Here is a 72,089-nt window from a genome sequence, read left to right as displayed (position 1 = left end):
CCTCCCCACCTCCCCTGAGGAACAACCATATTGAGGTTATATACAGAGAGAGATCCCCCACCTCCCCTGAGGAACAACCATATTGAGGTTATATACAGAGAGAGATCCCCCACCTCCCCACCTCCCCTGAGGAACAACCATATTGAGGTTATGTACAGAGAGAGATCCCCCACCTCCCCTGAGGAACAACCATATTGAGGTTATATACAGAGAGAGATCCCCCACCTCCCCTGAGGAACAACCATATTGAGGTTATGTACAGAGAGAGATCCCCCACCTCCCCTGAGGAACAACCATATTGAGGTTATGTACAGAGAGAGATCCCCCACCGCCCCTGAGGAACAACCATATTGAGGTTATATACAGAGAGAGATCCCCCACCTCCCCTGAGGAACAACCATATTGAGGTTATATACAGAGAGAGAGATCCCCCACCTCCCCTGAGGAACAACCATATTGAGGTTATGTACAGAGAGAGATCCCCCACCTCCCCTGAGGAACAACCATATTGAGGTTATGTACAGAGAGAGATCCCCCACCTCCCCTGAGGAACAACCATATTGAGGTTATATACAGAGAGAGATCCCCCACCTCCCCTGAGGAACAACCATATTGAGGTTATATACAGAGAGAGATCCCCCACCTCCCCTGAGGAACAACCATATTGAGGTTATATACAGAGAGAGATCCCCCACCTCCCCACCTCCCCTGAGGAACAACCATATTGAGGTTATATACAGAGAGAGATCCCCCACCTCCCCTGAGGAACAACCATATTGAGGTTATGTACAGAGAGAGATCCCCCACCTCCCCTGAGGAACAACCATATTGAGGTTATGTACAGAGAGAGATCCCCCACCTCCCCTGAGGAACAACCATATTGAGGTTATGTACAGAGAGAGAGAGAGACTAGAAGAAAGATGTGTAGAAAAAGAGATGGCCTGTTTCAGTATGGAGATCCCCCCCCCCCCCCCCATCTCTCTGAGGGCTGTAGCCCATGTGGGTGCTGTACCCTGTACCTCCTCTCTGCTCCGGCAGTAGCCCATGTGGGTGCTGTACCCTGTACCTCCTCTCTGCTCCGGCAGTAGCCCATGTGGGTGCTGTACCCTGTACCTCCTCTCTGCTCCGGCAGTAGCCCATGCGGGGGCTGTACCCTGTACCTCCTCTCTGCTCCGGCAGTAGCCCATGCGGGGGCTGTACCCTGTACCTCCTCTCTGCTCCGGCAGTAGCCCATGTGGGTGCTGTACCCTGTACCTCCTCTCTGCTCCGGCAGTAGCCCATGCGGGGGCTGTACCCTGTACCTCCTCTCTGCTCCGGCAGTAGCCCATGTGGGTGCTGTACCCTGTACCTCCTCTCTGCTCCGGCAGTAGCCCATGCGGGGGCTGTACCCTGTACCTCCTCTCTGCTCCGGCAGTAGCCCATGCGGGGGCTGTACCCTGTACCTCCTCTCTGCTCCGGCAGTAGCCCATGCGGGGGCTGTACCCTGTACCTCCTCTCTGCTCCGGCAGTAGCCCATGCGGGGGCTGTACCCTGTACCTCCTCTCTGCTCCGGCAGTAGCTCATGCGGGTGCTGTACCCTGTACCTCCTCTCTGCTCCGGCAGTAGCCCATGCGGGGGCTGTACCCTGTACCTCCTCTCTGCTCCGGCAGTAGCTCATGCGGGTGCTGTACCACCCTGTACCTCCTCTCTGCTCCAGCAGCGGCCCGTGCGGGGGCTGTGTCGTCACACACTAGGGACTGGGGGATTTATATCAAGTTCATTTAAATTGTATGTTTTTTTTTTTGTGTGATATTCCAAATGCCTGTATTGTCAGAATCAAATATTATTATTTTTTTTTCTTGTTATTTTTTTGCCTGAGCGTTTGTCAGCTTGTTCCTCATGTTGTCTTATTTAGTCTCGTCTTCTTCGCTCCTTCTGCTGTGTGCCTCTTCGCTCATTTTAGCCAAGTACTGTTCTACTTGCTGTTGTTTATTCTTTTTGATTTTTTATGTTTAAAATGTGCAATAAGCATAAAGCAGTATTCTATAAGGAGTTGGCAACTCGTTCTCACTCTGAGAAATAAGATAAGCCACTTTGATTTTCAACGTGTCCGTGCTGTTTCAAACCAGTCCAGCGTGTTTCATAACAATTCAGTTTTACCTAGCAACTTGTTTTTAAGTTGGATAAACTTGGACATTTTTTAAAGATTAGCTGGCACGTAAAGGATTGTGTTTTGAGAGGTTTGTTTACGAGACCTGTGTGTTTAATTTTCTATAATGCCTGCTACCAGAAGTTGGGACATTATTTGTGAATGTGCGTTTATGCATGGTACTGGTTACGTTTCTAATAAAAAGGACATTTTCATAGACTTACAAGCTTGATTATTGCAACAACAAACAAAAAAAAGCAGGTTTAAACTATTTTGATAAAATAATAGTTATTAGTGGGTTTTATGGTTGTGGAAAGCTTATATTTAACCTCGGTATAATTTCACAAGCCCAGAATTTATTAGACTATTGCTGACTGTTTGTATTTGACCTTTAATTGTACAGTGTTTTTAAAGAAAACATTTTAAAATATGTTTAGGTATGATTTTTAGGCCGTATTACCGTAGCCAGGTCACCCGTGACAGAAGTCATTATTCGACGTGTCTGAGGATGTCGGGGAAATGATGTGGGAACCGACCACTAGGGGTAACAGTGAGCGCTGTTACCTTCAGGTAGGTAACGGCAGCCTCTGATTCCAAAGGTTGCATGTTCAAATCCAGCAATAATGTTTGTTTTTTTTAAATATTTTTGTTTGTTTTAAGGTGAGCCACTAACTCTGAATGGTTAAGGTGAGCCACTAACTCTGAATGGTTAAGGTGAGCCACTAACTCTGAATGGTTAAGGTGAGCCACTAACTCTGAATGGTTAAGGTGAGCCACTAACTCTGAATGGTTAAGGTGAGGCACTAACTCTGAATGGTTAAGGTGAGGCACTAACTCTGAATGGTTAAGGTGAGCCACTAACTCTGAATGGTTAAGGTGAGCCACTAACTCTGAATGGTTAAGGTGAGCCACTAACTCTGAATGGTTAAGGTGAGCCACTAACTCTGAATGGTTAAGGTGAGCCACTAACTCTGAATGGTTAAGGTGAGCCACTAACTCTGAATGGTTAAGGTGAGCCACTAACTCTGAATGGTTAAGGTGAGCCACTCACTCTGAATGGTTAAGGTGAGCCACTCACTCTGAATGGTTAAGGTGAGCCACTCACTCTGAATGGTTAAGGTGAGCCACTCACTCTGAATGGTTAAGGTGAGCCACTCACTCTGAATGGTTAAGGTGAGCCACTCACTCTGAATGGTTAAGGTGAGCCACTCACTCTGAATGGTTAAGGTGAGCCACTCACTCTGAATGGTTAAGGTGAGCCACTCACTCTGAATGGTTAAGGTGAGCCACTCACTCTGAATGGTTAAGGTGAGCCACTCACTCTGAATGGTTAAGGTGAGCCACTCACTCTGAATGGTTAAGGTGAGCCACTCACTCTGAATGGTTAAGGTGAGCCACTCACTCTGAATGGTTAAGGTGAGCCACTCACTCTGAATGGTTAAGGTGAGCCACTCACTCTGAATGGTTAAGGTGAGCCACTCACTCTGAATGGTTAAGGTGAGCCACTCACTCTGAATGGTTAAGGTGAGCCACTCACTCTGAATGGTTAAGGTGAGCCACTCACTCTGAATGGTTAAGGTGAGCCACTCACTCTGAATGGTTAAGGTGAGCCACTCACTCTGAATGGTTAAGGTGAGCCACTCACTCTGAATGTTAAGGTGAGCCACTCACTCTGAATGGTTAAGGTGAGCCACTCACTCTGAATGGTTAAGGTGAGCCACTCACTCTGAATGGTTAAGGTGAGCCACTCACTCTGAATGGTTAAGGTGAGCCACTCACTCTGAATGGTTAAGGTGAGCCACTCACTCTGAATGGTTAAGGTGAGCCACTCACTCTGAATGGTTAAGGTGAGCCACTCACTCTGAATGGTTAAGGTTAGGCACTTTTTTTAAATGTTTGGAACAACTTAAAAATTGTGACATTTTTAAAAACATGGATGAACATCCAATTGCGACGTGAGACTGAGAGAGTTTGTAAATCAGCCCGCCCTACGTCACAGGCCGGGGGCCAATCACACGCTGGAGACACATCTCCTGTGATCAGAAGGGTTCTGGCTTTGACAGGACAGGTAATGAAGCTTGCCTGTGCCTGGCGATCGTCAGCGAGACGGCCAATTACGGCCCGTCTCAGCATATGTGTCTCTCCATGCAAACACAACCCCCCCCCCTCCCCCTGTCAAATGAGCCCGCTTCATAGACATACGGCTCCTTGGGTCTTTTGTTTCTCAACAGCTGAGCTCCTATGGGGAGGCAGGGTAGCCTAGTGGTTAGAGCGTTGGACTCGTAACCGAAAGGTTGTAAGTTCAAATCCCGGAGCAGACAAGGTACAAATCTGTCGTTCTGCCCCTGAACAAGGCAGTTCCTAGACCGTCATTGTAAATAAGAATTTGTTCTTAACTGACTTGCCTAGTTAAATAACGGTAAAATAAAAAATGTCTCTGCCCCTGCTATTCAAATGACTCCACTCCCAGAGGGTTTGTGAGATCAGAGAATAGACCTGGTCACCTGTCAGGCAGAGCGCCAACAGCTATCTTCACACACACTATTGTGTGGATGTGGAATCGTACACCAGGGCCTGTATTCATAAAGCCTCTCCTAGTAGGAGTGCTGAGCAGCCCAATTGTGATCTATTTGGCAATCATTTTTATTTTATTTTTTTACTTCTCAAATCTTTCATCAAATCTTTTTCACTGGAAAAAAATATCAGAATTGGTCTGCCTGTTTTAATGCAGGTTAGAGATGTTTTAATGCAGCCAATGAATACGATTATTTAAACAAGGGGGACCTGATTCTAGCACTCCTAGGAGAGGCTTTATGAATACAGGTCCAGGACATGTTGGCTGAAGCCTAAACTGATCCTAGATCAGCACTCCTACTAGGAGAGGCTTCATGAATACAGGCCCAGGACATGTTGGCTGAAGCCTAAACTGATCCTAGATCAGCACTCCTACTAGGAGAGGCTTCATGAATACAGGCCCAGGACATGTTGGCTGAAGCCTAAACTGATCCTAGATCAGCACTCCTACTAGGAGAGGCTTTATGAATACAGGCCCAGGACATGTTGGCTGAAGCCTAAACTGATCCTAGATCAGCACTCCTACTAGGAGAGGCTTCATGAATACAGGCCCAGGACATGTTGGCTGAAGCCTAAACTGATCCTAGATCAGCACTCCTACTAGGAGAGGCTTTATGAATACAGGCCCAGGACATGTTGGCTGAAGCACTAACTGATCCTAGATCAGCACTCCTACTAGGAGAGGCTTTATGAATACAGGCCCAGGACAGGTTGGCTGAAGCACAAACTGATCCTAGATCAGCACTCCTACTAGGAGAGGCTTTATGAATACAGGCCCAGGACAGGTTGGCTGAAGCACAAACTGATCCTAGATCAGCACTCCTACTAGGAGAGGCTTTATGAATACAGGCCCAGGACAGGTTGGCTGAAGCACAAACTGATCCTAGATCACCACTCCTACTAGGAGAGGCTTTATGAATACAGGCCCAGGACAGGTTGGCTGAAGCACAAACTGATCCTAGATCAGCACTCCTACTAGGAGAGGCTTCATGAATACAGGCCCAGGGCAGGTTGGCTGAAGCACAAACTGATCCTAGATCAGCACTCCTACTAGGAGAGGCTTTATGAATACAGGCCCAGGACAGGTTGGCTGAAGCACAAACTGATCCTAGATCACCACTCCTACTAGGAGAGGCTTTATGAATACAGGCCCAGGACAGGTTGGCTGAAGCACAAACTGATCCTAGATCACCACTCCTACTAGGAGAGGCTTTATGAATACAGGCCCAGGACAGGTTGGCTGAAGCACAAACTGATCCTAGATCAGCACTCCTACTAGGAGAGGCTTCATGAATACAGGCCCAGGACATGTTGGCTGAAGCCTAAACTGATCCTAGATCAGCACTCCTACTAGGAGAGGCTTTATGAATACAGGCCCAGGACATGTTGGCTGAAGCACTAACTGATCCTAGATCAGCACTCCTACTAGGAGAGGCTTTATGAATACAGGCCCAGGACAGGTTGGCTGAAGCACAAACTGATCCTAGATCAGCACTCCTACTAGGAGAGGCTTTATGAATACAGGCCCAGGACAGGTTGGCTGAAGCACAAACTGATCCTAGATCAGCACTCCTACTAGGAGAGGCTTTATGAATACAGGCCCAGGACAGGTTGGCTGAAGCACAAACTGATCCTAGATCACCACTCCTACTAGGAGAGGCTTTATGAATACAGGCCCAGGACAGGTTGGCTGAAGCACAAACTGATCCTAGATCAGCACTCCTACTAGGAGAGGCTTCATGAATACAGGCCCAGGGCAGGTTGGCTGAAGCACAAACTGATCCTAGATCAGCACTCCTACTAGGAGAGGCTTTATGAATACAGGCCCAGGACAGGTTGGCTGAAGCACAAACTGATCCTAGATCACCACTCCTACTAGGAGAGGCTTTATGAATACAGGCCCAGGACAGGTTGGCTGAAGCACAAACTGATCCTAGATCACCACTCCTACTAGGAGAGGCTTTATGAATACAGGCCCAGGACAGGTTGGCTGAAGCACAAACTGATCCTAGATCACCACTCCTAGCCTGAAACGATTGATACGTGCCGCCTCTGGACATTTTTCTATTTTAACCTTTATTTAACTAGGCAAGTCAGTTCAGAACAAATTCTTATTTACCATGACGGCCTACACCGGCCAAACCCGGACTACGCTGGACCAATTGTGTGCCCAGCGTCTCTCAACCACGGCCGGTTGTGATTCAGCCTGGATTCAAACCAGGATCTGTAGTGAAACCTCTAGCACTGAGAGGCAGTGACTTAGACCGCTGTGCCACCCGGGAGACCCGAGGGGGGGACCTGACGAGAGAGATTATAGGAGCCCCGAGGGGGGGACCTGATGAGAGAGATTATAGGATACCTGATGAGAGAGATTATAGGAGCCCCGAGGGGGGGACCTGATGAGATTATAGGAGCCCGGGGGGGGGGGGGGGACCAGATGAGAGAGATTATAGGAGCCCTGATGAGAGGTTATAGGAGCCCCGAGGGGGAGACCTGATGAGATTATAGGAGCCCCGGGGGGGGACCAGATGAGAGAGATTATAGGAGCCCCGATGAGAGAGATTATAGGAGCCCTGATGAGAGAGATTATAGGAGCCCCGAGGGGGGGACCTGATGAGAGAAATTATAGGAGCCCTGATGAGAGAGATTATAGGAGCCCCGAGGGGGAACCTGACGAGAGAGATTATAGGAGCCCCGAGGGGGGGACCTGATGATGAGAGATTATAGGAGTCCCGAGGGGGGGACCTGATGAGAGAGATTATAGGAGCCCTGATGAGAGAGATTATAGGAGCCCTGATGAGAAAGATTATAGGAGCCCCGAGGGGGAACCTGATGAGAGATTATAGGAGTCCCGAGGGGGGGACCAGATGAGAGAGATTATAGGAGCCCTGACGAGAGAGAGATCATAGGAGCCCCGACGAGAGAGATTATAGGAGCCCTGACGAGAGAGAGATTATAGGAGCCCTGACGAGAGAGATTATAGTTCCCTCCTTCCTCAAATTCTCCCTTTATGATTCTGAAAGTATTGGGTTGGGAGTAATTTTCAACGAGAGGAGTGGGTACGTTTCCACTGTATTTCTTGCCCTGAATCCATTACTTTCAAATCGATGAGGGAGAGTGAACAAGTGCACACTTCCAAGGGGGGTAGAAATTTAGAGAATTGGGTAACCATCCCCAGAGTCATTCATAGAAAGGGAGTGGATCGTCAAGGCTCTCTGCAATCCGAGAGGCTGAGAGTTAGTTACAATACCCCCCCGCCAATCCCCCCCCACTTCCATGGTGTTTGTAACCATGGTAACGGCATGGTTGGTGTTTTGGGGTATCCAGAATTAGTAATATGGGTCTTACACACACACACACACACACACACACACACAGAGGGTAAGTGTATGTAATATACAACAGCTGTGGGGTATTTTTGATTGTCTGTAAAATGTTGCACGTGTTCCAATAAATTGTATGGCATGTTTTTTTTTCAGGTCTCTTTTTAATGAATAAAACCAGATTAACATGAATAAACCCTTAGAGAAACATTACAGATTAACATGAATAAACCCTTAGAGACGTTACAGATTAACATGAATAAACCCTTAGAGAGACATTACAGATTAACATGAATAAACCCTTAGAGAGACGTTACAGATTAACATGAATAAACCCTTAGAGAGACGTTACAGATTAACATGAATAAACCCTTAGACACGTTACAGATTAACATGAATAAACCCTTAGAGAGACATTACAGATTAACATGAATAAACCCTTAGAGAGACGTTACAGATTAACATGAATAAACCCTTAGAGAGACATTACAGATTAACATGAATAAACCCTTAGAGAGACGTTACAGATTAACATGAATAATCCCCTAGAGAGACATTACAGATTAACATGAATAAACCCATAGAGAGACGTTACAGATTAACATGAATAAACCCTTAGAGAGACGTTACAGATTAACATGAATAAACCCTTAGAGAGACGTTACAGATTAACATGAATAAACCGTTAGAGAGACATTACAGATTAACAGATCAACATGAATAACCCCTTAGAGAGACGTTACAGATTAACATGAATAAACCCATAGAGAGACGTTACAGATTAACATGAATAAAACCTTAGAGAGACATTACATTACAGATTAACATGGAAGGACAGTACAAGCTATATGAGCCTGGTTTCTATTTACAAAAGCACACCGGTTTCCAAAACAGATCCAGTCCACATTCCAGGACTAGGTTTATCAGAAACCAGCCCACAGTCCAGGACTATGTTTATCAGAAAACAGCCTACAGTCCAGGACTATGTTTATCAGAAACCAGTCCACATTCCAGGACTATGTTTATCAGAAACCAGTCCGTATTCCAGGACTAGGTTTATCAGAAACCAGTCCACAGTCCAGGACTAGGTTTATCAGAAACCAGTCCACATTCCAGGACTATGTTTATCAGAAACCAGTTCGTATTCCAGGACTATGTTTATCAGAAACCAGTCCACAGTCCAGGACTAGGTTTATCAGAAACCAGTTCATATTCCAGGACTAGGTTTATCAGAAACCAGTCCACAGTCCAGGACTAGGTTTATCAGAAACCAGTCCACAGTCCAGGACTAGGTTTATCAGAAACCAGTCCGTATTCCAGGACTATGTTTATCAGAAACCAGTCCACATTCCAGGACTATGTTTATCAGAAACCAGTTCACATTTTAGGACTAGGTTTATCAGAAACCAGTCCACAGTCCAGGACTAGGTTTATCAGAAACCAGTCCGTATTCCAGGACTATGTTTATCAGAAACCAGTCCACATTCCAGGACTATGTTTATCAGAAACCAGTCTGTATTCCAGGACTATGTTTATCAGAAACCAGTCCACATTCCAGGACGAGGTTTATCAGAAACCAGTTCATATTCCAGGACTATGTTTATCAGAAACCAGTCCACATTCCAGGACGAGGTTTATCAGAAACCAGTTCATATTCCAGGACTATGTTTATCAGAAACCAGCCCACAGTCCAGGACTAGGTTTATCAGAAACCAGTCCACAGTCCAGGACTATGTTTATCAGAAACCAGCCCACAGTCCAGGACTATGTTTATCAGAAACCAGTCCACATTCCAGGACTATGTTTATCAGAAACCAGTCCACATTCCAGGACTATGTTTATCAGAAACCAGTCCGTATTCCAGGACTATGTTTATCAGAAACCAGTCCACAGTCCAGGACTAGATTTATCAGAAACCAGCCCACAGTCCAGGACTATGTTTATCAGAAACCAGTCCACATTCCAGGACTTTGTTTATCAGAAACCAGTCCACAGTCCAGGACTATGTTTATCAGAAACCAGTCTGTATTCCAGGACTATGTTTATCAGAAACCAGCCCACAGTCCAGGACTATGTTTATCAGAAACCAGTCCGTATTCCAGGACTAGATTTATCAGAAACCAGCCCACAGTCCAGGACTATGTTTATCAGAAACCAGTCCACAGTCCAGGACTATGTTTATCAGAAACCAGCCCACAGTCCAGGACTATGTTTATCAGAAACCAGTCCGTATTCCAGGACTATGTTTATCAGAAACCAGTCCACAGTCCAGGACTATGTTTATCAGAAACCAGTCCACAGTCCAGGACTATGTTTATCAGAAACCAGTCCACAGTCCAGGACTATGTTTATCAGAAACCAGTCCACAGTCCAGGACTATGTTTATCAGAAACCAGCCCACAGTCCAGGACTATGTTTATCAGAAACCAGTCCGTATTCCAGGACTATGTTTATCAGAAACCAGTCCACAGTCCAGGACTATGTTTATCAGAAACCAGTCCGTATTCCAGGACTAGGTTTATCAGAAACCAGTCCACAGTCCAGGACTATGTTTATCAGAAACTAGTCCGTATTCCAGGACTAGGTTTATCAGAAACCAGCCCACAGTCCAGGACTATGTTTATCAGAAACCAGTCCGTATTCCAGGACTATGTTTATCAGAAACCAGTCCACATTCCAGGACTATGTTTATCAGAAACCAGCCCACAGTCCAGGACTATGTTTATCAGAAACCAGCCCACAGTCCAGGACTAGATTTATCAGAAACCAGTCCACAGTCCAGGACTATGTTTATCAGAAACCAGCCCACAGTCCAGGACTATGTTTATCAGAAACCAGTCCACATTCCAGGACTATGTTTATCAGAAACCAGCCCACAGTCCAGGTCTAGATTTATCAGAAACCAGTCCACAGTCCAGGACTATGTTTATCAGAAACCAGCCCACAGTCCAGGACTAGATTTATCAGAAACCAGTCCACAGTCCAGGACTATGTTTATCAGAAACCAGCCCACAGTCCAGGACTATGTTTATCAGAAACCAGTCCACATTCCAGGACTGTGTTTATCAGAAACCAGTCCACAGTCCAGGACTATGTTTATCAGAAACCAGCCCACAGTCCAGGACTATGTTTATCAGAAACCAGCCCACAGTCCAGGACTATGTTTATCAGAAACCAGTCCACAGTCCAGGACTATGTTTATCAGAAACCAGTCCACAGTCCAGGACTATGTTTATCAGAAACCAGTCCACATTCCAGGACTATGTTTATCAGAAACCAGTCCGTATTCCAGGACTATGTTTATCAGAAACCAGTCCACATTCCAGGACTATGTTTATCAGAAACCAGTTCGTATTCCAGGACTATGTTTATCAGAAACCAGCCCACAGTCCAGGACTATGTTTATCAGAAACCAGCCCACAGTCCAGGACTATGTTTATCAGAAACCAGTCCGTATTCCAGGACTATGTTTATCAGAAACCAGTCCACAGTCCAGGACTATGTTTATCAGAAACCAGTCCACATTCCAGGACTATGTTTATCAGAAACCAGTCCACAGTCCAGGACTATGTTTATCAGAAACCAGTCCACAGTCCAGCTACTATGTTTATCAGAAACCAGCCCACAGTCCAGGACTATGTTTATCAGAAACCAGTCCACATTCCAGGACTATGTTTATCAGAAACCAGTCCACAGTCCAGCTACTATGTTTATCAGAAACCAGCCCACAGTCCAGGACTATGTTTATCAGAAACCAGTCCGTATTCCAGGACTATGTTTATCAGAAACCAGCCCACAGTCCAGGACTATGTTTATCAGAAACCAGCCCACAGTCCAGGACTATGTTTATCAGAAACCAGTCCACAGTCCAGGACTATGTTTATCAGAAACCAGTCCACAGTCCAGGACTATGTTTATCAGAAACCAGTCCACAGTCCAGGACTATGTTTATCAGAAACCAGCCCACAGTCCAGGACTATGTTTATCAGAAACCAGTCTGTATTCCAGGACTATGTTTATCAGAAACCAGCCCACAGTCCAGGACTATGTTTATCAGAAACCAGTCTGTATTCCAGGACTATGTTTATCAGAAACCAGTCTGTATTCCAGGACTATGTTTATCAGAAACCAGTCCGTATTCCAGTACTATGTTTATCAGAAACCAGTCTGTATTCCAGGACTATGTTTATCAGAAACCAGTCTGTATTCCAGGACTATGTTTATCAGAAACCAGCCCACAGTCCAGGACTATGTTTATCAGAAACCAGCCCACAGTCCAGGACTATGTTTATCAGAAACCAGCCCACAGTCCAGGACTATGTTTATCAGAAACCAGTCCATATTCCAGGACTGTGTTTATCAGAAACCAGTCCACAGTCCAGGACTATGTTTATCAGAAACCAGTCCACATTCCAGGACTAGGTTTATCAGAAACCAGTCCACATTCCAGGACTATGTTTATCAGAAACCAGTCCACATTCCAGGACTAGGTTTATCAGAAACCAGTCCACAGTCCAGGACTATGTTTATCAGAAACCAGTCCGTATTCCAGGACTAGGTTTATCAGAAACCAGTCCACAGTCCAGGACTATGTTTATCAGAAACTAGTCCGTATTCCAGGACTAGGTTTATCAGAAACCAGCCCACAGTCCAGGACTATGTTTATCAGAAACCAGTCCGTATTCCAGGACTATGTTTATCAGAAACCAGTCCACATTCCAGGACTATGTTTATCAGAAACCAGCCCACAGTCCAGGACTATGTTTATCAGAAACCAGCCCACAGTCCAGGACTAGATTTATCAGAAACCAGTCCACAGTCCAGGACTATGTTTATCAGAAACCAGTCCACAGTCCAGGACTATGTTTATCAGAAACCAGCCCACAGTCCAGGACTAGATTTATCAGAAACCAGTCCACAGTCCAGGACTATGTTTATCAGAAACCAGCCCACAGTCCAGGACTATGTTTATCAGAAACCAGTCCACATTCCAGGACTGTGTTTATCAGAAACCAGTCCACAGTCCAGGACTATGTTTATCAGAAACCAGCCCACAGTCCAGGACTATGTTTATCAGAAACCAGTCCACATTCCAGGACTATGTTTATCAGAAACCAGTCCACAGTCCAGGACTATGTTTATCAGAAACCAGTCCACAGTCCAGGACTATGTTTATCAGAAACCAGTCCACATTCCAGGACTATGTTTATCAGAAACCAGTCCGTATTCCAGGACTATGTTTATCAGAAACCAGCCCACAGTCCAGGACTATGTTTATCAGAAACCAGTCCGTATTCCAGGACTATGTTTATCAGAAACCAGTCCACAGTCCAGGACTATGTTTATCAGAAACCAGTCCACATTCCAGGACTATGTTTATCAGAAACCAGTCCACAGTCCAGGACTATGTTTATCAGAAACCAGTCCACATTCCAGGACTATGTTTATCAGAAACCAGTCCACAGTCCAGCTACTATGTTTATCAGAAACCAGCCCACAGTCCAGGACTATGTTTATCAGAAACCAGTCCACATTCCAGGACTATGTTTATCAGAAACCAGTCCACAGTCCAGCTACTATGTTTATCAGAAACCAGCCCACAGTCCAGGACTATGTTTATCAGAAACCAGTCCGTATTCCAGGACTATGTTTATCAGAAACCAGTCCGTATTCCAGGACTATGTTTATCAGAAACCAGCCCACAGTCCAGGACTATGTTTATCAGAAACCAGCCCACAGTCCAGGACTATGTTTATCAGAAACCAGTCCACAGTCCAGGACTATGTTTATCAGAAACCAGTCCACAGTCCAGGACTATGTTTATCAGAAACCAGCCCACAGTCCAGGACTATGTTTATCAGAAACCAGTCTGTATTCCAGGACTATGTTTATCAGAAACCAGCCCACAGTCCAGGACTATGTTTATCAGAAACCAGTCTGTATTCCAGGACTATGTTTATCAGAAACCAGTCTGTATTCCAGGACTATGTTTATCAGAAACCAGTCTGTATTCCAGGACTATGTTTATCAGAAACCAGTCTGTATTCCAGTACTATGTTTATCAGAAACCAGTCTGTATTCCAGGACTATGTTTATCAGAAACCAGTCTGTATTCCAGGACTATGTTTATCAGAAACCAGCCCACAGTCCAGGACTATGTTTATCAGAAACCAGCCCACAGTCCAGGACTATGTTTATCAGAAACCAGCCCACAGTCCAGGACTATGTTTATCAGAAACCAGTCCGTATTCCAGGACTGTGTTTATCAGAAACCAGTCCACAGTCCAGGACTATGTTTATCAGAAACCAGCCCACAGTCCAGGACTATGTTTATCAGAAACCAGTCCACATTCCAGGACTAGGTTTATCAGAAACCAGTCCACATTCCAGGACTATGTTTATCAGAAACCAGTCCACATTCCAGGACTAGGTTTATCAGAAACCAGTCCACAGTCCAGGACTATGTTTATCAGAAACCAGTCCGTATTCCAGGACTAGGTTTATCAGAAACCAGCCCACAGTCCAGGACTATGTTTATCAGAAACCAGTCCACCTAGCTCCCATGCTACTACATGTTATTGTTGTCTTTCTAGCGTCCTTTAGAACATGGCTTCCTTCACACAACAGGAAATGAAGCCTTTATGGAAATATCATCACTCCTCACCTGCATCATATTACTGTGTGTGCATGCTTGCTTTCCTTAGTGTGTGTGTGTGTGATCGTTACATTCCTCTCCCATGAGAACTGTTTACCCAACACATGTTTGAGTCACAGTCCAACTAGACACATTATTACATACGTTGAGTCACAGTCCAACTAGACACATTATTACATACGTTGAGTCACAGTCCAACTAGACACATTTTTATTACATACGTTGAGTCACAGTCCAACTAGACACATTTTTATTACATACGTTGAGTCACAGTCCCAACTAGACACATTTTACTACATACGTTGAGTCAGTCCAACTAGACACATTTTTATTACATACGTTGAGTCACAGTCCCAACTAGACACATTTTTATTACATACGTTGAGTCACAGTCCAACTAGACACATTTTTATTACATACGTTGAGTCAGTCCAACTAGACACATTTTTATTACATACGTTGAGTCACAGTCCAACTAGACACATTTTTATTACATACGTTGAGTCACAGTCCCAACTAGACACATTTTACTACATACGTTGAGTCACAGTCCAACTAGACACATTTTTATTACATACGTAACACCATCCCGCTGCCCATAATACTGGGGCTTCTACCTTAAACACTGCAATATGTTTACTGAACTACACTATGACTGTAAAAGATGGAATTCTAAGTGACTAAGATGCTAAAATTACGTAACCAAGGTTACTAAAGCATTATAAACTGTTGGAAAGTAAAAATATGAAAATGATCGATTAAAACAAATATTTGTTGTTCAGGACACAGAAAGACTGGATGTTCTCTGTAGGCCTGCTGACTTCACCGCGTGAAAGGGTAGGAAGAGCTGAAAGAGAGTGTGTTAGCATGTTTCTATAGGTTTACAATGGGTTCAGGGTCAGTTAGCATGTTAGCATGTTTCAATAGATTGAAAATGGGTTCTGGGTCTGTTAGCATGTTTCGATAGATTCACTATAGGATCAGGGTCAGTTAGCATGTTTCTATAGGTTTACAATAGGTTCAGGGTCAGTTAGCATGTTTCTATAGATTCACTATAGGTTCAGGGTCAGTTAGCATGTTTCTATAGATTCACTATAGGTTCAGGGTCAGTTAGCATGTTTCTATAGGTTTACAATAGGTTCAGGGTCAGTTAGCATGTTTCTATAGGTTTACAATAGGTTCAGGGTCAGTTAGCATGTTTCTATAGATTCACTATAGGATCAGGGTCAGTTAGCATGTTTCTATAGATTCACTATAGGCTCAGGGTCAGTTAGCATGTTTCTATAGGTTTACAATAGGTTCAGGGTCAGTTAGCATGTTTCTATAGGTTTACAATAGGTTCAGGGTCAGTTAGCATGTTTCTATAGGTTTACAATAGGTTCAGGGTCAGTTAGCATGTTTCTATAGGTTTACAATAGGTTCAGGGTCAGTTAGCATGTTAGCATGTTTCTATAGGTTTACAATAGGTTCAGGGTCAGTTAGCATGTTTCTATAGATTCACTATAGGTTCAGGGTCAGTTAGCATGTTTCTATAGGTTTACAATAGGTTCAGGGTCAGTTAGCATGTTTCTATAGGTTTACAATAGGTTCAGGGTCAGTTAGCATGTTTCTATAGGTTCACTATAGGTTCAGGGTCAGTTAGCATGTTAGCATGTTTCTATAGGTTTACAATAGGTTCAGAGTCAGTTAGCATGTTTCTATAGATTCACTATAGGATCAGGGTCAGTTAGCATGTTTCTATAGATTCACTATAGGTTCAGGGTCAGTTAGCATGTTTCTATAGATTCACTATAGGTTCAGGGACAGTTAGCGTGTTAGCATGTCTCACCTCGTGCGCTGACCTCTGCTAGCCTCAGCAAACTTGTGTCTGAACAGAAAGCTGGCCAGAGAATCTGCAACCTGCACAACAGACAACATGCATGTTAGTGTGAGTGTGTGTGTGTGCGGGTGCGTGCATGTGTGTGTGTGTCTTACTTTGTCTGGTGTGTCTTCGTGCACTGCGTGGCCACTAGGGGGCAGCACCTGCATCATGAATTTGCCTGAGGAGAATAGTACAACAGGTAGTCTTCAGTCAGAGAACTGTGTGTGTGTGTGTGTCAATCTCGCACACACTCCACTCTCTTTCTCACACACACACACACTAGCTCTCTCTATCACACACAGTATTGTACAGCTAACCTTGTACAGCTAACACAATTCAGTCCCATTCAAAATCCTATTTTCCCTAACCCTAAACCCAACCCTAGCTCCTAACCCTAAACCCAACCCTAGCTCCTAACCCTAAACCCAACCCTAGCTCCTAACCCTAAACCCAACCCTAGCTCCTAACCCTAGTTCCTAACCCTAAACCCAACCCTAGCTCCTAACCCTAAACCCAACCCTAGCTCCTAAAACTAACCCTAAACCCAACCCTAGCTCCTAACCCTAAACCCAACCCTAGCTCCTAAAACTAACCCTAAACCCAACCCTAGCTCCTAACCCTAAACCCAACCCTAGCTCCTAACCCTAAAACTAACCCTAAACCCAACCCTAGCTCCTAACCCTAAACCTAACCCTAAAACTAACCCCAGCTCCTAACCCTAAACCCAACCCTAGCTCCTAACCCTAGCTCCTAACCCTAAACCCCTTAGAAATAGAAATAGTATTTGACCTCATGGGGACCAACAAAATGTCCCCGGTTGGTCAAATTTCTGATCATATACTAATCTTGTGGGGACTTCTGGTCTTCAAGTATAGTTTAAACACACACAGAGTAGTTTGGTTGTACACTGTGGGGGCAATCTGTATAATACTGTGTAGACCCACCTTGTACACTGTCTGTGTTGCTATACAGTCTATAGAATAACTATCTTCAAAGTAATGACTCGGGACGTCGGGTTTGATATGAAAGCTTCTTTTAGTAATAATTCTTGATCACGTTACATTTAACAACTTTAGATTCTACAGAGCAATGCAAGTAAGATGCTAGCGCAAAGGAGCCAAATATCACCTGTTAATTGCACTTAACTAGCGCGTTCACTCTCTACTTCCTGTCGCAAGGCATTCTGGAACTTGCAGTCAAAAGCGTAATTCAATACTAACCAATACAATTACATATGTAAATAACTGTAAAGAAATATCTTTAGATACAGCTCAATGAATTAACTTAAACATTAACTCTGTAACACATTAAAGTTACAACATCCTCCCCCCCCGATGAACAACTGTGTTCATCTAGATCTCTAGGCAGTATATCAACTGAATAGGTCTCCTCAACAAAGTCCCTGAAGCAGTACGAACTGAACATGATCTAACTAGGCCATCTCGGCCTGGAAACAGTTCCTCAATCTTTCCTAGTTTCCAGGTTTGTCTGGGTGTGTTATCTTCTCCAATGAGTACAACGTCACCCGCTTTCAGTGGGGTGGGCTGTGGTGTATCACAGCGGTGTGCTGACTTTAGATCCAGCAAGTAGTCTCTTCGCCAACTGTTCCAGAAGCTGGTCACAAGTCTCTGCCTGTACTTCCATCTGCGTGTCATGTCCTCCTTGTTTAGCGTTGGGTGCTGAGTGTCAGCTGGAAATGGCTTTGGAGGCAAAGAGGTTAGTCGTTTACCCACCAGGAAGTGTGCTGGGGTCAGGGGTTGTGGTTCATCCACTTCATTGTGCACGAAGGTCAGAGGCCTAGAATTTAGAATTGCTTCAACCTCTGTCAGGACTGTGCACATCTCTTCAAAGTTGAGTGAAGCTCTCCCAAGAACCTTTCGCAGGCATGTTTTCACTGACCTGACAAGTCTTTCCCAGAATCCGCCCCACCAGGCTGCTCGCTCGGCGATGAACCTCCAGGTGATGCCCCTTTCTGAGAAGCCAAAAGTTGGGGTTCTTCGATTGCCTTCCACAGCTCTTTCAAGTCCTGATCAGCTCTCTTGAACGTTTTTGCATTGTCTGAGTAGATTACCTTGCATAATCCTCTCCTTGAGATGAATCTTTTTAGAGCTAACAGGAATTTCTCTGTGGACTGATCTGAGACCAGTTCCAAATGCAGTGCTCTGGTTACAGCACAAGTGAACAGTGCAATGTATGACTTCTTCACAGACCCATTTTCTTTCACATAGAGCGGTCCTGCAAAATCCACACCTGTGACTTCAAATGGTGGCGATTCAGTTATTCTGTCTTTTGGTAAAGGCGCAGTGACCTGCTGTCCAGCTCTTGCCTTGAATCTTTTGCACACTATACATCTTGCCACTGTGCTCTTGACTAGCTGCCTAGCACGCAAGATCCAGTATCGCTCTCTGATTTGTACTAGAGTGTCTCTTGCTCCAGAATGCATCACCTTCTCATGGTGGTACTGTATCAGCATTTCTGAGTATCTGTACTTGTTGGGCAGAACCCATGGGTGCTGCTCTCTGAATGTGAAGCTGGACTGTTGCAGTCTTCCTCCTACACTGAGGAGTTCGTGTTCGTCCAGGAACGGTTTCAGTTCTCTGATTTTACAGTCATTGTTTAGGCTTTTTCCTGCCTTCAGTAGTTTGATCTCCTGTCCAAAACTCTGTTGTTGTGTTACCTTAATCCAGTACTTTTCTGCATCGAACAGTTCGTCAGCAGTCAGTTCACCTTGCATCTTTATGTTTGTACGAGCATTGGCTATGAATCTCTTTATCCAGGCGGTGACTCTGAACACTCTTTTCAGTTTGCTGTACCTTTCAAGCTCCAACACAGGTTCAGTGATTGCTGTGCTGTTTGCTGCGAGTTGTACAGTAACCTGGCAACTGGACTTGAGTTCTATATTCACCTCTTCCGGAACCTTGTTATCATCAGTCTCTTCGGACTGATTGGGTGATATCAGAATTCTGGGTCCATTCCACCATAGCTCGCTCTGTGTCAAGTTTCGAACAGTTTGTCCTCTTGTAGGGAGGTCAGCTGGATTAGTTTTCCCTTCAATATGTGACCATGACTCTGGATTGGTCAAGGACTGGATCTCCGTCACTCTGTTCGCAACAAACTGTTTCCATTTCTGAGCTGAGCTGCAAATCCAATGCAGCACGATCATCGAGTCTGTCCACATTTGGATCTGTTTTTCTTCCAATTTCAGTGTGGTCATCAAGTTGTTTGCGAGTCTCGCTCCAATCACAGCTCCCATGAGCTCCAGGCATGGCAGCGTCATTTTCTTGAGTGGGGCTACCCTGGACTTGGATGCGACCTGACTTGTTGTTTCCCTGCCTTGTGATTCACCTTGCAAGTAAGCTACTGCACTGTAAGCCCTTTCACTTGCATCACAGAACACGTGTAGTTTCAGAGTGTGGCTATTCTGTGGCCGCATGTCTGTTCTGCACCACCTTGGTATGGTGAGCTGGTGTAACTGGGGTAGTTCTGAACACCACTGTTGCCATTCTCGTGTCAGATCAGGTGGTAATTCTTTGTCCCAGCTGAGTCCCCTCTCCCACATTTCCTGGAACATGCACTTGATCCTGATGGTGAAGGGGGTCAGGATACCAAGAGGGTCGAAGATACGTGCAGACGACTGTAGAACACTTCTCTTTGTGTTTTCCTTTTGCTTTAGAATGCTCAGTAGCGGCCTGAGGTCAAACACAAAGTCATCTGTTTCCGGTCTCCATACTAAACCTAAAACCTTCAGCACTAATCCTTGTGTTTCTAGCGTCAACGGGTGCTCAGTTGTCGTACTCTCCTCCCATTTTGTTTTCAATTCAGGAGAATTGGTCATCCACTTGCAGAGGTCCATGCCTGCAATCGACAACATTCGCTTTGCAGTTGTTGTCACAAGGTAAGCCTCTTCAACATTGCGTGAACTTGCAATGAAATCATCTACATAGAGTGACTCTCTCAGTATCTCTACAACTTCTGGTTGTTCTGTTTCATATTGTTTCAGGTGCTTCCTGATTGTAGCTGCCAGAAAAAATGGACTTGGGGAAGCTCCAAATACCACTCTTTTCATCCTCAGCACACGCAGCTCCTCTTCATTTTCTCCCCTTGGTGGGCCTGTGAGCCATAGAAATCTCACGGCGTCTCTGTCTCTCTCTGCTAGGGATATCTGCAGGAAAGCTTTCTTGATGTCTGCCATGAATGCGATCTCATGTAGTCTGAACTTTATCAGAACGCTGAGCAGATCCGGATTCAGGTTCGGTCCTGTGAGTAGACAGTCATTGAGGGATGAACAGCCATCTTCATGGGACGAGGCATCAAACACCACTCTCAGTTTTGTTGTCACCTTATCTTCTCGGAGTACTGCATGGTGAGGTAAGTAGTATTTTACGTTGTCTGCACTTGATGCGTTGTCCTTGGGCACGTCCTCTGCCATATCCTGTTGTAAGTAGTCCTCTACCACTTCATTGTATCTGCTGTACAACATCACATCCTTCTTCAGTCTTTTCTTCAGACCTTCAAACCGTTTCTTGGCGATTCTATAGTTGTCTTGGAGTTCTGGCATTTCTCGTTTCCATGGCAACTCTACGTGGTATCGACCATCTTTGAAGGTGGTTGTTTCCTCGAACCTTTGTAGAGCCTCGGTTTCCTCTGGGTTCTGTGTTCTCGCTTATAATACCCAGAGACTCAAGCTCCCAGAATGTATGCAGTTGTTTGGAGACTAGTGTGTCTTCATCAAGTGGGATGAACATGCAAGTTGCCTCGGCGACACTTGACATGAACACGGGTCCCTGCACCGACCATCCAAAGGTGCTCTCTAAAGCAACCAGCGTCTCCGTCAGTCGCTCCACTCTGCCTGATACTATCTGCCAGTAGTAGTCTGCTCCTATCAGGACAGAGAGTTCAGTATCATTGTCATCTCCTGGAAAGTCTGCGAGCTGCAGTCCCTTTCTATTGAGCTCATGTCGAATCTGTTCACCAGGAACCTTCATCACAGCTGTGCACATTTGTGGGGTTTCAATTGCCTCTATCTCTATTCTCTGCTGTTTGTCCCAGACATTCTCCAAGATGACTTTCACTGTGTTACGTTGGGACGTTGCTGGGGCAGAGGAGCCAAACGTGTGAAGAGGGAGTGCCTCTTGTCTGATTACTGGTAGCTTCAAGCCCTTCACAAGGTTTTCATGTATGAAGCTTCTCTGACTGCCTCCATCTAGTAAGCAACGAGCTATCTTCCTGCCCGATGGGCCTTCTACCCATGCCTTTGCCGTTTGTAGCAACACAGTGTTCTGTCCATCTGGTTTCATCTTCACTGAATGGGGAATAACTGAGGAAACAACAGCATCTACAGAAACAGTAGGGGGTTGCACCTCACTCCTCTTACCGGTACACACAGCAATGTGATGTCTGCTTCCACATGTTGCACATGACACATCTTTGACTTTACAGAATTTTGCTATGTGTCTCTGTCCTAAACATACAAAGCATCTTCCCATTTTCTTTAGTTTCTCTTTGCGTGCAGCAATATTGTGGTCAGGGCAGTTTTCTGATTTGTGGTCTGCACTGTCACAGAATAGACAGTTTTGTTCCTTCTGGCTGGCTGTATGCAGTGCTGCAGCAGAGGGCATGTTGGGTCTTTTTGTTTTCATTTCATTGGAGAAACATGACTTGTTCCATGGTTTGCTCTCTTTCTGTTGGTTGCATGATCTTGTCATTTGTAGCGCTCTCTCCCTGCTCTGAACCTCCTTCTGTAGGAAACTGACAATCTCAGACACTTTCCATTCATCATCTACTCCCCTCTGACGACTATAGTCAAGAGCTATGTCCTCTGGAATCATCTGCAGTAAGATTGGGCATAGTAGGCTTCCATAGGTTTCTGACACTACACCCAGTGATTCCAGGCTCCTAATCTGAATTTCACATTCATCATATAGCTGCCTCAATGCATTTAGATCAGAGGATTTCTTCACAGGGGTGAGATTCAGCAGCTTTGACATATGAGCACTAATCACAAGATCTTTCCTTCCAAATCTGCTCTTGAGTAGAGCGATTGCATCATCATAGTTACTGTCTGTTAACATCAGTCCTGCTACTGCCTTTGCAGCTGGTCCAGTGAGATATGTTTTCAGATAGGTAAACTTCTCTTTATTACACAGTGAATCATTGTTGTGAATAGCAGTCTCATACTGGCTCCAAAACTCCTGCCACATACTGACATCTCCATAGAATTTCTCAATAATCAACTTTGGTAGCCTTACTGATTGTCTCTGTGATCTGTTGGAGTTAGCGTCACTCACCCTGTTGGAGTTAGCGTCACTCACCCTGTTGGAGTTAGCGTCACTCACCCTGTTGGAGTTAGCGTCACTCACCCTGTTGGAGTTAGCGTCACTCACCCTGTTGGAGTTAGCGTCACTCACCCTGTTGGAGTTAGCGTCACTCACCCTGTTGGAGTTAGCGTCACTCACCCGTGCTGCTAGTGGATTGAGATCCTGGTTTTTCTTTATCACTCGTTGTGCACGGCTCTTCAGCATGATAACGCGCTCTTTGTAATCCTCCGTGCATGCAATCTCTGCCTCCAATCCGTCCAATGGGGTTAACTGTTCAATTCCACCATCAAGTTCAAACAAACTGTCCTCCTTAGCTGACAGCAATTCCAACAATGTACTCAAGTGATCGGTATCCGGATTCGACTGGGATATTTCCACGTCAATCTGATTCAAAATCCGTGTTGTGGCACCTCGAATGGTACCCCGCTTTCGTCTCATTCTTTCGGTTTCATGCCGGCGTTCCTCCTCAGCCATTTCAGCCGCTTCTTCGTCGCAGCTCATATTCCGGGTTTCGGCACCAAAATATAGAATAACTATCTTCAAAGTAATGACTCGGGACGTCGGGTTTGATATGAAAGCTTCTTTTAGTAATAATTCTTGATCACGTTACATTTAACAACTTTAGATTCTACAGAGCAATGCAAGTAAGATGCTAGCGCAAAGGAGTCAAATATCACCTGTTAATTGCACTTAACTAGCGCGTTCACTCTCTACTTCCTGTCGCAAGGCATTCTGGAACTTGCAGTCAAAAGCGTAATTCAATACTAACCAATACAATTACATATGTAAATAACTGTAAAGAAATATCTTTAGATACAGCTCAATGAATTAACTTAAACATTAACTCTGTAACACATTAAAGTTACAACAGTTTAATGCTGTTTAGACCTACCTTGCATTTGGCCTATAGTCAGGTCCCTGTCCAGACGATCTACACCTAGAGACGAACACACATCCTCCATCATTATTTTACCTCTCAGGTTTCTTTTAAAACCTGGGAAACACACTCCAGTACCCCTCCCCTCCCCCCACACACGCACACTGGACACAGAGACATACGAACTACCTCTACCTTCCTTCATACTGGACACAGAGACAAACTACCTGTAACTTCCTTCATACTGGACACAGAGACAAACTACCTGTAACGTCCTTCATACTGGACACAGAGACAAACTACCTGTAACTTCCTTCATACTGGACACAGAGACAAACTACCTGTAACGTCCTTCATACTGGACACAGAGACATACAAACTACCTGTAACTTCCTTCATGCTGGACACAGAGACATACAAACTACCTCTACCTTCCTTCATGCTGGACACAGAGACATACAAACTACCTCTACCTTCCTTCATGCTGGACACAGAGACATACAAACTACCTCTACCTTCCTTCATGCTGGACACAGAGACATACAAACTACCTCTACCTTCCTTCATGCTGGACACAGAGACATACGAACTACCTCTACCTTCCTTCATGCTGGACACAGAGACATACAAACTACCTCTACCTTCCTTCATACTGGACACAGAGACATACAAACTACCTCTACCTTCCTTCATGCTGGACACAGAGACATACAAACTACCTCTACCTTCCTTCATGCTGGACACAGAGACATACAAACTACCTCTACCTTCCTTCATACTGGACACAGAGACATACACACTACCTGTAACTTCCTTCATACTGGACACAGAGACAAACTACCTGTAACGTCCTTCATACTGGACACAGAGACAAACTACCTGTAACGTCCTTCATACTGGACACAGAGACAAACTACCTGTAACGTCCTTCATACTGGACACAGAGACAAACTACCTGTAACGTCCTTCATACTGGACACAGAGACAAACTACCTGTAACTTCCTTCATTCTGGACACAGAGACATAGAAACTAGCTCCAACTTCCTTCATACTGGACACAGAGACATAGAAACTAGCTCCAACTTCCTTCATTCTGGACACAGAGACATAGAAACTAGCTCCAACTTCCTTCATTCTGGACACAGAGACATAGAAATGGTATCAAACAGTTCGTCTGACTCTCTGGGAAATCAGACGTTGCCCAAATGTTGCACTATCGTTTCAAGATTACAGCTTGAGAAATACAGGCACGATTCCCGCCTATGGAGTAGGACGTACCCAGTAGGTTACCCATGTACCTGGGGTAAAATAAGGATGGACTAGACTGTAGTGTTATGTACCTGGGGTAAAATAAGGTTGGATTAGACTGTAGTGTTATGTACCTGGGGTAAAATAAGGACGGATTAGACTGTAGTGTTATGTACCTGGGGTAAAATAAGGATGGATTAGACTGTAGTGTTATGTACCTGGGGTAAAATAAGGATGGATTAGACTGTAGTGTTATGTACCTGGGGTAAAATAAGGATGGATTAGACTGTAGTGTTATGTACCTGGGGTAAAATAAGGACGGATTAGACTGTAGTGTCATGTACCTGGGGTAAAATAAGGACGGATTAGACTAGTGTTATGTACCTGGGGTAAAATAAGGATGAATTAGACTGTAGTGTCATGTACCTGGGGTAAAATAAGGATGGACTAGACTGTAGTGTCATGTACCTGGGGTAAAATAAGGACGGACTAGACTGTAGTGTTATGTACCTGGGGTAAAATAAGGACGGACTAGACTGTAGTGTCATGTACCTGGGGTAAAATAAGGACGGATTAGACTGTATTGTTATGTACCTGGGGTAAAATAAGGACGGACTAGACTGTAGTGTTATGTACCTGGGGTAAAATAAGGATGGATTAGACTGTAGTGTTATGTACCTGGGGTAAAATAAGGATGGACTAGACTGTAGTGTCATGTACCTGGGGTAAAATAAGGACGGACTAGACTGTAGTGTTATGTACCTGGGGTAAAATAAGGACGGACTAGACTGTAGTGTCATGTACCTGGGGTAAAATAAGGACGGACTAGACTGTAGTGTCATGTACCTGGGGTAAAATAAGGACGGACTAGACTGTAGTGTCATGTACCTGGGGTAAAATAAGGACGGACTAGACTGTAGTGTTATGTACCTGGGGTAAAATAAGGACGGACTAGACTGTAGTGTTATGTACCTGGGGTAAAATAAGGATGGATTAGACTGTAGTGTCATGTACCTGGGGTAAAATAAGGATGGACTAGACTGTAGTGTTATGTACCTGGGGTAAAATAAGGATGGACTAGACTGTAGTGTTATGTACCTGGGGTAAAATAAGGACGGATTAGACTGTAGTGTCATGTACCTGGGGTAAAATAAGGAAGGACTAGACTGTAGTGTTATGTACCTGAGGTAAAATAAGGATGGATTAGACTGTAGTGTTATGTACCTGGGGTAAAATAAGGATGGATTAGACTGTAGTGTTATGTACCTGGGGTAAAATAAGGACGGATTAGACTGTAGTGTCATGTACCTGGGGTAAAATAAGGACGGACTAGACTGTAGTGTTATGTACCTGGGGTAAAATAAGGACGGATTAGACTGTAGTGTCATGTACCTGGGGTAAAATAAGGACGGATTAGACTGTAGTGTTATGTACCTGGGGTAAAATAAGGATGGACTAGACTGTAGTGTTATGTACCTGGGGTAAAATAAGGATGGACTAGACTGTAGTACCTGGGGTAAAATAAGGATGGACTAGACTGTAGTGTTATGTACCTGGGGTAAAATAAGGACGGATTAGACTGTAGTGTTATGTACCTGGGGTAAAATAAGGACGGACTAGACTGTAGTGTTATGTACCTGGGGTAAAATAAGGATGGATTAGACTGTAGTGTTATGTACCTGGGGTAAAATAAGGACGGACTAGACTGTAGTGTTATGTACCTGGGGTAAAATAAGGACGGACTAGACTGTAGTGTTATGTACCTGGGGTAAAATAAGGATGGACTAGACTGTAGTGTTATGTACCTGGGGTAAAATAAGGATGGATTAGACTGTAGTGTTATGTACCTGGGGTAAAATAAGGATGGATTAGACTGTAGTGTCATGTACCTGGGGTAAAATAAGGATGGATTAGACTGTAGTGTTATGTACCTGGGGTAAAATAAGGATGGATTAGACTGTAGTGTTATGTACCTGGGGTAAAATAAGGATGGATTAGACTGTAGTGTTATGTACCTGGGGTAAAATAAGGATGGATTAGACTGTAGTGTTATGTACCTGGGGTAAAATAAGGATGGACTAGACTGTAGTGTTATGTACCTGGGGTAAAATAAGGACGGATTAGACTGTAGTGTTATGTACCTGGGGTAAAATAAGGATGGATTAGACTGTAGTGTTATGTACCTGGGGTAAAATAAGGACGGATTAGACTGTAGTGTCATGTACCTGGGGTAAAATAAGGATGGATTAGACTGTAGTGTTATGTACCTGGGGTAAAATAAGGATGGATTAGACTGTAGTGTTATGTACCTGGGGTAAAATAAGGATGGATTAGACTGTAGTGTCATGTACCTGGGGTAAAATAAGGACGGATTAGACTGTAGTGTTATGTACCTGGGGTAAAATAAGGATGGATTAGACTGTAGTGTCATGTACCTGGGGTAAAATAAGGACGGATTAGACTGTAGTGTTATGTACCTGGGGTAAAATAAGGATGGATTAGACTGTATTGCGACATACCTGCTAACAGGAGGAGTTTGGGCAGGTTACATCCCAGGAACAGATTAGAGATTCCTCTGAACCATCCGTCCCAGTACTTCTCTGCTTTGGACAGGTCTATACGCCAGCTATACACACCCTGATAACACACCAAAGGGTTAAAACCGTCACCAGGTTAACTAGAAGAACACACTGAATGCATCGGTCACTTCTGACACTCCTGGAGTGCGTAAACTGAACCCCCAAAAAATGGGAATACTGTTCACACTCAAATAGTGAGACCAGCGACATGTTCACAGGAGGAGGATTTTACAGACCTTGTAATAAATATGACACAACGCTGTGTTGAGAAGGGTTCATTGAACTGTTAAGAGAAAATCACGCCCCCTAAAAGAACGTCTCACTCTGAACAAGGAGGACTTCAAAGCTGAATGCTGTTTTTGATGCCACGCTGGTAAACTATCAAAGGGGACCGTCGCTAGGACTCGACGAGACGGGAGTCCTCTTCAGTACCTGCTGTGGATTCTATCATGGATATGGAACATTTTCCCAGGTTGACGAGAGCTGGAGAACTACTGCGTAGTTCGGAGTCGAGTTGGAGTCGAGTTGGAGTCGAGTTGGAGTCGAGTTGGAGTCGAGTTGGAGTCGAGTTGGAGTCGAGTCGGAGTCGAGTCGGAGCCGAGGTGGAGTCGGAGCCGAGGTGGAGTCGGAGCCGAGGTGGAGTCGGAGCCGAGGTGGAGTCGGAGCCGAGGTGGAGTCGAGGTGGAGTCGAGGTGGAGTCGAGGTGGAGTCGAGGTGGAGTCGAGGTGGAGTCGGAGCCGAGGTGGAATCGGAGCCGGAGTCGGAGCCGGAATCGGAGCCGAGGTGGAGCCGAGGTGGAGCCGAGTTGGAGTCGAGTTGGAGTCGAGTTGGAGTCGAGTTGGAGTCGAGTTGGAGTCGAGTTGGAGTCGAGTTGGAGTCGAGTCGGAGTCGAGTCGGAGTCGGAGTCGGAGTCGGAGTCGGAGTCGGAGTCGGAGTCGAGTCGGAGTCGGAGTCGAGTCGGAGTCGGAGCCGAGTCGGAGTCGGAGCCGAGGTGGAGTCGGAGCCGAGGTGGAGTCGGAGCCGAGGTGGAGTCGGAGCCGAGGTGGAGTCGGAGCCGAGGTGGAGTCGAGGTGGAGTCGAGGTGGAGTCGAGGTGGAGTCGAGGTGGAGTCGGAGCCGAGGTGGAATCGGAGCCGGAGTCGGAGCCGAGGTGGAGCCGAGGTGGAGCCGAGTTGGAGTCGAGTTGGAGTCGAGTCGGAGTCGAGTCGGAGTCGAGTCGGAGTCGAGTCGGAGTCGGAGTCGGAGTCGAGTCGGAGTCGAGTCGGAGTCGAGTCGGAGCCGAGTCGGAGCCGAGGTGGACTCGAGGTGGAGTCGGAGTCGAGGTGGAGTCGGAGTCGAGGTGGAGTCGAGGTGGAGTCGAGGTGGAGCCGAGGTGGAGTCGAGGTGGAGCTGGAGGCGAGGTGGAGTCGAGGTGGAGGTGGAGTCGGAGTCGAGGTGGAGTCGGAGTCGAGTTGGAGTCGAGGTGGAGTCGAGGTGGAGTCGGAGTCGAGGTGGAGTCGGAGTCGAGGTGGAGTCGGAGTCGAGGTGGAGTCGAGGTGGAGTCGAGGTGGAGTCGAGGTGGAGCCGAGGTGGAGTCGAGGTGGAGCTGGAGGCGAGGTGGAGTCGAGGTGGAGTCGAGGTGGAGTCGGAGTCGAGGTGGAGTCGAGGTGGAGTCGAGGTGGAGGCGAGGTGGAGGCGAGGTGGACTCGAGGTGGAGGCGAGTTGGACTCGAGTTGGAATCGAGGTGGAGCCGAGGTGGAGCCGAGGTGGAGCCGAGGTGGAGTCGAGGTGGAGTCGAGGTGGAGTCGAGGTGGAGTCGAGGTGGAGTCGAGGTGGAGTCGAGGTGGAGTCGAGTCGGAGCCGAGTCGGAGCCGGAGCCGGAACCGAGGTGGAGTTGGAGCCGAGGTGGAGTTGGAGCCGAGGTGGAGTTGGAGCCGAGGTGGAGTTGGAGCCGAGGTGGAGTTGGAGCCGAGGTGGAGTTGGAGCCGAGGTGGAGTTGGAGCCGAGGTGGAGTTGGAGCCGAGGTGGAGTTGGAGCCAGGTGGAGTTGGAGCCAGGTGGAGTTGGAGCCAGGTGGAGTTGGAGCCAGGTGGAGTTGGAGCCAGGTGGAGTTGGAGCCGAGTTGGAGTCGAGTTGGAGTCGAGTTGGAGCCGAGTTGGAGCCGAGTTGGACTCGAGTTGGACTCGAGTTGGACTCGAGTTGGACTCGAGGTGGACTCGAGGTGGACTCGAGGTGGACTCGAGGTGGACTCGAGGTGGACTCGAGGTGGACTCGAGGTGGACTCGAGGTGGACTCGAGGTGGACTCGAGGTGGAGGCGAGGTGGAGTCGAGGTGGAGTCGGAGGCGAAGTGGAGTCGAGGTGGAGCTGGAGGCGAGGTGGAGTCGAGGTGGAGCCGAGGTGGAGTCGGAGTCGAGTCGGAGTCGAGTCGGAGTCGAGTCGGAGTCGAGTCGGAGTCGAGTCGGAGTCGAGTCGGAGTCGAGGCGGAGTCGAGGCGGAGTCGGAGGCGAAGTGGAGTCGAGGTGGAGCTGGAGGCGAGGTGGAGTCGAGGTGGAGCTGGAGCCGAGGTGGAGTCGGAGTCGAGTCGGAGTCGAGGCGGAGTCGAGGTGGAGTCGAGGCGGAGTCGAGGCGGAGTCGAGGCGGAGTCGAGGCGGAGTCGAGGCGGACGCGAGGCGGAGGCGAGGCGGAATCGAGGCGGAGTCGAGGCGGAGTCGAGGTGGAGCCGAGTTGGAGCCGAGGCGGAGCCGAGGCGGAGGCGAGGCGGAGGCGAGTTGGACTCGAGTTGGACTCGAGTTGGACTCGAGTTGGAGCCGAGGAGGAGCCGAGGTGGAGCCGAGGTGGAGTCGAGGTGGAGTCGAGGTGGAGTCGAGGTGGAGTCGAGGTGGAGTCGAGGTGGAGTCGAGGTGGAGTCGAGGTGGAGTCGAGGTGGACTCGAGTTGGACTCGAGTTGGAGCCGAGGAGGAGCCGAGGTGGAGCCGAGGTGGAGTCGAGGTGGAGCTGGAGGCGAGGTGGAGTCGAGGTGGAGTCGAGGTGGAGCTGGAGGCGAGGTGGAGTCGAGGTGGAGTCGAGGTGGAGTCGAGGTGGAGTCGAGGTGGAGGCGAGGTGGAGGCGAGGTGGAGTCGAGGTGGAGTCGAGGTGGAGTCGGAGTCGAGGTGGAGTCGAGTTGGACTCGAGTTGGACTCGAGGAGGAGCCGAGGAGGAGTCGAGGTGGAGCTGGAGTCGAGGTGGAGTCGAGGTGGAGTCGAGGTGGAGTCGAGGTGGAGCTGGAGTCGAGGTGGAGTCGAGGTGGAGTCGAGGTGGAGTCGAGGTGGAGTCGAGGTGGAGTCGAGGTGGAGGCGAGGTGGAGGCGAGGTGGAGGCGAGGTGGAGGCGAGTTGGACTCGAGTTGGAGCCGAGGTGGAGCCGAGGTGGAGTCGAGGTGGAGTCGAGTTGGAGTCGAGTCGGAGCCGGAACCGAGGTGGAGTTGGAGCCGAGGTGGAGTTGGAGCCGAGGTGGAGTTGGAGCCGAGGTGGAGTTGGAGCCAGGTGGAGTTGGAGCCAGGTGGAGTTGGAGCCAGGTGGAGTTGGAGCCAGGTGGAGTTGGAGCCAGGTGGAGTTGGAGCCAGGTGGAGTTGGAGCCAGGTGGAGTTGGAGTCGAGTTGGAGTCGAGTTGGAGTCGGAGCCGAGTTGGAGTCGAGTTGGAGTCGGAGCCGAGTTGGAGTCGAGTTGGAGTCGAGTTGGAGTCGAGTTGGAGTCGAGGTGGACTCGAGGTGGAGCCGAGGTGGAGCCGAGTTGGAGTCGAGTTGGAGTCGAGTTGGAGTCGAGTTGGAGTCGAGTTGGACTCGAGGTGGACTCGAGGTGGAGGCGAGGTGGAGTTGGAGCCAGGTGGAGTTGGAGCCAGGTGGAGTTGGAGCCAGGTGGAGTTGGAGCCAGGTGGAGTTGGAGCCAGGTGGAGTTGGAGCCAGGTGGAGTCGAGTTGGAGTCGAGTTGGACTCGAGGTGGACTCGAGGTGGAGGCGAGGTGGAGTTGGAGCCAGGTGGAGTTGGAGCCAGGTGGAGTTGGAGCCAGGTGGAGTTGGAGCCAGGTGGAGTTGGAGCCAGGTGGAGTTGGAGCCAGGTGGAGTCGAGTTGGAGTCGAGTTGGACTCGAGGTGGACTCGAGGTGGAGGCGAGGTGGAGTCGAGGTGGAGCTGGAGGCGAGGTGGAGCCGAGGTGGAGTCGAGTTGGAGTCGAGGTGGAGCTGGAGGCGAGGTGGAGTCGAGGTGGAGTCGAGGTGGAGTCGGAGTCGAGGCGGAGTCGAGGCGGAGTCGGAGGCGAGGTGGAGCCGAGGAGGAGCCGAGGAGGAGCCGAGGTGGAGTCGAGGTGGAGCCGAGGTGGAGTTGAGTTGGAGGTAGGAGAGTAAGATATTCCCAAAGCATCCTCCCCCTGCCTTCTCGTACAGACCTGCGGCTATCAAACCATTTTGCGGCCCAGACCCCTCTGTCTTTTGGGGCAGCAGTGTTTAGAGTGCTGGGCCAGTAACCGAAAGGTTGCTGGATCGAGCTGACAAGGTAAAACTCTGTCATCTGTCCCTGAACATGGCAGTTAACCCACTGTAGGGTGCATCTCACTGCAGTAGGCTGTAGGCTGCATCTCACTGTAGTAGGCTGCATCTCACTGCAGTAGGCTGTAGACTGCATCTCACTGTAGTAGGCTGCATCTCACTGTAGTAGGCTGCATCCCACTGTAGTAGGCTGCATCTCACTGTAGTAGGCTGCATCTCACTGTAGTAGGCTGCATCTCACTGTAGTAGGCTGCCATCTCACTGTAGTAGACTGCATCCCACTGTAGTAGACTGCATCCCACTGTAGTAGGCTGTAGGCTGCATCCCACTGTAGTAGACTGCATCCCACTGTAGTAGGCTGTAGGCTGCATCTCACTGTAGTAGGCTGCATCTCACTGTAGTAGGCTGCATCTCACTGCAGTAGGCTGCATCCCACTGTAGTAGGCTGTAGGCTGCATCCCACTGTAGTAGACTGCATCCCACTGTAGTAGGCTGTAGGCTGCATCTCACTGTAGTAGGCTGCATCTCACTGTAGTAGGCTGCATCTCACTGCAGTAGGCTGCATCCCACTGTAGTAGGCTGTAGGCTGCATCCCACTGTAGTAGACTGCATCCCACTGTAGTAGGCTGTAGGCTGCATCTCACTGTAGTAGGCTGTAGGCTGCATCTCACTGTAGTAGGCTGCATCTCACTGTAGTAGGCTGCATCTCACTGCAGTAGGCTGCATCCCACTGTAGTAGGCTGTAGGCTGCATCTCACTGTAGTAGGCTGCATCTCACTGTAGTAGGCTGCATCTCACTGTAGTAGGTTGCATCTCACTGTAGTAGGCTGCATCTCACTGTAGTAGACTGCATCCCACTGTAGTAGGCTGTAGGCTGCATCTCACTGTAGTAGGCTGCATCTCACTGTAGTAGGCTGCATCTCACTGCAGTAGGCTGCATCTCACTGTAGTAGACTGCATCTCACTGTAGTAGGCTGCATCTCACTGTAGTAGGCTGCATCTCACTGCAGTAGGCTGCATCCCACTGTAGTAGGCTGCATCTCACTGCAGTAGGCTGCATCTCACTGTAGTAGACTGCATCTCATGTTTTGGTTTTCTGGATCTCCATTAGCCTTTTGTTTACTGTGTTTGTTTAGTGTTAATGTAACTAGCCTAAATATAGATTGATAAAGACATGACACATTCTGATATTTTCTCTACTAAACCTGCTACTTGGTACAGCTGTTTTGTTCTGTTCTCAGTCGTTCACATTATTAGTTGTATCGGTATTCTAAGCCAAACTGCTATTCAGTAGTTTTGTTGAAAAAATAGGCTACTACTTTCAGCATGTAGCCTAATTTATTTAGCCTAAAGAGCTGTGTGTACAGCTGAATTCACATAGACTGTTTGTAATAGGTGAATTACCCTAGCTATCTTGTAGCCCAGTGGTCATCAACCGGTCGATCGCCGAACATTTTTGTAAAAAACCTTGCGTATATGTAAATGTTTACATATAGGCTATTGGTAATGTTACCACGGCTACGTTCAGTAGGCTACCCGTAATGTTACCACGGCTACGTTCAGTAGGCTACCCGTAATGTTACCACGGCTACGTTCAGTAGGCTACCCGTAATGTTACCACGGCTACGTTCAGTAGGCTACCCGTAATGTTACCACGGCTACGTTCAGTACGCTACCGGTAAGGTTACCACGGCTACGTTCAGTAGGCTACCGGTAATGTTACCACGGCTACGTTCAGTACGCTACCGGTAATGTTACCACGGCTACGTTCAGTACGCTACCGGTAATGTTACCACGGCTACGTTCAGTACGCTACCGGTAATGTTACCACGGCTACGTTCAGTACGCTACCGGTAAGGTTACCACGGCTACGTTCAATAGACTACCGGTAATGTTACCACGGCTACGTTCAGTAGGCTACCGCTAATGTTACCAAGGCTACGTTCAGTAGACTACCGGTAATGTTACCACGGCTACGTTCAGTAGGCTACCGGTAATGTTACCACGGCTACGTTCAGTACGCTACCGGTAATGTTACCACGGCTACGCTCAGTACGCTACCGGTAAGGTTACCACGGCTACGTTCAGTACGCTACCGGGAATGTTACCACGGCTACGTTCAGTACGCTACCGGTAATGTTACCACGGCTACGTTCAATAGGCTACCGGTAAGGTTACCACGGCTACGTTCAATAGGCTACCGGTAATGTTACCACGGCTACGTTCAGTAGGCTACCGGTAAGGTTACCACGGCTACGTTCAGTAGGCTACCGGTAATGTTACCACGGCTACGTTCAGTACGCTACCGGTAAGGTTACCACGGCTACGTTCAGTACGCTACCGGGAATGTTACCACGGCTACGTTCAGTACGCTACCGGGAATGTTACCACGGCTACGTTCAGTAGGCTACCGGTAATGTTACCACGGCTACGTTCAATAGGCTACCGGTAATGTTACCACGGCTACGTTCAGTAGGCTACCGGTAATGTTACCACGGCTACGTTCAGTAGGCTACCGGTAATGTTACCACGGCTACGTTCAGTACGCTACCGGTAAGGTTACCACGGCTACGTTCAATAGGCTACCGGTAAGGTTACCACGGCTACGTTCAATAGGCTACCGGTAATGTTACCACGGCTACGTTCAGTAGGCTACCGGTAATGTTACCACGGCTACGTTCAATAGGCTACCGGTAAGGTTACCACGGCTACGTTCAGTAGGCTACCGGTAATGTTACCACGGCTACGTTCAATAGGCTACCGGTAAGGTTACCACGGCTACGTTCAGTAGGCTACCGGTAAGGTTACCACGGCTACGTTCAATAGGCGAACGTTGCAGATAGACATTCTGTAAATAGAGCCGACGTTGTTCCTTATTCAACATGTCAGAGAGGCATGTTTGTTCTACATGGCATTTTCTATCTGAATGTTCCAAAACATTGCGTCCTGCTTGAACGCGGCCCCCAGGTCGTTAGCTAGAACTTGTTAGTGAGGTAACATGGTGTAGCTTAACCGTTTGTTTAACGGTCCAGTCCGTACGGTAGCCTATAAGGGCCAGAATCAAGCAGTTTTCTCAGAGGAAAAGAGGGAGACTTGGCTTACATTGGTTACAGAACCTGTATATGAAATGTAGTGGGAAAAGTGGGAGGGTTGAGAGAGACTGCAAATTCAAAAGACCACCTACTTTTCTAGAGCCTACTCGAGAGAAATGAAAACAGACTGTTGTTTTACTATTAAACTCGAGAGAAATGAAATATTTGCTCCCTTGTGAAAGATACCCTCGTCTCAATGGTGAGTGCCCTGCTTAAATAAAGGGAAAGCAACAAACAAAATGGTGGTGTGTGTGTGTGTGTGTGTGTGTGTGTGTGTGTGTGTGTGTGTGTGTGTGTGTGTGTGTGTGTGTGTGTGTGTGTGTGTGTGTGTGTGTAAAGGACGTTGGTTTCTTACCTCGGGTTCTGGGATGCTCACCTCTGGCGTACCGTCTGGCTTGTCGCTAACGTAGCTCGGGTCAACGTAGATCTCCTCGTTGCTCTCGACGACTACGTCGCTAACAGGGATGGCCTGCTCAGGTGATTCAACAACATCCTCCACCTCTACGTGCCTACAGAGTACAGGTGAGACATTTTGAGAAGTCTAAATTGGATCCTTGGGATGTTCACCTCTGATGTCGCCCCGTTGAAGTTTAAATGGTGCAAGTGGAACTCGAGTCTCTTTTTAACCTCGTTTAACTACTGATTTACTTAATAGAAGGCACATATGAATAGGTGGTCCAGGTAAGTCATGATACAGATCACATGACTATGTGAAGTTTGCAGTTGTGCCAACAAAAAAAAATATTTTGAGTTTTTTTAAAATTTTATTTTACCCTTTAGTCTACTTTATTGTATTTATACTTGGAATATCGCTTTTTAACAGTAAAAGTTCCAAAATCGCTGGAGGACGTCTTTAAGGTTAGGGTTAAGGTAATCTTGTTCCCAGACATAGTTGCCCAAATGCGTGAAGAGTCTGATAGACCAACGTGTCAAACTTGGCCTTCATTAGCCAATACAGAAAGACTGGGAGAAAACTCATAGGCATTGGCTTAATCTACCAAACCATTATAAAATGGCGTGTTCGGATACTGGAAGCTGATTGGTTAATAGCAGGGAGTTATAGCACTATAATCTCCGTATTCCCCCGGGGTAATGCCAGTTCACAGTTCCATTAGATGTATCAATGCACATCCACTAGCCCACAGCCCAGCCAGTCAATTTATAAACTTAATCTCCCATGTAAAAAAACGTGTCTCGACATTATTTCCACAAGCTACTAGGCTAGCATTCGGATTGCGACAGTTAGGGTTTGTCTAAACCTTCCTGGGTTTCTTTTTCAATCTCCACGAAATAAGAACGTGACGAGACTGACAGCTTCTGTGAGACAATTTATAAGGATATAATGGATATATCCAATTAAATGTCAATAGAAAACAAATGGTAAAAGAAACGAAAGTGCACATAGTTTTCTGTAATTTCAGATGCTTGATGTGATCATGTGTTAGCTTTAGTTGGCTAGCTAGAAAATTAGTAACTAGCCTCTATAGCTACATGCCAATTATTTTTATTTGCATAGCAACCATTGCAAATAGAATGGATGGAATGAACTTCCGAATCTCAGAACTAACGACTGGCTTTTGTTAAATTGTATATACAATTTATAAAATAAAAAAAACTGAAATATCAAATTTACATAAGTATTCAGACCTTTTACTCAGTACTTTGTTGAAGCACCTTTGGCAGCAATTACAGCCTCGAGTCTTCTTGGGTATGAAGCTACAAGCTTGGCACACCTGTATTTGGGTAGTTTCTCCCATTCTTCTCTGTAGATCCTCTCAAGCTCTGTCAGGTTGGATCGGGAGTGTTGCTGCACAGCTATTTTCAGGTCTCTCCAGAGATGTTTGATCGGACTCAATTCCAGGCTCTGGCTGGGCCACTCAAGGACATTTAGAGACTTGTCTCAAAGCCACTCCTGCGTTGTCTTGGCTGTGTGCTTAGGGTTGTTGTCCTGTTGGAAGGTGAATCTTTGCCCCAGTCTGAGGTCCTGAGTGCTCTGGAGCAGGTTTTCATCAAGGATCTCTCTGTACTCTACTCCATTCATCTTTCTGTCGATCCTGACTAGTCTCCCAGTCCATTCTGCTGAAAAACATCCCCACAGCATGATGCTGCCACCACCATGCTTCACCGTAGGGATGGAGCCAGGTTTCCTCCAGACGTGACGCTTGGCATTCAGGCCAAAGAATTCAATCTTGGTTTCATCAGACCAGAGAGTCTTTAGGTGCCTTTTGGCAAACTCCAAGCGGGCTGTCATGTTCCTTTTACTGAGTGGCTTCTGTCTGGCCACTCTACCACAAAGGCCTGATTGGTGGAGTGCTGCAGAGGATGGAAGGTTCTCCCATCTCCACAGAGGAACTCTGGAGCTCTGTCAGAGTAACCATCGGGTTCTTGGTCACCTCTCTGACCAAGGCCCTTCTCCCCCGATTGCTCAATTCAGCCAGCTCTAGGAAGAGTCTTGGTGGTTCCACACTTCTTCCATTTGAAGAATGATGGAGGCCACTGTGTTCTTGAGGACCTTCAATGCTGCAGAAATGTTTTGGTACCCTTCCCCAGATCTGTGCCTCGTCACAGTCCTCTCTCGGAGCTCTACAGACAATTCCTTCGACCTCATGGCTTGGTTTTTGCTCTGCACTGTCAACTCTGGGACCTTATATAGACAGGTGTGTGCCTTCCCAAATCATGTCCAATAGAATTTACCACAGGTGGACTCTAATCAAGTTGTAGAAACATCTCAAGGATGATCAATGGAAACAGGATGCACCTGAGCTCAATTTTGAGTCTCATACTTCTATAAATAAGGTATTTCTGTTTTTTATTTTTAACAAATTTGCAACAAAAAATAAAATAATGAAACCTGTTTTCGCTTTGTCATTATGCAGTATTGTGTGTAGATTGATGAGGGAAAAAAGTTATTTAATACATTTTAGAATAAGGCTGTAACGTAACAAAATGTGGCTAAAGTCCAGGGACGAGGGAAGAAGTTATGTTTTAGGGACGTCCAGGATAGGACTAACTGAGTTTACATTGAATATGAACGCTGTGTTATTTCGTTTACCGCTTTTACAACAACTTCAAAGCGGTATCAATAAATTCGCCAGCTAACAGATTGTCTGGTTCATTAGGAAAGATAGATAAAATGAAGATATGTGTTTGGGGTCAATCAGATTTTGTAAAGTTATTTCAGAATATTTATGCGGCTGTGCAGTTTTCCCCTCTGGTTCCAGTAGAATTAGCATGGTTTACCTCTTGATCTGTCCCACCATGGATACTCGTGCTGATTCTCGGTTCCTGATCTGACCGCTCTTAACACTGAAGGAGAGAGCACACACACACACAGAGAACAGGAACTGTTGAGAAAGAGCACTACCAGCACTGTGAAACACTGAAACGTAGCATAGCATAGCACTCTATGGAACAGCACTACCAGCACTGTGAAACACTGAAACGTAGCGTAGCATAGCACTCTATGGATCAGCACTACCAGCACTGTGAAACACTGAAACGTAGCGTAGCATAGCACTCTATGGAACAGACCGATTATAATAATAATAACAATACATGATATTTCTATAGACTGTCTTTGAAACACAACCTAACGTTAAGAAGTGGTGTATTGCTGAACGCTCCTCACCTCCACTCTATGGCATGGGCAATAGACTCAAAAGACTTGGGTCGTCCTTTCAGGAAGTTCTGCATGCTGTGTAGCATCTCCATGGCACTGCCTAGAGAGAGAGAGACCCCACAGAGCCCCAGGACAGCAACACAATTAGACCCAACCAAATCATGAGAAAAACAAAACATATAATTACTTGACACATTGGAAAGAATCAACTGCTGTTGAAGGCAAAACGGGCTCTCAAGAAAAGACAGGCTATGTGCCACACTGCCCACAAAATGAGGTGGAAACTGAGCTGCACTTCCTAACCTCCTGCCAAATGTATGACCATATTAGAGACACATATTTCCCTCAGATGTATAACCATATTAGAGACACATATTTCCCTCAAATGTATAACCATATTAGAGACACATATTTCCCTCAGATGTATGACCATATTAGAGACACATATTTCCCTCAGATGTATAACCATATTAGAGACACATATTTCCCTCAGATGTATGACCATATTAGAGACACATATTTCCCTCAGATGTATAACCATATTAGAGACACATATTTCCCTCAGATGTATAACCATATTAGAGACACATATTTCCCTCAGATGTATGACCATATTAGAGACACATATTTCCCTCAGATTACTAACGGTATGGACTGGTTCCTACCTTCCACCACGTCGATCACCACCAGTCCTACAGTAGTGGGGAGGAGCATGCTGGAGGCGGTGTGGACAGCGATGGCCCCGCCCATACTGTGACCAACCAGGACGATGGGGGGAGGGGCCTCTCCGTAGCACGCTCGCACCACATTGGCCACATCCCTAGGAGTGGCGGGACAAGAGGGACAGGTGAGAAGGTAGAGGGACAGGTCATGTACAGGTGAGAGGTAGAGGGACAGGTGAGAAGGTAGAGGGACAGGTGAGAAGGTAGAGGGACAGGTGAGAAGGTAGAGGGACAGGTGAGAGGTAGAGGGACAGGTCATGTACAGGTGAGAGGTAGAGGGACAGGTGAGAAGGTAGAGGGACAGGTGAGAAGGTAGAGGGACAGGTGAGAAGGTAGAGGGACAGGTGAGAGGTAGAGGGACAGGTGATGTACAGGTGAGAGGTAGAGGGACAGGTGAGAGGTAGAGGGACAGGTGATGTACAGGTGAGAGGTAGAGGGACAGGTGAGAGGTAGAGGGACAGGTGATGTACAGGTGAGAGGTAGAGGGACAGGTGAGAGGTAGAGGGACAGGTGATGTACAGGTGAGAGGTAGAGGGACAGGTGATGTACAGGTGAGAGGTAGAGGGACAGGTGATGTACAGGTGAGAGGTAGAGGGACAGGTGAGAGGTAGAGGGACAGGTGAGAGGTAGAGGGACAGGTGATGTACAGGTGAGAGGTAGAGGGACAGGTGATGTACAGGTGAGAAGGTAGAGGGACAGGTGATGTACAGGTGAGAGGTAGAGGGACAGGTGATGTACAGGTGAGAGGTAGAGGGACAGGTGATGTACAGGTGAGAGGTAGAGGGACAGGTGATATACAGGTGAGAGGTAGAGGGACAGGTGATGTACAGGTGAGAGGTAGAGGGACAGGTGATGTACAGGTGAGAGGTAGAGGGACAGGTGATGTACAGGTGAGAGGTAGAGGGACAGGTGATGTACAGGTGAGAGGTAGAGGGACAGGTGATGTACAGGTGAGAGGTAGAGGGACAGAAAGTTATGTCCTTATGTTTTACAGGTGTGTATCTTCTTACCTAGACATGGTCTGTGTGGAGAGGTCGTCTGACTGACGTACCTGGGTGGAACCTGGAGAGCAGGAGAGGTAAACGCGTTCTGTAAACATTGGGTTTTGAAGTCTTTATGATGTGACTATATAAAACACTATGGACGCGGATCCAAAATGGCACCCTTATTGCCATGACTAGTCCACTACAATCAAATAGAGTGGCATTCTGAGATGACCTTTGCTCTCTGAACTCACCGTGACCCCTGAGGTCCATGGCCAGCACCCTGCAGGTCACCCTACTGGCTATGGCTGTCTGGAGACCGAGGAGATGGAGCGACAGATAAACAAGAAAAATGGGTATTACACGAAAATCCCAAATGCTGGTCAAGAGATAAGCCCAGAGTTTATAGATGACGTGGAGACTGACGTGGAGACCGTATGGACAGTTTAGACAGAAGCAAAAGAAAACAGACATTATTTTTTTTACAAGAATGAGAAAAGTGTGTAAGCAGTTTCAAACACTGGTCAGTAAAAACACACAAAAAAAATGATGGATTTTTTTTGTCTAGACAGTTTAAGAGTAATGGGCCAGGTGGGACTGAACCCTGTGGAACGCAGGTAACCCTACAGGGTTGTGAACATTGTTCACCGAGCTGTAAATAGTATTATAAAGATAGTAGACTCACAGTAAAAACAGCCCAGGACAAGGCAGAGTGTCCTCCTCCGTGCAGCAGAACCAGTAGAGGTCCGTCTGTTCCGTTTCTGTAGACCCTGAACACATCTCTGGTTTCTGATGGTCCGACTGGGATGTCCTCCGACTGGTCAAAATACTGCCTCCACGACACCGCTGAGTAACTGGCGGAGGACAATACACAGAGTTAGTGTGTGTGTGTGGGGGGGGGGGGGTGTAATGTGTGTGTGTAAAATCTAATTTTATTTGTCACCTGCGCCAAATACAACAGGTGTAGACTTTCCAACAATGCTGAGTTGAAAATGAGCAAAAAATAATGTTTTATAGTAACACATTGCCCGTGTGTGTGTATAGCCTGTCTGTGAAATGTGGATATGATCGATTATCAATGACTCTTACAAGAACCAATTTCAAAGACGGTGAAATATATTATTTATCAGCTTTCTGCCGGTGATTCTATCCCATTCTAGAATGCATACAGACCCCTTTAGATTAGAACACTAGACTAGAACGTAGACAGAACCCTCTAGATTAAAAACAACAGAACACTAGACTACAACACAAACAGAACCCTCGAGAACACAGAACATTAGAACACAGACAGAACACTTAGTCTAAAACACAGAACATTAGACTTTTACACTGACAGAACCTTCGAGAACACAGAACACTAGACTAGAACACAGACAGAACCCTCTGGAACACAGAACACTAGACTATAATATAGACAGAACCCTCTAGAACACTAGACTAGAACACAAAACACTAGACTAGAATATAGACAGAACCCTCTAGAACACAGAACACTAGACTATAATATAGACAGAATCCTCTAGAACACAGAACACTGGACTACAATATAGACAGAACCCTCTAGAACACAGAACACTAGACTATAATATAGACAGAATCCTCTAGAACACAGAACACTGGACTACAATATAGACAGAACCCTCTAGAACACAGAACACTAGACTATAATATAGACAGAACAATCTAGAACACAGAACACTAGATTAGAACAGAGACAGAACAGTCAAGATTAAAACAACTGAACACTCTAGAACACAAAACACACTAGACTAAAACGTTTGACAGAATTCTCAGGAAACAGAACACTTTAGAACACAGACAGAACCCTCTAGAATATAACTCACTTCTCTGTGTCGAAGCTGTCCTCCCACATCCTCCTGGGTGGCAGTGGACAGGTGTCAGGCTCAGCCTGTGTCTCTGGCTGGGGGTCCTCGGGTACCTTCAGGGGCTCTTCACCAGGTAGCTGGGGCTCTGCTACAGGCAGCGTCGGGTCTGCAGCAGGGTGTGGTAGCTGGGGGTAATCTGCCGGCTGTGGGGCTCCTAGACCTGGAGAACTAGTCTCCACCTCACTGCGTACCTCTGCCATCGACCAAATGACATCTAACCATGTGGCACGAAGCCTAAGTACCCACCAAGTACACTACAAGTACCTGACAGGACAATGTGTGGGCTTCGTCCCAAATCGCCCCCTTTTCCCTATATAGTGCACTACTTTTGACCAGGGTCATCGGGTCAAGCAGCGCATTATATGAGGAAGAAGTGCACTATATAGGGAATATGCTACCATTTGGGATACAGTCCTAGACAGATGGTGCGGACAGGTAGCATCTGGGATAGAGCGTCCTATTGGTTAAGGGCCCTAGGGAGTGTGTGACTTAGGTGACTGCTGACCAATGGTGTACCTCCAGAGAAGGCTGTGTGAGACGGTATGATGTGCTGGGAGAGAATTCTAGAACTAAGGGATGATTTTAGAATCTAACGTTTGGGAATTAAAGGGGAAATCAGCAGTTGTTACATATTTTTTTTTGAACTTATAACTTCATTATATATATCCATTGATTGTTGCAGAATATAACTTATAAATGCCTCATGAGCTTAGTTCAACTGTCACACTCCATGAGAACCCCCAAAATATAAGCTTGTTTAACTCCAATGTTTGTAAACAAAGTAAATATAAACAAACACTATATACCAAACACTAACGAAACATGGTTAAATTATCATATCAAGTTTTTATTAGTCCTGCGGGGTCACAGCCAGCCATTATCCCAACTCCTCCTTCTGGGGGCGGGGTCACAGCCAGCCATTATCCCAACTCCTCCTTCTGGGGGCGGGGTCACAGCCAGCCATTATCCCAACTCCTCCTTCTGGGGGCGGGGTCACAGCCAGCCATTATCCCAACTCCTCCTTCTGAGGGAGCGGGGTCACAGCCAGCCATTATCCCAACTCCTCCTTCTGGGGGCGGGGTCACATCCAGCCAGTATCCCAACTCCTCCTTCTGGGGGCGGGGTCACAGCCAGCCATTATCCCAACTTCTCCTTCTGGGGGCGGGGTCACAGCCAGCCATTATCCCAACTCCTCCTTCTGGGGGAGCGGGGTCACAGCCAACCATTACCAACGGCAACCCTGGAGCAATTAGAGTAATGTTTCTAGGGTAGATGGGCAGATTTTTCACCTTGTTGGATCAGGGATTTGAACTAGCAACATCTTAGTTACTGGCCTAGTGCTCTAACTGCTAGGCCACCTGCTGGCCACATCATGACCGGTCAGACCTGGCATTCAAACCTCTGTTAATTATGAATTTCAGAGTGGTTACATTACTCCAGCCCCATCCCTCAGTTTTTTTTTTACCAAAACAGGGGCGGGGAACATGCTTTGTTATTGTTTCTACTGCCCATTGCCCCTTTAATGAAGGATTTAATAAATTGTGAGTATGATTTTTTTAAATACTAGATAGATATACAGTTGAAGTCAGAAGTTTACATACACCTTAGACAAATACATTTAAACTCAGTTTTTCACAATTCCTGACATTTAATCCTTGTAAAAATTCCCTGTCTTAGGTCAGTTAGGATCACCACTTTATTTTAAGACTGTGAAATGTCAGAATAATAGTAGAGAGAATGATTTATTTCAGCTTTTATTTCTTTCATCACATTCCCAGTGGGTCAGAAGTTTACATACACTCAATTAGTATTTGGTAGCATTGCCTTTAAATTGTTTCATTTGGGTCAAACGTTTCGGGTAGCCTTCCACAAGTTTCCCACAATACGTTGGGTGAATTCCTCCTGACAGAGCTGGTGTAAATGAGTCAGGTTTGTAGGCCTCCTCGCTCGCACACGCTTTTTCAGTTATGCCCACAGATTTTCTATAGGATTGAGGTCAGGGCTTTGTGAGGCCACTCCAATACCTTGACTTTGTTGTCCTTAGGCCATTTTGTCACAACTTTGGAAGTATGCTTGGGGTCATTGTCCATTTGGAAGACCCATTTGCGACCAAGCTTTAACTTCCTGATTGATGTCTAGAGATGTTGCTTCAATATATCCACATAATTTTCCTGCCTCATGATGCCATCTATTTTGTGAAGTGCACAAGTCCCTCCTGCAGCAAAGCACCCCCACAACATGATGCTGCCACCCCCGTGCTTCACAGTTGGGATGGTGTTCTTCGGCTTGCAAGCTTCCCCCTTTTTCCTCCAAACATAACAATGGTCCTTATGGCCAAACAGTTCTATTTTTGTTTCATCAGACCAGAGGACATTTCTCCAAAAAGTACGATATTTGTCCCCATGTGCATTTGCAAACCGTAGTCTGGCTTTTTTATGGCGGTTTTGGAGCAGTGGCTTCTTCCTTGCTGAGCGGCCTTTCAGGTTATGTCGATATAGGACTCGTTTTACTGTGGATATAGATACTTTTGTACCCGTTTCCTCCAGCATCTTCACAAGGTCCTTTGCTGTTGTTCTGGGATTGATTTGCACTTTTCACACCAAAGTACGTTCATCTCTAGGAGACAGAACGCGTCTCCTTCCTGAGCGGTATGACGGCTGCGTGGTCCCATGGTGTTTATACTTGCTTACTATTGTTTGTACAGATGAACGTGGTACCTTCAGGAGTTTGGAAATTGCTCCCAAGGATGAACCAGACTTGTGGAGGTCTACAATGTTTTTCTGAAGTCTTGGCTGATTTCTTTAGATTTTCCAATGATGTCAAGCAAAGAGGCACTGAGTTGAAAGGTAGGCATTGAAATACATCCACAGGTACACCTCCAATTGACTCAAATGATGTCAATTAGCCTATCAGAAGCTTCTAAAGCCATGACATCATTTTCTGTAATTTTCCAAGATGTTTAAAGGCACAGTCAACTTAGTGTATGTAAACTTCTGACCCACTGGAATTGTGATACAGTGAAATAATCTGTCTGTAAACAATTGTTGGAAAAATTACTTGTGTCATGCACAAAGTAGATGTCCTAACCGACTTGCCAAAACTATAGTTTGTTAACAAGAAATTTGTGAAGTGGTTGAAAAACAAGTTTTAATGACCCCAGCCTAAGTGTATGTCAACTTCCGACTTCAACTGTATAAACCAAGAGAGACAGATACACTTTTAAGAAGAAATCTGTTGTTGTGGGGAAGGATATATTTCATGGCCCTAGAACATTCTCATAGTCACACACACACACACACGCTCGCACGCACGCACATACACGCACACACACACACACACACACACACATACACGCACAGACACACACACACACACACACACACACGCGCACATACACGCACAGACACACACACACACACACACACACACACACACACACACACACACACACACACACACACACACAGGTGGTCGTGACAGTCATGGCTGGTTTCTAAGCAACAACGGACCTGATAGTATGTTCAGGATAACGGCAGAGAGAGGACTGGAGATTCATATTACAGACATAATACATTCATTCAAATACATACATCTACATATCTTTCCATCTCAATACATAGACTTAGATAAACATAGATAAATAGATAAACATTGAAGAATGAGTATAGGATTTGGGTTGTCACGTCTACTCCATCTCCTCCCCTCCGGCGTTCGACGTCGCCGGTATACTGTACTAACCACCGGTCCTGGGATCCACCATTACACGTCATCATGATACTCACCTGGACTCCATTACCGCCCTTTATCTCCCTTGGGTTCCTTCCTCAGTCGGTTCATTATCGCCAGTGTTATTGTTGTCTTGTTTTTTAAACATTTCACTGCTTCTCGACTCACAGTGGTGTGATTTGGGTTGGTTTTGATAAGACAATAGGTTTAAACTTCAATGTGGTGTGATTTGGGTTGGTTTTGATAAGACAATAGGTTTAAACTTCAATGTGGTGAGATTTGGGTTGGTTTTGATAAGCCAATAGGTTTAACTTCCAGCTGGTGTTTATTTGGGTTGGTTTTGATAAGACAATAGGTTTAAACTTCAATGTGGTGAGATTTGGGTTGGTTTTGATAAGACAATAGGTTTAAACTTCAATGTGGTGTGATTTGGGTTGGTTTTGATAAGACAATAGGTTTAAACTTCCAGCTGGTGTGATTTGGGTTGGTTTTGATAAGACAATAGGTTTAAACTTCCAGCTGGTGTGATTTGGGTTGGTTTTGATAAGACAATAGGTTTAAACTTCAATGTGGTGTTTATTTGGGTTGGTTTTGATAAGACAATAGGTTTAAACTTCAATGTGGTGTTTATTTGGGTTGGTTTTGATAAGACAATAGGTTTAACTTCAATGTGGTGTTTATTTGGGTTGGTTTTGATAAGACAATAGGTTTAACTTCAATGTGGTGTGATTTGGGTTGGTTTTGATAAGCCAATAGGTTTAAACTTCAATGTGGTGTGATTTGGGTTGGTTTTGATAAGACAATAGGTTTAAACTTCCAGCTGGTGAGATTTGGGTTGGTTTTGATAAGCCAATAGGTTTAAACTTCAATGTGGTGTTTATTTGGGTTGGTTTTGATAAGCCAATAGGTTTAAACTTCAATGTGGTGTGATTTGGGTTGGTTTTGATAAGCCAATAGGTTTAAACTTCAATGTGGTGTGATTTGGGTAATAATAGGTTTATATAAACCGGTAAAGTACAGCATCTAGGAGGTCTAGAGGCTTAGGTTCTATTGATGTTACAGTGTTACTTCCTACTTCCTACTTCCATACTTCCTTCCTGTTTCTTCTGCTTAGGGTGGGAATGTAATTTATTTATTACAAAGCTAAAGGTTTGAATACCAAATAGTCAAGTTGTCTAATTAATTATGCATTCAACCCAAGAGGGGAAGAGAATATGAGAAATGTCATGCTTTTAAATTCAGACAGAATATAAAATACTAAAATAGAATAGAACGGTCCTATATTGATAGGAAAGTAGCACCAGTGGCGACCAGTCCTTCAGGGCAGGTAGCGCAGAGCCCCACCTGTTCAGCCAAAACAATTACAATATATATAGCACCAGTCAAAAGATTGGACACACCTACTACATTGTAGAATAATAGTGAAGACGTCAAAACTATGAAATACCACATATGGAATCATGTAGTAACCAAAAAAGTGTTAAACAAATCATAATATGTTTTATATTTGAGATTCTTTAAAGTTGCCACCCTTTGCCTTAATGATAGCTTTGCACACTCTTGACATTCTCTCAACCAGCTCCACCTGGAATGCTTTTCCAATAGTCTTGAAGGAGTTCCCACATACGCTGAGCACTTGTTGGCTGATTTTCCTTCACTTTGCCGTCCAACTCATCCCAAACCATCTCAATTGGGTTGAGGTCGGGTGATTGTGGAGACCAGGTCATCTGATGCAGCACTCCATCACTCTCCTTCTTGGTCAAATAGCCCTTACACAGCCTGGAGGTGTGTGTTGGGTCATTGTCCTGTTGAAAAACAAATGATAGTCCCACTAAGCGCAGAATGCTGTGGTAGCCATGCTGGTTAAGTGTGCCTTGAATTCGAAATAAATCACAGACAGTGTCACCAGCAAAGCACCACCACACCATCACACCTCCTCCTCCATGCTTCACGGTGGGAACCACACTTGTGGAGATCACCTGTTCACCTACTCTGCGTCTCACAAAGACACAGAGGTTGGAATCAAAAATCTCGAATTTGGACTAATCAGACCAAAGGACAGATTTCCACCAGTCTAATGTCCATTGCTCGTGTTTCTTGGCCCAAGCAAGTCTCTTCTTCTTATTGGTGTCCTTTAGTAGAGTTTTTTTTGCAGCAATTCGACCATGAAGGCCTGATTCACGCAGTCTCCTCTGAACAGTTGATGTTGAGATGTTTACTGGAACTCTGTGAAGCATTTATTTGGGCTGCAATCTGAGGTGCAGTTAACTCTAATGAACTTATCCTCTGCAGCAGAAGTAACTCTGGGTCTTCCTTTCCTGTGGCGGTCCTCATGAGAGCCAGTTTCATCATAGCGCTTGATGGTTTTTGCGACTGCACTTGAAGAAACCTTCAAAGTTATTGACATTTTACGGATTGACTGACCTTCATGTCTTAAAGTAATGATGGTCTGTGGTTTCTCTTTGCTTATTTGAGCTGTTCTTGCCATAATATGGACTTGGTATTTTACCAAATAGGACTTTTGTCTTCTGTATACCACCCTTACCTTGTCACAACACAACTGATTGGCTCAAAGGCATTAAGAAGGTAAGAAATTCCACAAATTAACTTTTAACAAGGCACACCTGTTAATTGAAATGCATTCCAGGTGACTACCTCATGAAGCTGGTTGTGAGAATGCTAAGAGTGTGCAAAACTGTCATCAAGGCAAAGGGTGGCTACTTTGAAGAATCTCAAATCCCAAATCTATTTTAATTTGTTTAACACTTTTTTTTGGTAACTACATGATTCCATATGTGTTATTTCATGTAGAAAATAGTAAAAATAAAGAAAAACCCTTGAATGAGTAGTTGTGTCCAAACTTTTGACTGGTACTGTTTATATTATTATTATTATTTATTTATTTATTATTATTATTGTTTTGTTGCCTGATTTGCATGTTATTTTGGCATTAGTGTGTGTCACATATCAGTTTGATACAATGGAAAACAGTGGTGTGGTTTCTGTGGTGGTGGGGCAAGCCAGCAGAAAATACAGAGCGTAGGGGTTGGTAATGTTCTGTAGTTGCACCATGATTGGCTCAGTGTTCTGTCACTCATGGGGACACCACGTCACCGCAAAATCTACAGGGAGAGCTCGAAAATTCGAGCCCCTTGGGTACTGCCATAGATTTACATTAAAAGTGCCCATCCAAGAAGGCTCAAAGTCATTGGCCAAAGATAAAATGATATCAAATCATGTTATATCTACCGTAGCTTTTATTGGACTGTACATGTCAATGTCATACTTTCAAAATCTTAGCTAGCAAGCTAGACAAGCAGTCATCATCATGAATCAAATTGACAATCTACTGGAAAATCCTTTTCAATCCTTGAAAATAAATTGTAGATAAAACATATCGGTGCTCATCGGCCATTGGACATAAACATTACACAAGTTGGAAATCGCAAATTCAACAATGAGTGGTTTTGAAGAAATCAGTGGCTAACTGCAAGCATTGCAAAGCAATCATTAGCCTGCTATTCAGTGGAGTGGGTGTGTGGTCCATGTCTGGGTTTAAGGGTCTCTTTTCCAAGCTTAAAAGGATAAACATTCACACGCCATGGGCCAGAAAAGGTTGAATACATTGGTCATGCTGTCAATCCAGCATGACTTCCGCCGTGTTCAAAACAACTGGAAACTCAGAACTGGGAAATCTCAGGCTTCAGTGAGTTCAAGACAAAACGAGCTCCGACTGGGAAAATGCATTTTGAACGGTCATCCAACTCGGAATTCCAAGTCGCGAACTCAGGCATTTCTTGTGCTCTGACCTGAAGATCACTGACGTCATGATTCAATCTTGTTTTTTCACAGTTCCCAGTTGTCTTGGAAGCACCATAAATGCAGAGAATGCCAGACTTTGATGACAAAGTTTGATGACAAAATTTGCCCACAAGGATCGCTGTGAGCACAGCACAACAAGGTGAGTCCAAAAATGTTTTGTATGCTGCTGCATAAATGATGTAATAAGCCAGGGAGATATGTATACTGTAGCTAAGAAAGTAATACTAAGTGTATGTTGTGTAGTAAGCTGTTAGGAGCCCATGTGCCTCACCCTAATAATTTGGTCCCTTTCCCCCTCATAACTTAGCCTATTGTTCTGACTTGGTGGTGTACATGTAGACTATAGCCTGTTTAAGAGAAATGGTATAATTGAATATTGTAAGAGCTTTCATTGTCTGCTTATATGCCCCCTTTATTTATCACACGGTTCTGACTTGGTGTACAGGGAGAACACTGTAAGAACGGCCCATGTTCTGAATTCTGTCGCTGCCATTTCAAAAGTGCTGAACAAATAGTTATATTGACAATGTCCTTCTCTTAATAGAAATGACGGATTTACCTTTTATCCGCTTATCTTCCCCTTATGCCACAGTTTGTACATCTCAACTGTCAGTAGAAATCACAAGTCACCCATATCAGCTATGTGTTTTTTTTAAAGGTAGTAAATGGGTCTGAATGAACGGTTTCGCTGCCAGACAAGGCTCCGCTGATAACCAGGTGTAGCGGGGGTAATGATTTATTCCATGGTGCTGAAAAGAAAGCTCTGCTGTTGTGACAGCTTTATGTAGACCATAACAATTTGTGGGCACCGTTTGACACCGTTATAGTGCAATTAATGTATTGTTTAGTGTTGTGTAGCGGCTTTGCTGTCATACATTTACAACATTTTGGGGAGCTTGCCCCAACAAGATTTACATGCTAAAATCGCCACTGTGTAGCACCAAGACCCCTTGAAAATGATCAATACACTTCTTGTGTAGGCTATACTAAACCCTCCTATTAGGAAACCCCGATGGTTAAATAGATTATAGAAAATGTGTATGATAACTGGAGACGCGCGACCTAGTTAGCTCGGATTCTCTTCTATTTTCCTCTGGTCTCTGCCCCGTGATGTTTTCGTGTATCCATCCTTGAAGGCGTGGTGGTACCCCGCCGCGCTCTCTCTCTCGCCTCCCTCCCGACTCTAGGATCTCCCATCTCCATCTCTGTCTCCGCCCCCAATGAATGCATCGTTTCATTCATTCACCTACTGTATGCAAAGGGTAGCGAGTCGCGTTCACTGACAAATCAACGACGCACCAAGAAGGACACGCATTGCAAGTGTATCGTAATCGCTTTGACAAAAAACAAAAAACGATTCAAAATAATCGTGGATTTCTGCTAAATATCTGCAAGAAAACGCGATCTTTCTATAGACGTTCTGTGCCTCCCTATAGGCTGATAACGTTATGGATTCCTTGCCAAGGTCGACAGTAACTTCAGGTAGTGGAATTCGAGCGGGGAGAAAGGTGCGTATGTATGAGGCGTGGGCTAGTTTATTACCAGTTGATTGTGTGTAAAGCTGTCGTTTCAGATATAAACGTTAATTTAGATGAATATATGTTTTATATAACTCACAGTATGTTTCAGGGATGTTTATATATAACCTATAGCCTATAGATGAGGTGAATATAAGGTCTGGTGTCAATGATGGTCCTGATAAGCTTTAGATTTGCAGGAAGATAACCCAGGAGAGGAGGGTTGAGAACAGGAGATGAGGGGAGGGGAGGGGAGGGGAGGGGAGAGGAGAGAACAGGAGATGAGGGGAGGGGACAGGAGAGGAGAAGAGGGGAAAGGAGAGGAGGGGAGAGGACAGGAGAGGAGATGAGGGGAATGGAGAGGAGGGGAGGGGAGGGGAAAGGAGAAGAGGGGAAAGGAGAGGAGATGAGGGGACAGGAGATGAGGGGAGGTGAGGGGAATGGAGAGGAGAGGAGGGGAGGGGAGGGGAAAGGAGAAGAGGGGAAAGGAGAGGAGGGGAGGGGACAGGAGAGGAGAAGATGGGGGGAAATTTAGTTTAGTCACATCTGTATTTCAGAGTATCATCAGTGACAGCAAATGTACAATCCTGTCACTGCTCTGTTTTTATCCAAGCAAATATTCAAAATGTGTGTTGAGAGAAATCATATCTATTTTCCTATTTCTAACTTTGAAATAATAACACGTTTATTGTACTGCAATTCAAGTAGGCCTATTGACTATAATATACATTTGGTAATTCTCCACCAGGTTATCAATGTGAAGATCAACCATTGACTCCAACCAATCAATTCACTTCTAACTGTACCCGAGGGGTTCTAGAAGACAACGCCATTGCCATGGAAACGCCCCCGGGTTCCAAGCGGAGGACGGTGGTCGCACAGATGGAGTCGCCCCGCGCAGGGGGTGTGGCTATGCTTGACGTCCTCGGCAACACAGAACCCAACGCCAACCGGGGGGTGGAGCCTAAACTCAATCTCCAACTGTCGCCAGGTGAGGCCTCCCCCCATGTCGCCGCGGATACCAGGAAGCTGAATGGAGGACGTGGAAGTGGCACCTCCCCTTCCTGTCTGAGGGCTGATTGCATGGGAAAGGAGGGATCATGGCAGAGTAAAGGAGGGAGTATAGATGTGAGCGGAGGAGGGAGAGGAGGAGGGGTATTAAAACCACTTACAACGCCTGAGAGAGAGGAAGCTAAGAAAAGCAGGATCCCTATGGCTCTCTCCTTGAAGACGGACACACACACCCCCACACACTCCTCACACACCACACACATTACCACTACTAGCAGCGACCGAAGGCTGAGGTCTCCCAACATCAAACACACCACGAGCCCTAAAACACACACACACAGAACAGAACACACCTGGGATGCCAGCTCCAAAGTAGAACACTCCAGAACCCATCACTTGTCTGCGGTGAGCTTCAAACCCTCGGCTTCCAGAACCGTGCAGGGTTCTAAGGATCCTCAGAAGGGTTCTAGTTCTAAAGGTCCTGCTCCACCACCCGCCCCTCTGGCCACCTCAAGCCCCAAATGTAGAACCACCGTTGACGTGATGCTCACATCGACCACCTCTGACATCATCACAGGGGGACGAGCTTCGGACTCTGACCTGTCGATGGGATCACTAGGGGTCAAGGGTAACACACCCCATAATTCTCCATTCCTGACCCCTGACCCCTTTGCCACGGCAACGGACAACACAGAGATGACTCTAGAAAACGCAGCTCGCCGACTGGAATCCAAAATGGCCACCAAAGTCTCAGAGGGGTCGTCGACAGGGACGATGACATCACAGAGCGGCACCCGTCTGTTAGGAGGGGGAATGGCTGCAGGACCTATGCTATCCCAGAAGGCCATGCAGCAGAGTGACACGGCGGCGACGCGCGAGGCCCTGGAGAGGGACGTCAACCCCCCAGAGTATCGCCGGGGTGACGGGCGTAGCCATGACGATTGCGCGGGCCGGTTGCCGCGGGAGACCAAGCCACCTGGAGCCCCGCTGGGAGACCCGAGTCACGTGGGAGACGGAAATGTCATCGCAACCACCGGCGGCAACAACGATGAAGCGTCGTCAAGGGCAACAGAGAAGGGGAAGAAAGACATGGGAAGAAAGGAGGAGGAGGATAAACACCAGCATCCAGGGACCGGGAGCTCCAGAGTGCGTAAAGAGGCCGGCACCATGACTAACCCCAGCGAGGTGAGGCGTTCCTGGGGTGAGGCCCGGAGGGAGGTGGGGGTTCAGGCTGTAGTGGAGGTGTGTGACCGCTCCGCCACTACCAGCCCCCGCCTGCTCACCCTGTCCCTACGCACTCACCGTGGCAACACAGGGAAACAGGAAGGGGTTGTTAGTTACGGACAGAGAGACACAGACTCGCGGTCCAATGGGCTGACAGCTGGGGGTCAGAGGGGGAGTGTCCTTGTCTGTGACCTCTGCATGGACCAGCAGGTCAGAGGTCAGGGGTTAAATGGAGAACTGGGGCCTTTGATTGGTTTACAGAGCTGTCAGTCAAGGTTGGTCACACCGCAGAACCAGGAGACGGGACTGAATGCAGTAGCCCCGCCACTGTGCTGCATGCCTATTGGCCTAGCCCCATTCCAACACGTCTGTCAGATAGACATCGAGCTCTGCAGCCAATCAGAGCACCCGAACAGTAACGATACGCTGCCGACCACCAATGAGGAGCTGCCGACCAGTGTCACAAACGACAAGCAGCAGAAACCATCCGAGACCCACAGCAAAGCTAAAACCAGACAGACAGGCAATTCAGGTACCAAGACTAGCCACAAACACAGAACCCACTCCTCTCCTTCCCACTCCTCCTCTCACCGGACCCACAGACACAAACCAGGCACGGGCAGAGACAAACAGAAACCGGGGTTGGAATGGAAACAGACTGGATCGGACCTGTTCCAGGCAGAGCCAGACCCAGGGAAGAGTATCACCAAAGTGACTGCGGAGAATCCAGAACGAGCTGGTGACCACGAACAGGAGAGGAAGGACTCTGGGCCGGTGCAGAACGTGGTTTGGGACGAACAGGGGATGACCTGGGAGGTGTACGGCGCATCGGTGGATCTAGAGAGTCTGGGGTTCGCCATCCAGTCACACCTGCAGTGCAAGATCCGAGAGCACGAGAAACGCATCGGGACACTACGGAAGTCTGTCTCCCTAGACGTTCCCTCTCCGGGAGCGAAGAAGTGGAAGGAGAAGAAGAAGAGGGACGTTTTCCGGTCAATATGCCGACCGGGATGCTGCAGGAAACCTCCCGCGTCGCCCGCAGGGAAGTGATACAACCTCGGAATGTTTGGAATGTTTACACACAAAACATTCTAGAACGTTCTAGATTGTAGATCCATTCTATAACATCACCCGCCAGGAAGTGAGAGAATTTTTGGTGAATGTTCGTGGGCATTCCAGAATGTTCACGGATGGATATTCTAGAACAACATTATAGTCACAGCAGGTTGGTGGCACTCTAATTGGGGAGGACGGGCTCGTGGTAATGACTGGAGCGGAGTTAGTGGAATGGTATCAAATACATCAAACAAATGGTTTCCGTAGTTTCCATGTGTTTGATGCCATTCCATTTGCTCTGTTCCAGCCGTTGTAATGAGGCTCCTTCCCCTCGGCAGCCTCCACTGGTTCTAATCTAGAACATTCTGTAACAGCAAACCTGTTCCTGGATTTGGTTAAGGGGATACATTTTCTGCAGTTGTTCTAGGAGGAGAAGAGATATTCAATCCGTCAACTGTTGGTAGCAAAGGACAAAACGAAACTATGGAACACGTTCACGCATTATTATCACACCACGTATCTGCTGTTAGCCAAAGACAGTAGCCACACGAACAGCAAGGTTATGTCCCAGATGGCACCCTGTTACACCCTATTTATAGTGCACTACTTTTGACCAGAGCCCATACAAGGAATAGGGGGGCCATTTTGGGACACGGACCATGATCTATACTGTATCACTGAATGAAGAAGATGAGGTTGTTGCTAAAACAGAAAAAAGGCAATACCATTATATGATTCTCAAGTGTGGATGAATGTAGCTACAATACACTGTTAATCGACATCAGCTGTTTTCACTGAGAGACTCAATTTACATTAATATCAGCTGTTTTCACTGAGGAGAGACTCAATATACATTAATATCAGCTGTTTTCACTGTGGAGAGACTCAATATACATTAATATCAGCTGTTTTCACTGAGGAGAGACTCAATATACATTAATATCAGCTGTTTTCACTGAGGAGAGACTCAATATACATTAATATCAGCTGTTTTCACTGAGGAGAGACTCAATATACATTAATATCAGCTGTTTTCACTGAGAGAGACTCAATATACATTAATATCAGCTGTTTTCACTGTGGAGAGACTCAATATACATTAATATCAGCTGTTTTCACTGAGGAGAGACTCAATATACATTAATATCAGCTGTTTTCACTGTGGAGAGACTCAATATACATTAATATCAGCTGTTTTCACTGAGGAGAGACTCAATATACATTAATATCAGCTGTTTTCACTGTGGAGAGACTCAATATACATTAATATCAGCTGTTTTCACTGAGGAGAGACTCAATATACATTAATATCAGCTGTTTTCACTGTGGAGAGACTCAATATACATTAATATCAGCTGTTTTCACTGAGGAGAGACTCAATATACATTAATATCAGCTGTTTTCACTGAGAGAGACTCAATATACATTAATATCAGCTGTTTTCACTGTGGAGAGACTCAATATACATTAATATCAGCTGTTTTCACTGTGGAGAGACTCAATATACATTAATATCAGCTGTTTTCACTGAGGAGAGACTCAATATATATTAATATCAGCTGTTTTCACTGAGGAGAGACTCAATATACATTAATATCAGCTGTTTTCACTGTGGAGAGACTCAATATACATTAATATCAGCTGTTTTCACTGTGGAGAGACTCAATATACATTAATATCAGCTGTTTTCACTGAGGAGAGACTCAATATACATTAATATCAGCTGTTTTCACTGAGGAGAGACTCAATATACATTAATATCAGCTGTTTTCACTGTGGAGAGACTCAATATACATTAATATCAGCTGTTTTCACTGAGGAGAGACTCAATATACATTAATATCAGCTGTTTTCACTGAGGAGAGACTCAATATACATTAATATCAGCTGTTTTCACTGTGGAGAGACTCAATATACATTAATATCAGCTGTTTTCACTGAGGAGAGACTCAATATACATTAATATCAGCTGTTTTCACTGTGGAGAGACTCAATATACATTAATATCAGCTGTTTTCACTGTGGAGAGACTCAATATACATTAATATCAGCTGTTTTCACTGTGGAGAGACTCAATATACATTAATATCAGCTGTTTTCACTCTGGAGAGACTCAATATACATTAATATCAGCTGTTTTCACTGAGGAGAGACTCAATATACATTAATATCAGCTGTTTTCACTGAGGAGAGACTCAATATACATTAATATCAGCTGTTTTCACTGAGGAGAGACTCAATATACATTAATATCAGCTGTTTTCACTGAGGAGAGACTCAATATACATTAATATCAGCTGTTTTCACTGTGGAGAGACTCAATATACATTAATATCAGCTGTTTTCACTGTGGAGAGACTCAATATACATTAATATCAGCTGTTTTCACTGTGGAGAGACTCAATATACATTAATATCAGCTGTTTTCACTGAGGAGAGACTCAATATACATTAATATCAGCTGTTTTCACTGTGGAGAGACTCAATATACATTAATATCAACTGTTTTCACTGAGAGACTCAATATACATTAATATCAGCTGTTTTCACCGAGGAGAGACTCAATATACATTAATATCAGCTGTTTTCACTGTGGAGAGACTCAATATACATTAATATCAGCTGTTTTCACTGTGGAGAGACTCAATATACATTAATATCAGCTGTTTTCACTGTGGAGAGACTCAATATACATTAATATCAGCTGTTTTCACTGAGGAGAGACTCAATATACATTAATATCAGCTGTTTTCACTGAGGAGAGACTCAATATACATTAATATCAGCTGTTTTCACTGTGGAGAGACTCAATATACATTAATATCAGCTGTTTTCACTGTGGAGAGACTCAATATACATTAATATCAGCTGTTTTCACTGTGGAGAAACTCAATATACATTAATATCAGCTGTTTTCACTGTGGAGAGACTCAATTTACATTAATATCAGCTGTTTTCACTGAGAGACTCAATATACATTAATATCAGCTGTTTTCACTGTGGAGAGACTCAATATACATTAATATCAGCTGTTTTCACTGAGGAGAGACTCAATTTACATTAATATCAGCTGTTTTCACTGAGAGACTCAATATACATTAATATCAGCTGTTTTCACTGTGGAGAGACTCAATATACATTAATATCAGCTGTTTTCACTGTGGAGAGACTCAATATACATTAATATCAGCTGTTTTCACTGTGGAGAGACTCAATATACATTAATATCAGCTGTTTTCACTGAGGAGAGACTCAATATACATTAATATCAGCTGTTTTCACTGAGGAGAGACTCAATATACATTAATATCAGCTGTTTTCACTGTGGAGAGACTCAATATACATTAATATCAGCTGTTTTCACTGTGGAGAGACTCAATATACATTAATATCAGCTGTTTTCACTGTGGAGAGACTCAATATACATTAATATCAGCTGTTTTCACTGTGGAGAGACTCAATATACATTAATATCAGCTGTTTTCACTGAGGAGAGACTCAATATACATTAATATCAGCTGTTTACACTGAGGAGAGACTCAATATACATTAATATCAGCTGTTTTCACTGTGGAGAGACTCAATATACATTAATATCAGCTGTTTTCATTGTGGAGAGACTCAATATACATTAATATCAGCTGTTTTCACTGTGGAGAGACTCAATATACATTAATATCAGCTGTTTTCACTGAGGAGAGACTCAATATACATTAATATCAGCTGTTTTCACTGAGGAGAGACTCAATATACATTAATATCAGCTGTTTTCACTGTGGAGAGACTCAATATACATTAATATCAGCTGTTTTCACTGTGGAGAGACTCAATATACATTAATATCAGCTGTTTTCACTGTGGAGAAACTCAATATACATTAATATCAGCTGTTTTCACTGTGGAGAGACTCAATTTACATTAATATCAGCTGTTTTCACTGAGAGACTCAATATACATTAATATCAGCTGTTTTCACTGAGGAGAGACTCAATTTACATTAATATCAGCTGTTTTCACTGAGAGACTCAATATACATTAATATCAGCTGTTTTCACTGTGGAGAGACTCAATATACATTAATATCAGCTGTTTTCACTGAGGAGAGACTCAATATACATTAATATCAGCTGTTTTCACTGAGGAGAGACTCAATATACATTAATATCAGCTGTTTTCACTGTGGAGAGACTCAATATACATTAATATCAGCTGTTTTCATTGTGGAGAGACTCAATATACATTAATATCAGCTGTTTTCACTGTGGAGAGACTCAATATACATTAATATCAGCTGTTTTCACTGTGGAGAGACTCAATATACATTAATATCAGCTGTTTTCACTGTGGAGAGACTCAATATACATTAATATCAGCTGTTTTCACTGTGGAGAGACTCAATATACATTAATATCAGCTGTTTTCACCGAGGAGAGACTCAATTTACATTAAAATCAGCTGTTTTCACTGAGGAGAGACTCAATATACATTAATATCAGCTGTTTTCACTGAGAGACTCAATATACATTAATATCAGCTGTTTTCACTGAGGAGAGACTCAATTTACATTAATATCAGCTGTTTTCACTGAGGAGAGACTCAATATACATTAATATCAGCTGTTTTCACTGAGGAGAGACTCAATATACATTAATATCAGCTGTTTTCACTGAGAGACTCAATATACATTAATATCAGCTGTTTTCACTGTGGAGAGACTCAATATACATTAATATCAGCTGTTTTCACTGAGAGACTCAATATACATTAATATCAGCTGTTTTCACCGAGGAGAGACTCAATTTACATTAAAATCAGCTGTTTTCACTGAGGAGAGACTCAATATACATTAATATCAGCTGTTTTCACTGAGAGACTCAATATACATTAATATCAGCTGTTTTCACTGAGGAGAGACTCAATTTACATTAATATCAGCTGTTTTCACTGAGGAGAGACTCAATATACATTAATATCAGCTGTTTTCACTGAGGAGAGACTCAATATACATTAATATCAGCTGTTTTCACTGAGAGACTCAATATACATTAATATCAGCTGTTTTCACTGTGGAGAGACTCAATATACATTAATATCAGCTGTTTTCACTGTGGAGAGACTCAATATACATTAATATCAGCTGTTTTCACTGAGGAGAGACTCAATATACATTAATATCAGCTGTTTTCACTGAGGAGAGACTCAATATACATTAATATCAGCTGTTTTCACTGTGGAGAGACTCAATATACATTAATATCAGCTGTTTTCACTGTGGAGAGACTCAATATACATTAATATCAGCTGTTTTCACTGTGGAGAGACTCAATATACATTAATATCAGCTGTTTTCACTGTGGAGAGACTCAATATACATTAATATCAGCTGTTTTCACTGAGGAGAGACTCAATATACATTAATATCAGCTGTTTTCACTGAGGAGAGACTCAATATACATTAATATCAGCTGTTTTCACTGTGGAGAGACTCAATATACATTCACATCAGCTGTTTTCACTGTGGAGACCATAGGTGGTATTTTAAATAATAGTTTTAGACTGACACTAACAGAAGTACATGAATAATACATTTTACTATGACACAATGGAATACACTGTATTAGTACTGTATAGGAATGGAGCGACAACACTGTACCAAGAACACTGTACCAAGAACACTGTAGTATAGGGCTTCACGAGTGCTTGAAGCGTCACTACAGACCCGGGTTCGATCCCAGGCTGTGTCACAACCAGCCGTGACCCGGGAGTCCCATAGGGCGGCGCACAATTGGCCCAGTGTCGTCCGGGTTAGAGGAGGGTTTGGCCGGTGGGGGCTTTACTTGGCTCATCGTGCTCTAGCGACTTCTTGTGGCGGGTTGGGCGCCTGCAAGCTGACTTCGGTTGTCAGTTGAACGGTGTTTCCTCCGACACATTGGTGCGTCTGGCTTCCGGGTTAAGCGGGGAGGGTGTTAAAAGTGTGGGTCACGTTTCGGAGGATGTATGACTCGACCTTCGCCTCTCCCGAGCCCGTTGGGGAGTTGCAGCGATGAGGCAAGATTGCAATTGGATATCACGAAATTGGGGGGGGGGGGATACAACAACAACAACAAAGAACACTGTAGCAAGAAATAACTTTATTTATCTTATATTTGATCACATTCCAGGACGTAGATATAACTTTATTAATATTTTACAGTATATGATCACATTCCAAGACTTCAAAATAACTTTATTAATATTTTACAGTATATGATCACATTCCAGGACTTAGATATAACTTTATTAATATTTTACTGTATATGATCACATTCCAATAGTTCAAAATACGTTTATTAATATTTTACAGTATATGATCACATTCCAGGACTTAGATATAACTTTATTAATATTTTACAGTATATGATCACATTCCAAGACTTCAAAATAACTTTATTAATATTTTACAGTATATGATCACATTCCAGGACTTAGATATAACTTTATTAATATTTTACAGTATATGATCACATTCCAAGACTTCAAAATAACTTTATTAATATTTTACAGTATATGATCACATTCCAGGACTTCAAAATAACTTTATTAACCTCATACAGTATATTGTAGCACTCCGTTTTAGCTAACTCATAGTAGCTCTACTCTGTATTTTACAGTTGGGTTGCAAAATTCCATTAACTTTCCCAAGATGTCCCCAGATGTTCTAGAAATCCTGCTTGGAAGATCCCATGAATTTAAATGGAATAAACATGAAATCTCGAGTCCTCTAAACAGGATTTCTGGAAAATATGGGCTGTGGGAAAGCGAGTGTAATTTCAATGGCCTATTTCCAGCTAGCTGTAATACAACAGGACAGATTGCCTCAGCATTTCAGAAGCTTTCACCTCTCTGCTTTTACTGTTGGTTAATATTTCATCCACTTCCTCTGTTAGAATCCTTATGCCGACACACACGCACGCACACACACACACACACACACACACACACACACACACACACACACACACACACACACACACACACACACACACACACACACACAGACTACACACACACACACACACACACACACACACACACACACACACACACACACACACACACACACACACACACACATACACAGTATACAGTATATACACGCCACAGAGCTTTTATTCTACACTAAGAGGCCTTGCGGGTGGAGGTTAGGAAGTTGTACAGAGTGTCGTGACGGGACCAGTGAGATCAAAACATCTCTTGTCTCTCCCACAGGACACAGAGTCTACTACTGGGTCATACTTTACACTCTTCGTGTAATTGCAACAGAGTTAGCTCTGAGACGATTTGATTGGTATTAGCAATACGGGCAAACTTCCACCTAGCCTATCAGAGGGCAAGGTGGGAGCTATTACCATATTGCGTACACCTGTCAAATCCACTCAGATCTCCATAAGTGAATGGGACGTAGGGTTTAGGGGGTCCATTTGGTGATTGGGCCCTGTGTATTAACACTGCCATACTGATAGAGGGGGGGGGGGGGGGGGGGGGTCACCTCCTGTTCCTTTTAGGAGTTTTAGAGCTATTTATTGTTCTATTTATGTACTCTCTCCACTACGGTCACATGATTTGAATTTATCTGAAAAACTAAAGTCTTTCAAAAATGGAAGAAAACCCTGTGTTTGTTCATTGTTTCATTTCATGTGGAATACGTGCCCTACTTCTATTTCGAAAGGTATATAGAAATTCTCTCTCTTTCTCTCTCTCTCTCTCTCTCTCTCTCTCTCTCTCTCTCTCTCTCTCTCTCTCTCTCTCTCTCTCTCTCTGTCTCTCTTCTACCCTCTACCCCTGTTCCTCCCTCCCTCCCTCCCTCCCTCCCTCCCTCCCTCCCTCCCTCCCTCCCTCCCTCCCTTTTACAGACAAACTAGTTGTTCTCCTGCTGTTTGAATCACAGAGGCCTGTTGGAATCACAGAGGCCTGTTGGAATCACAGAGGCCTGTTTGAATCACAGAGGCCTGTTTGAATCACAGAGGCCTGTTTGAATCACAAAGCCTGTTTGAATCACAGGGCCTGTTTGAATCACAGGGCCTGTTGGAATCACAGAGGCCTGTTGGAATCACAGAGGCCTGTTGGAATCACAGAGGCCTGTTTGAATCACGGAGCCTGTTTGAATCACAGAGGCCTGTTTGAATCACAGAGGCTGTTTGAATCACGGAGGCCTGTTTGAATTATTCACACTGTATTCAGGTAACGGTGCATGTTCACAACAGGAAAAGAAGGAGAGCAGGGATATTTTATTTAAAGGGAGACACACACCAGCTGGAGAAAGGGTTGATGGTGTTCCCTTAACACACACTATAGCCAGATGAGTCATTCTATAAGGAATCACTATAGCCAGACGACTCATTCTATAAGGAATCAGTATAGCCAGATGAGTCATTCTATAAGGAATCACTATAGCCAGATGAGTCATTCTATAAGGAATCAGTATAGCCAGATGAGTCATTCTATAAGGAATCAGTATAGCCAGATGAGTCATTCTATAAGGAATCAGTATAGCCAGATGAGTCATTCTATAAGGAATCAGTATAGCCAGATGAGTCATTCTATAAGGAATCACTATATCCAGATGAGTCATTCTATAAGGAATCACTATAGCCAGATGAGTCATTCTATAAGGAATCACTATATCCAGATGAGTCATTCTATAAGGAATCACTATAGCCAGACGACTCATTCTATATGGAATCAGTATAGCCAGATGCGTCATTCTATAAGGAATCACTATAGCCAGATGAGTCATTCTATAAGGAATCAGTATAGCCAGATGAGTCATTCTATAGGGAATCAGTATAGCCAGATGAGTCATTCTATAAGGAATCACTATAGCCAGATGAGTCATTCTATAAGGAATCAGTATAGCCTGAGGAATCATTCTACGAGGAATCAGTATAGGCAGATGAGTCATTCTATAAGGAATCAGTATTGACTGAGGAATTAGTCTATGAGGAATCAGTATAGCCAGAGGAATAATTAGATAAGGAATCAGTATAGCCAGATGAGTCATTCTATAAGGAATCAGTATAGCCAGATGAGTCATTCTATAAGGAATCAGTATAGCCAGAGGAATCAGTCTATGAGGAATCACTATAGCCAGATGAGTCATTCTATAAGGAATCAGTATAGCCAGATGAGTCATTCTATAAGGAATCACTATAGCCAGATGAGTCATTCTTTAAGGAATCAGTATAGCCAGACGAGTCATTCTTTAAGGAATCAGTATAGCCAGATGAGTCATTCTATAAGGAATCACTATAGCCAGATGAGTCATTCTATAAGGAATCAGTATAGCCAGAGGAATCAGTCTATGAGGAATCAGTATAGCCAGATGAGTCATTCTATAAGGAATCAGTATAGCCAGATGAGTCATTCTTTAAGGAATCAGTATAGCCAGATGAGTCATTCTTTAAGGAATCAGTATAGCCAGATGAGTCATTCTATAAGGAATCACTATAGCCAGATGAGTCATTCTATAAGGAATCAGTATAGCCAGATGAGTCATTCTTTAAGGAATCAGTATAGCCAGAGGAATCAGTCTATGAGGAATCAGTATAGCCAGATGAGTCATTCTATAAGGAATCAGTATAGCCAGATGAGTCATTCTATAAGGCATCACTATAGCCAGATGAGTCATTCTATAAGGAATCACTATAGCCAGATGAGTCATTCTATAAGGAATCAGTATAGCCAGAGGAATCAGTCTATGAGGAATCACTATAGCCAGATGAGTCATTCTATAAGGAATCAGTATAGCCAGATGAGTCATTCTATAAGGAATCACTATAGCCAGATGAGTCATTCTTTAAGGAATCAGTATAGCCAGATGAGTCATTCTTTAAGGAATCAGTATAGCCAGATGAGTCATTCTATAAGGAATCACTATAGCCAGATGAGTCATTCTATAAGGAATCAGTATAGCCAGAGGAATCAGTCTATGAGGAATCAGTATAGCCAGATGAGCCATTCTATAAGGAATCAGTATAGCCAGATGAGTCATTCTTTAAGGAATCAGTATAGCCAGATGAGTCATTCTTTAAGGAATCAGTATAGCCAGATGAGTCATTCTATAAGGAATCACTATAGCCAGATGAGTCATTCTATAAGGAATCAGTATAGCCAGATGAGTCATTCTTTAAGGAATCAGTATAGCCAGAGGAATCAGTCTATGAGGAATCAGTATAGCCAGATGAGTCATTCTATAAGGAATCAGTATAGCCAGATGAGTCATTCTATAAGGAATCACTATAGCCAGATGAGTCATTCTATAAGGAATCACTATAGCCAGATGAGTCATTCTATAAGGAATCAGTATAGCCAGAGGAATCAGTCTATGAGGAATCAGTATAGCCAGAGGAATGAGTATAGCCAGAGGAATGAGTATAGCCAGAGGAATGAGTATAGCCAGAGGAATCTCCCTTCTATGCCAGAGTCAGTCTGATAAGACTTTATTGTTTCTGGGGGGAAAATGTGTTACAGTATCATGTTCACGTTTAAAATGCTGTTAAATACTCATAGCACATGGTTAAAATATCGAATACCTTCATTCCGTGGACATGCTGGGGTGTGAACAGCTCTACTGATAAGAGGATGTGTCGCCCTCTAGTGGACAGAAACAGATATCAAATCAAACTTTATTTGCCACATGCGCCGAATACAACAAGTGTAGACTTTACCGTGAAATGCTTACTTACAAGCCCTTAACCAACAAAATAAGAAGAAAATATTGACCAAGTAGACTAAAATAAAAAGTAATAATAAAAAGTAACACAATAAGAATAACGAGGCTATATACAGGGGGCACCGGTACCGAGTCAGCGGAAAGACGGGGTTAGAGAGGAAAGAGAGAATTTCAATTGCTTATCTATTTCATTTGCTTTGGCAATGATAACGAATGTTTCCCATGCCAGTAAAGCCCTTAAATTGAATTGAGAGAGAGAGAGAGAGGTCAAGTCGCTATGACCACAAATACAAAATTCCATCTAGACAACATTGTCCTAGAGCACACAAAAACCTATACATACCTCGGCCTAAACATCAGTGCCACAGGTAACTTCCACAAAGCTGTGAACGAGCTGAGAGACAAGGCAAGAAGGGCATTCTATGCCATCAAAAGGAACATAACATTCAACATCCAACAAACGTAGGATCTGGCTAAAAATACTTGAATCAGTTATGGAACCCATTGCCCTTTATAGTTGTGAGGTCTGGGGTCCGTTCACCAACCAAGAATTCACAAAATGGGACAAACACCAAATTGAGATTCTGCATGCAGATCTCTGCAAAAACATCCCCAGTATACAACGTAAACCACCAAATAATGCATGCAGAGCAGAATTAGGCCGATACCCGCTAATTATCAAAATCCATAAAAGAGCCGTTAAATTCCACAACTACCTAAAAGGAAGCGATTCCCAAACCTTCAATAACAAAGCCATCACCTACAGAGAGATGAACCTGGAGAAGAGTCCCCTAAGATAGCTGGTACTGCGGCTCTGTTCACAAACACAAACAGACCCCACAGAGCCCCAGGACAGCAACACAATTAGACCCAACCAAATCATGAGAAAACAAAAAGATAATTACAAAAAAAAAAAGAGCAAACTAGAATGTTATTTGGCCCTAAACAGAGAGTACACAGTGGCAGAATATCTGACAACTGACTGACCCAAACTAAACGGACATTTGAAACGTCTTTATTCTTTTGGAACTTCTGTGAGTGTAATGTTTACTCTTAATTGTATTATCTATTTCACTTGTTTAGGCAATGTAAACACATGTTTCCCATGCCAATAAAGCCCTTTGAATTGAATTGAGAGCGACAGAAAGGGTGAGATAGAGTGAGAGATGGTGGGTGGGGGGGGGGGGGGGGGCGAGAAAGAGAGCAAGGGTAGTGGGGGGGGGGCAAGAGAGAGATACTATACGGCGCAAATAGACCTGGCACACGGCCAACACCACACACACCCCTGTACCTTATTGGACGCGTGTATTTGTGTCGTTTAAATTATGATTGGTGCGTCAGGGCGCCGTTTAAATGCATTGAGCAAAGCCCCTCGAGACCGGTTCAAAGCTGGGAACAATTTTCACCTGCACCTGAGGAAGGCCCTATTAAGCGACCATACGTAAGAACTGAAAAAGTGAGTTGAAATGTCCGGTTTTTAATCGTTTCTGACAGTGCTATTCCGATGATTTATTGTGAGGTAGAATTAACTATCTAGTCTACCTGGCTGTTTCTCCTATTCTACAGTTTCTGATGATAGCAATTGCGTTTTTCTTTGAGTGTATTTGACCACATACAACTAAATACAACCATGCATATATAAAAAAACAAATAACATTAGATGCCAGAGTATTCTCCAGTGGTCTTTTTTGAATGAAAATAGAATAATCCCCGCATACCTTATTATTATTATCATCATGGCACCTCTCGTGCTATTTGTGCCGTACATGACACTTGTTTGACATTTTCACACATAGGCTAGTTGTTTTGTGTCCAGACTTTACAAGTTGTTTTGTGTCTAGACTTTACAGTTCAGGGAGTTTTAGTATTGTAATGAAACGGCAAGGAGCAGGTCTCGAACCCTCGACTTTCTAGCCTGAAGTCCAGCGCGCTATCGACTGTGCTGCAAAAGCATTCTCCAGCGGCAGAGTAGATATCCGCGTTTATAAACCCAGGGACCGTTACAGTATTCTGTTCATAGACTTCTGATCATGGAAATCATGAACGTGTCATGCGTTTACACCTACATTTAAATGTGTCTACCGTGTCCACAGTGTGTCCACGGAATCCCTTTTCCTGCGCTATAGTCAAATGCCGGTATGCATTCTACAAACGGTGGAATAGGCTAAATATGATAATTACACATCTGACGGCAGTAGCCATCTAGCCAGCTAACCTCTGTAGTTAGCCAGCAAGCTAGCAAACAACACTAAAGGGATTTTTCTACTCCTCAATTGTCCAGTGTTGGTGATCGTGTGCCCACTGGACTTCACAATAACAGCATTTACAGTTGACCGGTGCAGCTCTAGCAGGGCAGAAACTTGACCAAATGACTTGTAGGAAAGGTGGCATCCTAAGACAGTGCCACGTTGAAAGTCACTGAGCTCTTCAGTAAGGCCATTATACTGCCAATGTTTGTCTATGGAGATTGCATGGCTTTGTGTTCGATTTTATACACCTGTCAGCAACGGGTGTGGATGAAATCGCCAAATCCACTCATTTGAATGGGTGTCCACATACCGTAGTTATGATGTATATTTGGACTGTAAAAGTGGGCCCCATGTTTCACTGCCATACACATCTCTCTTTCACTCGCTAGCTCTCTCTCCCTCTACCCTCCCCCCGCTCCCTCTCTCTCCCTCTACCCCCCCCCCTCTCTCCCTCTACCCTCCCCTCGCTCCCTCTCTCTCCCTCTACCCTCCCCTCGCCCCCTCTCTCTCCCTCTACCCCCCCTCTCTCTCCCTCTACCCTCCCCTCGCTCCCTCTCTCTCCCTCTACCCTCCCATCGCTCCCTCTCTCTCCCTCTACCCTCCCCTCGCTCCCTCTCTCTCCCTCTACCCTCCCCTCGCTCCCTCTCTCTCCCTCTACCCCCCCTCTCTCTCCCTCTACCCTCCCCTCGCTCCCTCTCTCTCCCTCTACCCTCCCATCGCTCCCTCTCTCTCCCTCTACCCTCCCCTCGCTCCCTCTCTCTCCCTCTACCCTCCCCTCGCTCCCTCTCTCTCCCTCTACCCCCCATCCCCCCCCTCTCTCTCTGACTGTGATCTTCATCTTATATTTTCCAGAGAGAGACCCTCCATCGAACCTCTACTCCAGATCAGTCTCAAACAGTCCAACCGCGATCATGTCTTCGACTATGTTCATCAACCTGGTACGCTGCGGTCGGTCTCCGTTCGGACGCCAGGCTGCCTGTCTGCCTGCACGGTCGCTCCAAGAAGCCTCCCCCTTGTCCCCCCCAGCCTCCCCCTTGTCCCCCCCTGCCTCCCCCAGTACGGTCCAGGTCCGGTGGAAGTGTACTGCTCGGTTTGTCCCTGATGCTATCGGTCGACCGACCACCTGGGACTCGTTTGGGATCTGGGACAACAGGATAGAGGAGCCCATTCTGCTGTCTCCTAGTATACGTTATGGGAAACCCATCCCACAGGTACAATGTTATATACAGTCGGGTCCATAAATATTTCATATTTAACATTTTGACCAAGTTATTATCATTTTAGCTCTGTACGCCACCACAATGGCCAGGTCAGGTCGCAATTGTAAATGAGAACTTGTTCTCAACTTGCCTACCTGGTTAAATAAAGGTGAAAAAACAAACAAACAAAAAAAACAATGGATTTGAAAGGGCACTTTCAGCTTTAATTTGAGGGTATTTACATCCAAATCGGGTGAACGGTGTAGGAATTACAGCACTTTTTATATGTGGTCCCCACAATTTTAGGGGCAAAAAAGGTAATTGGACAAACAAACATAATCATAAATGAAATTGTAAATGTTAATACTTTGTTGCAAGTCCTTTGCAGTCAATGACTTCCTGAAGTCTGGAACCCATAGACATCACCAGATGCTGGGTTTCTTCCCTGGTGATGCTCTGCCAGGCCTTTACTGCAGTGGTCTTCACTTCCTGCTTGTTCCTGGGGTGTTTTGCTCTGCCACAGGCCTTTACTGCAGTGGTCTTCACTTCCTGCTTGATCTTGTGGCGTTTTGCTCTGCCAGGCCTTTACTGCAGTGGTCTTCACTTCCTGCTTGATCTTAGGGTGTTTTGCTCTGCCAGGCCTTTACTGCAGCTGTCTTCACTTCCTGCTTGTTCCTGTGGTGTTTTGCTCTGCCAGGACTCTACTGCAGTGGTCTTCACTTCCTGCTTGTTCCTGTGGCGTTTTGCTCTGCCAGGCCTTTACTGCAGTGGTCTTCACTTCCTGCTTGTTCCTGTGGTGTTTTGCTCTGCCAGGCCTTTACTGCAGTGGTCTTCACTTCCTGCTTGATCTTGTGGTGTTTTGCTCTGCCAGGCCTTTACTGCAGTGGTCTTCACTTCCTGCTTGTTCCTGTGGTGTTTTGCTCTGCCAGGCCTTTACTGCAGCTGTCTTCACTTCCTGCTTGATCTTGGGGTGTTTTGCTCTGCCAGGCCTTTACTGCAGCTGTCTTCACTTCCTGCTTGTTCCTGTGGTGTTTTGCTCTGCCAGGCCTTTACTGCAGCTGTCTTCACTTCCTGCTTGTTCCTGTGGTGTTTTGCTCTGCCAGGCCTTTACTGCAGCTGTCTTCACTTCCTGCTTGTTCCTGTGGCGTTTTGCTCTGCCAGGCCTTTACTGCAGCTGTCTTCACTTCCTGCTTGTTCCTGTGGTGTTTTGCTCTGCCAGGCCTTTACTGCAGTGGTCTTCACTTCCTGCTTGATCTTGGGGTGTTTTGCTCTGCCAGGCCTTTACTGCAGCTGTCTTCACTTCCTGCTTGTTCCTGGGGTGTTTTGCTCTGCCAGGCCTTTACTGCAGTGGTCTTCACTTCCTGCTTGTTCCTGTGGTGTTTTGCTCTGCCAGGCCTTTACTGCAGCTGTCTTCACTTCCTGCTTGATCTTGTGGTGTTTTGCTCTGCCAGGCCTTTACTGCAGTGGTCTTCACTTCCTGCTTGATCTTGGGGCGTTTTGCTCTGCCAGGCCTTTACTGCAGCTGTCTTCACTTCCTGCTTGTTCCTGTGGTGTTTTGCTCTGCCAGGCCTTTACTGCAGCTGTCTTCACTTCCTGCTTGATCTTGTGGTGTTTTGCTCTGCCACAGGCCTTTACTGCAGTGGTCTTCACTTCCTGCTTGTTCCTGTGGCGTTTTGCTCTGCCAGGCCTTTACTGCAGTGGTCTTCACTTCCTGCTTGTTCCTGTGGTGTTTTGCTCTGCCACAGGCCTTTACTGCAGTGGTCTTCACTTCCTGCTTGTTCCTGTGGTGTTTTGCTCTGCCACAGGCCTTTACTGCAGTGGTCTTCACTTCCTGCTTGTTCCTGTGGTGTTTTGCTCTGCCAGGCCTTTACTGCAGTGGTCTTCACTTCCTGCTTGATCTTGGGGTGTTTTGCTCTGCCAGGCCTTTACTGCAGTGGTCTTCACTTCCTGCTTGTTCCTGTGGTGTTTTGCTCTGCCAGGCCTTTACTGTAGTGGTCTTCACTTCCTGCTTGATCTTGTGGCGTTTTGCTCTGCCAGGCCTTTACTGCAGTGGTCTTCACTTCCTGCTTGATCTTGGGGTGTTTTGCTCTGCCAGGCCTTTACTGCAGTGGTCTTCACTTCCTGCTTGTTCCTGTGGTGTTTTGCTCTGCCAGGCCTTTACTGCAGTGGTCTTCACTTCCTGCTTGATCTTGTGGCGTTTTGCTCTGCCAGGCCTTTACTGCAGCTGTCTTCACTTCCTGCTTGTTCCTGTGGTGTTTTGCTCTGCCAGGCCTTTACTGCAGTGGTCTTCACTTCCTGCTTGTTCTTGTGGTGTTTTGCTCTGCCAGGCCTTTACTGCAGTGGTCTTCACTTCCTGCTTGATCTTGGGGTGTTTTGCCTTCAGTTTTTGCCTTCAGCAAGTGAAATGCTCAATTGTATTCAGGTCAGGTGATTGACTTGGCCATTGCAGAACATTCCACTTCCTTGCCTTAAAGAAGAGGAATCGGGTTGCTTTCACAGTATTGCTTCGGGTTCATTGTCCATCTGCACTGTGAAGCGCCATCCAATGAGATTTAAATTCATTTGACTGAATCTGAGCAGATAATAATATTACACCCTTTAGAATTCATCGTGCTGCTTTTATCAGCAGTCACATCATCAGTAAATACAAGGGAACCAGTTCCAATGGCAGCCATACATTCCCACGCCATAACACCTCCTCCTCCATGCTTCACAGATGAGGTGGTATGCTTCGGATCATGAGCAGTTCCTTCCTTTCTCCATACTCTTCTCTTCCCATCATTCTGGTACAAGTTGATCTTTGTCTCATCGGTCCATTGGATGTTGTTCCAGAACTGTACAGGCTTTTTTTTTAGATGCTTTTTTTGGCAAACGCTAATCTGGTCTTCCTATTTCTGAGGCTTACCACTGGTTTACCTCTTGTGGTAAACCGTCTGTATTTACTCTGGTGAAGTCTTCTCTTGAATGTTGACTTTGACACAGATACGCCAACCTCCTGGAGGGTGTTCTTCGTCTGGTCAACTGTTGTGAAAAGGGTTTTTATTCACCAGGGAAATCATTTTTCTGTCATCTACCACAGTTGTTTTCCGTGGTCTTCCAGGTCTTTTGGTGTTTCCTGAGCCCACCAGTGCGTTCTTCCTTTTTAAGAATGTACCAAATAGTTGATTTGGCCAAACCTAATGTTTTTTACTATCTTTCAGACCGATTTGTTTA

At 45.2% G+C, this 72,089-nt stretch overlaps 2 protein-coding genes across 2 annotated transcripts in view; one reads left to right on the top strand and one right to left on the bottom strand.

The window, feature by feature from the left end:
* Nucleotides 1–15,502: 15,502 nt before the first annotated feature.
* On the bottom strand, nucleotides 15,503–42,348 carry LOC120040279 (protein phosphatase methylesterase 1-like). The gene is made up of 13 exons (XM_038985475.1): nucleotides 42,320–42,348; nucleotides 41,158–41,326; nucleotides 40,727–40,784; nucleotides 40,500–40,551; nucleotides 39,433–39,587; nucleotides 38,777–38,867; nucleotides 38,389–38,454; nucleotides 35,504–35,657; nucleotides 27,504–27,621; nucleotides 23,751–23,795; nucleotides 16,655–16,719; nucleotides 16,509–16,579; nucleotides 15,503–15,527 (listed from the first exon to the last, which is right to left on the bottom strand). Exons 1-13 carry the CDS (start codon nucleotides 42,346–42,348, stop codon nucleotides 15,503–15,505), a joined length of 1,098 nt encoding a protein of 365 aa, XP_038841403.1.
* Nucleotides 42,349–68,588: 26,240 nt separating this feature from the next.
* LOC120040276 (protein phosphatase 1K, mitochondrial-like) overlaps nucleotides 68,589–72,089 on the top strand; it is a 21,901-nt gene continuing 18,400 nt past the window's right edge. The window contains exon 1 of the mRNA XM_038985472.1: nucleotides 68,589–68,888. Within this exon, the coding sequence (XP_038841400.1) occupies nucleotides 68,589–68,888 (300 nt within the window). The remainder of the gene's footprint in view (nucleotides 68,889–72,089) is intronic.

The sequence above is a fragment of the Salvelinus namaycush genome, unplaced genomic scaffold (assembly GCF_016432855.1).
Source record: "Salvelinus namaycush isolate Seneca unplaced genomic scaffold, SaNama_1.0 Scaffold339, whole genome shotgun sequence".
NCBI classification, from domain to species: Eukaryota; Metazoa; Chordata; class Actinopteri; order Salmoniformes; family Salmonidae; genus Salvelinus; species Salvelinus namaycush.
Note: the sequence above shows the minus strand (reverse complement) of the source record. Positions and strands in the feature narration are given on the sequence as shown.

What these genes read in the sequence shown, in the direction of transcription:
- LOC120040279 (XM_038985475.1), bottom strand. Translation starts at nt 42,348, where the DNA reads ATGTGGGAGGACAGCTTCGACACAGAGAA. An exon ending in GGTGATCGACGTGGTGGAAG is followed by an intron (nt 38,868 to 39,432) that starts GTAGGAACCAGT and finishes CTCTCTCTCTAG; the next exon opens with GCAGTGCCATGGAGATGCTA. An exon ending in GCCCATGCCATAGAGTGGAG is followed by an intron (nt 38,455 to 38,776) that starts GTGAGGAGCGTT and finishes TCTCTCCTTCAG; the next exon opens with TGTTAAGAGCGGTCAGATCA.